Consider the following 72,089-nt stretch of genomic DNA (forward strand, 5'->3'; position numbering starts at 1 on the left):
CATGAAGTGATATGATATTCTGTTCCTATAGGTCTCCTTGTGTGCCCAGAGAGTCTGAATGCAACATGTGTACAGATGATGACACCAATGACTGAGGGGAAGCGGTCTTTGTTGTAGAATTGAGCCATGTTGTTCTGGAGAGCCTGGCTTGTATTGGAGAAGGTAATATAGTGTGAGGTGTGGGTGAGGAAGACATCGAGGAACTGGACAAGACAGTTGGAGATGGCGGGCTGGGTGAGCATTGACTGCTAGCACTGACTGAAAAGTGTCGATGGCAAGAAAGGTGAGGGAGACAGTGAACTTAAGATGGTTGGCACTGGATTATTCCTGTGTGTCTTGGCCTGGAGCAAGGGCGTAGCCAGACAACAGATTTTGGGTGGGCCTAGGCAAGAATTGGGTGGGCACCAAGTGTTCTTCCCCCCTCAAAAAAAAAAAAAAAAAAAAGCTGGTGGGAAAACATTTATTTACATCTTGGCAGCAGGAATGCACTGAAAACTGAGCATGCGCAGGTGTCGTGGAGAGTAGCGCTTTTGTTACCATCAGGGGAAAATCTTCCGCTGGCGGAGCTTGGGATTCCCACCAGTTACCACTAAACATGTGCTACTGTTGGGTGGGCCTGAGCCATAAATGGGTGGGCCCTGGCCCACCTAAGCCCACCTGTGGCTACGCCACTGGCCTGGAGGAGGGGTTGTAGCTGGTCACAAGAGGTGCTCTATGGCAGCCCTATCAAAGCAGTACCTAATAAGGCATTGCTGGTCAGTGAGGTCTATGAAGCAGGTCCTAGGCCTAAATACTCTAGGACTGAGGTATCTCCTCCTGGGTCTCCCCTCCAAACTCTCATCCACATCCAGCAAAGCGTCAGCCACAATAGCATTCAGCGCATCCATGATTGACGTGCAGGTGTCCCACCACCACAGGTGCAGGCCACTAAGCCCAGTAACACCACTGTGCACTCCTACACCTACTTCACCCAATGCGATCCAGCACCAGCACCCAGCACTCGTTCTCCCAGCACCAGTAAACAGTCCTCACACAAACAGCAGCAACACAAAGCCCACTGACAAATTGGGAGTGTACAAATAGAGGAACAATGAGAGACAGAAGACAAGTAGGTAGGGGGCAGAATGGGAGGTGTGGGGGTTTGGGGACAGTGAAGGTTTGGTGAGGGAAGGGGGCAAGATACAGAGCAAGGGATGGATGTAACTGGGGAGGCTGGCAGGTGTGGGCAAAGACTTGAGGAGGTGAGACACCGAGGAGGCAAGGCAGGAAATGTGAGAGTCAAAAGGTTCAGACAGGTGCAAACAAACAAAGGTAACGGACCACTCAGGAACTCCACACTCTTTGTCACAAACCAACCTGTCCACTCTCCAACTCAGCAAAATCAGAAATAGGTCCAAAGACAAGTTTGGTCTTGAGCTAGTCGCTTTTAAAACAGGTCTAACTCACAATGGCACAAGGAAATCATTTTGCTGTTATTGCAAAAAAAGGTACATCACATAACACCGCACATCTCACGCCCCTGACATGTCCCTGAAACGGCCGCTCTCAAAACGCTTTTCTCTGGATGAATAGCGGACTTATATAGTTTTTGTTTCTTTCTTTGTTTCTTTGATTATACGGTTTAAACGTTTTGTGTGAGAAACATGTCTATCTGCCCCTTGTGTCATTTTTTGCATGTTTTCTTTTGAAAATAAGCCCTTATATGTATTAAAACTTTTTATACCATCCTTCTTGTGGGAGAATAGTGTTTCATCTTCTTCTTCACATATTAAAAACTATGCCCGCAGAACTGAAAGAAACTGCCTTTTTCACCAGTGACATCTGCCCTGGACGTGGTTGCATCTACACTTTCCAAAGTGTGACAACTGCAGAGGATGCTGAGATTAGAGGTGTTATATCTGACCTATTTAATGGTCTAATTAAGAATATTGTGATTGGAAGCAAAATAGCGGAACATAAAGGGCTCAGTAAAGCACTCAGAGCAATCCAAAGGTTCCTTCCTTAGCACAGGGAAAAAAGTGAATCTGCAAAGAATAGTTCACAGAAAGCTGGCATAAGGATCAGAAATGGTTCTGAGATGAAAGAGAAGTAGGTCTTTTTTGTTTTGTTTTATAAATGCTGATATATTCCCCTCATCTAAATTACTGATGATTGCTATAGCAACAAAGGCCTCTGGGTCTACAGCATGCACAGCTTATGAGATGAGATGTGCAAACTTTCACGTCACCAGGAATAGGATACCAACCCACTTGGGTTTTTGTGATATCCCCTATGAATGTACATGCGAAACATCTGCATAAGAACTGTGTCAGTTGCATACAAATCTATTGCTTGCACATTAACATAGTAACATAGTAGATGTCAGCACATAAAGACCTGTACAGTCCATCCAGTCTGCCCGAAGAGATAAACTCATTACTCATTACATAAGGTATAAGGTGATACAAGGTGATACAATACATGTATACCTGAATTTGATTTGTCCTTGCTATTTTCAGGGCAAAGTCCATAGAATTCTGCCTGGTACTCTCCTTATTCATAAACTTTTGAAGTTGCTATCGAAGCCCTTGATAAGCTCCATTCCAGCCCATCCAAATCTATCCAGCCATGATCAAGGCACAGACCGTAGAAGTCTACCCTGTACTGGCTTTGCTTTCCAATTACCAGCATGGCCACCTAGTTTCTGCTAAGTTCTTTGGATCAATTCCTTTTAAACAGGATTCCTACGTGTTTATCCCACACATTTTTGAATTCTGTTGTGGTTTTCATCTCCACTACCTGCTGCAGTAGGGTGTTCCAAGTATCCACCACCCTCTCTGTGAATAAATACTTCCTGACATTATTCCTGAGTCTTCCTCCCTTCAACCTTAATCAGTGTGTTTCTTCTAGCAAAAAAGGTGCCGGTACTCAAATGTCAGGCAACCCTTCAGGGATGAGGGGATCACTGAGGGACTCACCCCACAATAGCCAGGACCCCTGCAACCAGTCACAGAATCTATGACAAGGCAGAATTGGTGTGTAGAGCCTGAGCTCTTTCATTAAAACTTGGGGACCATGGGCCAATTTCAGCACACAATGGAAAATGTGCCGGTACTCAGTACCCCCAAGTACCCCCTCAAAAAAAGCCCTGACCTTAATTCATATCCTCTAGTTCTACGACCTTCCCATTTCCGGAAAAGGTTTGATTATGGATTAATACCTGTCAAATATTTGAATGTCTGTATCATATCACCCCTGGGTCTCTTTTCTTCCAGGGTATACATGTTCGGGTCATCCCTTGGTACGTCTTGCTACGCAAGCCACTTACGGCCTCCAAAACTGAACACAGTACTCCAAGTGGGGCCTCACCAACAACTTGTACAGCGGCATTAACACCTCCTACATTCAATAAGAATATCCCTAAAACCTGAGAAGGACAGGAAGTTGCCAACTGTTGCATTTATGGAATTTTAAGCAGCCAAAATTCTAATTTTTATAGAACACAGCTATGATTGTATTGTATTGTTTATTTCAGTTTTATTCCTGTTCTACATAAAAATTGTTAATAAAGAATTAAAAAGTCATAAAAAAGAGCACAGCTATGACAATTCATGTTCTTTTTGATAGTCTCCAAGGAAACGGTGTCTCTAGGATCATCTTACTCCTTTGCTAATTGACCTACATTGATTACCTGTCTCTATCAGGATCCAATATAAAATTAATCTTTTTACTCAAAAAGGCCCATTATTTATTTATTTATTTATTTGTTGCATTTGTATCCCACATTTTCCCACCTATTTGCAGGCTCAATGTGGCTTACAATGTTCCATCATGGCAATCGCCATTCCAGAGTAAAAGATACAATTGGTATTACATAAAGAACATGGATAACATAATAGAATTAAGCAATCAGGTATAGAGAGATCACATTTGGAATATCAGGTAAGTGGTGATGCGTTACAGTTCCTATGATGGTTCATTGTGGTATGCCTTGTTGAAGAGATAAGTCTTCAGTGATTTCCAAAAGTTGATTAGATCATCCTCCATATTTAGTAAAACTGCTTACCCCATTTCAACCTGTTAGAGCTCTTCATTCCAAATAATGCACATTTATTGGTTATCTCTTCTTATAGGATTCTTGGGTTAGATAGTTTTCAAGATATGGCATTTAGTTGCCTATCCCTGACTTTATGGAATCATTTACCAGATTCTCTGTGCTCAGACCCCTCTTTGATATGTTTTAAATCTGCTCTTAAGACCTAGTTATTTAAATGTACCTGCTTTCTTCTTTCCTGACTTATTTTTATCTATTTTATTTTTATTTATATATTTTTATTTTATGGTTTACATTCCAGTTGTATTCCAATGTTATCGACTTTGCTCATTGTCTTTGGATAATTTATTGCTGTGCTACATATCCCTCTATTTATTATTTCTAAACAGTCTGCATCATGTTGTTTATTGTGATTGAATGACAGATTTTAATTATGGTATGTGTACTGCCTTGATACTGATGTGATGGTGCAGTCTATTAAAATCCTCTAAATGAATGAATAAATAGACTTTGAGGGCTATCCCCTGGATTCTATATAGGTCACCCAATGTTGAGTGCCCAAAATTGGATGTGGATCCCAGATGTGCACACAAATGAATTAGTCAATTAAGCACTAACAATCAATTATTGAAATTAATTGGAGTTGATTGGCAGTAATTAGGAGTACACACGCATCTCTCCTATGCTCTAGTCGATAAATGGATGCCTAAATGTCATAGCGTGCAACTCAAAAGGGGTGTGGCTATGGGAGGGGCATGAGCAAATCAGGGGGCGTTCCCAGAAATTAGGTGCAGTATTATAGAATGCTTGAATTTATGCACCAACTGCCAGCATGCAATGGGTAAACCCAGGGCTGGACTAGTCCTATTGGGCAAATCTTGAACCGTTTGGCAACTCTAGGCATGATTTAGAACAGTGTTTCTCAGACCAGTCCTTGAGTGCCCCCTAGCCAGTCTAGATTTCAGGATAACCACAGTGAATATGGATGAGATAGATTTGTATGCAGTGGAGACAATAAATGCAAATCTATTTTGTTCTTACATAATGTAAGTTTCCTGAAAACCAACTTGTCCAGGGAGGTACTCTAGGGTTGGCCTAAGAAACACTGATTTTGAGCATATGGAAGTGGAGCTAGCTCCTCATTTTCATTTCCACTCTTGGCCAATCTTGGGGTTAAACCTTAGGTAAGCATGAGCAAACCTTAAATCTCCCTTGTCAAGGTTATAGCTTTCTTTTGGTTTGTTTATATTTCATCTCCTTCTGTAGTTTATGTCTTTGAGTTACCTGCACACTATATCAGGATTTCTGTTACACTTGTTGGAGTGGAGGAGTAGCCTAATGGTTAATGCAGTAACTTGAAAACTAGGGGAATCAGGTTCAAGTCCCACTACAGCTCCTTGTGACTTTGGGCAAATCACTTAACCCTCCATCGCCACAGGTACCAAATAAATACCTGTATGTAATACATAACCTACACAGAAAGGCAGTATATCAAATTCCCTTATTAGTTAAAAACATTTTCCTAAAAGGAAGGAGACAATGTTGTTGTTCTATGTGGTACAGATGGCCTTTGGTGACCTCCTCTATACTGGTTTTAGATAGACATGTTTCCAGTTCCCTTGACAGCTGTGTATGGTGCTTGCTTATCAGCTCTAGAAGGGTAATGCAACCCTGGCCTCCTAAGACATTTACCTTTAATTTCTCCCCACCCACTCCTTCATCATGGGGAAGTCTACTGCTGAACCATTAGCTTTCGTCCCAGGTTTCAAAGAACAGAATGCACCTGAAGTAAAAAGAAACAGAACTGCAGCGACGCACTAAGAAATAAGGTTACCACCTCTTCAGGTTTCAGCCAGCGCCTCCTCAGGGACGTAGCCGGTATTGGATTTGTGTTAAGACTCAGAGGTGGACTGGGAGGGGCAATGCATTTCCTCTCCCTCCCCCCAGCTGCTTCTGCCGTTGCATTTCATACCTTTGCTGGCGGGGATGCACAATCCCCGCCAACTGATGAGATCCGCAGCTGGAACTGTTCCAGCGCTGTCTCTGCAGGAAGACGTTGGTATCCTCCCTTCCTGCAGCTGACATCAGTACTCATCGTGTGTGCTCAGTTCATGCACAAAATGTGCAGGCGTGAGTCACTGGGCAGGGCACCGCCATTTTGAAGGCAGCGCTGGAAGAGGATGGAGTGTGCTACTCCCTCCTCCACCGCAGAGGTACGGGGGAGAGGGGGCTGCTAGACCACCAGGTGGCCGGGGGGGTTGGGTTTAGATTTGCAGCCCACTGGGCCACAAGGGCACTTTTTTGGGGGTGTGAGGGGAGGTTAGGGGGCTGGAGATTCTCCTGATCTCCAGCCGCCATGCCCTTCTGTTGGAGGGGGTCACTGTGTCGCTGGCTTGGAGTGGGGGGTCGGGGCTCTTGGGTTTGGGTCATCTGTTGGGGGGATCAGGGGGCCTGCTAGCATGCAGATAAATGCTGGACAGGGTTCACCATTCTTCACCAATGCTCTGCAAATCCTAAGCCAGCTCTGAGCTGGCATAGGGTTTGCTGTGAGAGCAGTGCCAATGTTTGACGCGCTGCCCACTGAGCATTGGGGAGGAATAGGTAATGCCCTGTTTAGCATGCATTTGCATGCTCATTGCGTTCAGAGCTGGCAAGCTCATTGTTACACACGCTCACCAGCTCTGGTCATCGGGCAGGAGCAAACGCGGGCACAAGTATGACACTATTGGCCTCTAGCGCCCGTGTTTGCTTCTGATCTTCGGGGCATTAGTGCATGAGATACCTTGGGCCAACCCTGCCAACAATCACTCTTCTGTAAATGGTGTAACATATACCTCACTACTATGCATTGCATAGCCTTACCAACAATTGGCAGTCTTCTAATACCTTCTTTAGTGAATACTAGACTCAAATATTTGCCTAGCATTTATGCTTTTCCTTATCCTCATCCATATATTTCGCCTTTCTCTCCTCTCAAGTCCAGATGCACAAAACCTAACGAGCCAGCAACGTGGTTTTTACACTGGTTCTAACTGATTTAGCAAGCAAGGAGTACAGCGAGACATGCACAAAAGGGTTCTCTGAGCTCTTTTCCTGTCACAGTAGCAACTAATGAAAATGGAATGCAAAGATATTATAATGAGCTAATTACTATACAAATGTGCATGCAAAGTGATGCACAGTCGTTTTCCGAGTGATGCACAGAAGCAGCCCCTACCTTTACTGTGTAAAATTTAACAGGAAATCTGGAGCTGTCGGTAGTGCCTGGTTGGGGGCTGTTGAGAGCTGCAGACCATCTGTTGCTATAGTGCTGGTGAAAGGAAGCTCCGTGATCTGCCGGCTCTCACTCATCTGATGGAGAAACACACAGGAGATGGGACTTTTTAGTGGCTACCGGCAGCTTGCAGGTCTTTTGAGTTGAGAGAACCACATATTGGACACCTGGTCCATGTCTTCAGGCAAGAAAACTATCCCCACTCCCCATCGGGAAGGCATAGTACAATCAGCTGGTGCACTGCAGGCACGGATCAACTTCAACAAGCAAGGAAAAAAACAGAAGGAAAAGATATGCGATCAATAAGCGCCCTTCTTCAAGAAGCCCTGGAAGAAAGAAATCAGTGCTGCCCTTCTTCATGAAGCCCTGGAAGAAAGAAATCTGCATGATGCAAATCACCAGTGTCTGTTGCTACTTCTGCATGGGGATGAACAACTCGATTGAAGGGAATCTCAACACTGGGTTATTTAGCCAGCCATGTCCTGTCCTTGTGGTGGCTCCTTCATCTGCCAGGCCATGGGAACAAGACGAGGCTTGTGCTTGCAAAAAAATGAAACCCGACTGTAGCATGCACTTAATGATTGACTGTTCTGTGCATGTTCAGCTGACCGACTGGTTTCCTCCCCCCCCCCCCTCCCTTCGCATGCAAATGAGCTGTTCACAAAAGCATTGAGAAGCTCATTTGCTGAGCATCAGCATGCACAGGAGGAGCAAGAAGAAAGAAGAGCAGGGGGCAGGCAGTGAACGTGGCTGCGCTAGAGACCGCGCTGAATAAGGCTTTGGCTGGCGGGGGTTGGAGACCCCCACCAGCAAAGGTATTTGTTAGTGAGGAAGCGAGGCAAGGCAGTGGAGGGGGGGGGGCGATGAGGCGAGGTGAGGCATGGCGGTGGGAGGGCGGCAAGGCGGCACTCAAAATGTGCCCCCAACCTCGGGCTCTGGCCCCCTCCCACCATGAGGTCTAGCTATGCCCCTGCCTCTTTTTTGTTATCTTTTCTTCCACCCATGCCTTTGCCATCCTGACTTCAATCCCTGCTTCTTTCAGTTTTACCAGATCTTCCATGTGTTTCTCTTGCTAAGATCACTTATGTATTTTAATACTAATTTTTTGTCCTTGCTTTTTCAACCATCTCTTTTGAAAACCAAATTGGTGTTTTCCCTCTTACTTTTATTTACTTTCTTAATATAAAAAATGTTTGTTGTTCTTTCTATAGCTCTTTCTAATTTCAGTCAGCCTTCTTCCACTTCATCTACATCCTCTCACCCTGCCATTCCTTAATGTACCTTCTCCATTTTACCATAGCTGGTATTTTTGAAATCCAGGACCTGAGTTCTTGAGCCATCTTTTTCTGTTCTGGCTGTTACATCAAACCATACTACCTGATGATTATCGTCCACTCCTGTGGCCACCTGTCTTGACATTAGACACACTTTCTTCATTTATACATTTTATGGTCTGTGCAGTTCTAAGGGGGATAAAAACCATATGTAGTATATTCTCACAGATTCATCACTTTCAGTCAATTGCATTTGACATATTCATGAGTCTGACTCATGTCAGAAGCATCACCCACTATAATTTACCAACACCACAACATATTCTGTAATCAGAGCTGCCAAGTTGCAGGAGGGAAATCTTTTGGCCAGTCCTACCGTGTAACATACATCCCAAAACAGATCAATATTTGTAGTCCCTGATTCTACTCGTTGAAGTCACTGATGCAGGTCCCATATAATAGTAACATAGTAAATGACGGCAGATAAAGACCTGTACGGTCCATCCAGTCTGCCCAACAAGATAAACTCATTTTACATGGTATGTGATACTTTATATGTATACCCGAGTTTGATTTGTCCTTGCCTTTCTTAGGGTACTGACCGTAGAAGTCTGCCCAGTACTGTTCTTGTACTAAGTTCTGAAGCTAACATCGAAGCCCCTTAAAATTTATACTCCAGCCCATCCCTATCTATTCAGTCACGATCAGGGCGTAGACCGTAGAAGTCTGCCCAGCTCCCGTTTTGTTTCCAATTACCAGCGTCACCACCCAATCTCTGCTAAGATTCCACAAAACCATTCCTTCTAAACAGGATCCTTTGTGTTTATCCCACGCATGTTTGAATTCCATTACCGTTTTCATCTCCACCACCTCCCGTGGGAGGGCTTTCCACATATCCACCACCCTCTCCGTGAAAAAATACTTCCTGACATTAGTCCTGAGTCTGCCCCCCTTCAACCTCAATTCATGTCCTCTAGTTCTACCGCCTTCCCGTCTCTGGAAAAGGTTCGTTTGCGGATTAATACCTTTCAAATATTTGAACATCTGTATCATATCACCCCTGTTTCTCCTTTCCTCCAAGGTATACATGTTCAGGTCAGCAAGTCTCTCCTCATATGGTTTGCAACGCAAATCCCATACCATTTTCGTAGCTTTTCTTTGCACCGCTTCCAGTCTTTTTACATCTTTAGCAAGATACGGCCTCCAAAACTGAACACAATAGTCCCAGTGGGGCCTCACCAACGACTTGTAGAGGAGCATCAACACCTCCTTTCTTCTGCTGGTTATGCCCCTCTCTACGCAGCCTAGCATCCTTCTGGCCACGGCCGTCACCTTGTCGCACTGTTTCTTCACCTTCAGATCCTCCGACACCAACACCCCAAGGTCTCTCTCCTGAGTCGAGCTTACTAATCTCTCCCCTTTTATCCGGTATCTCTCTTTTGGGTTTCCACACCCCAAGTGCATCACTCTACACTTCTTGGCATTAAATTTTAACTACAAAATTTTACGGAAACCAAAGGAAACGAAAAATAAATAAATTAACTACTATCAAAAAATCAACTTCAAACCAAACCTTTATGAAAATTTTTTTTTTAATGTGCTCAGTTTTTTTGGTGTTTCACCGTGACTCGAAGGCTCGAGATATGTAAAATCACCTGTATCACCATCATAGCACACCCTACCTCCACACCACTATCTAATCAGAGAACATCAGGAACAATCTCTGCATCTAATAGATGAAATAGTATAAACTTAGCTTTGTGTAAATTGTAGCTGGTGCAGTATTCAATGTTCAGTAGGATGCTGGTGTACAAGGGCTATGCGAGTGTCAAGCCAGAGCAAAACTTTTTAACTTCAATGCGTGCAAATGAATATCCATTGTTCAATATTCATGGGAACTCTTTCTTCCATAAACGGTGCAATATCCACTCAATTCCCAGACGTTCCCTCGGCAGCCAACCATGGTCCTTCTCCAGGGTTTTCTTCCGTGAACACCGAAGAGAAATAATTGTTTAGCAAGTTCACTTTATCTTCTTCACTCTCCACATAGCCATTCTCATTATCTTTCAGTCTCGCAATTCCATTCCTATCTCTTAAACCTCTCTTTACATCTTTAGCCATTTTTTCTTCTGCTCGCGCTTTCGCTAGCTGTATTTCCCTCTTCGCTTATTTCAGTTTAATCCGATAATCTTTTCCTTGATCCTCTTGTTGCGTTCTTTTGTAGTTCTTGAACAAAGCCTCTTTTGCTCTTATTTTTTCAGCTACTTGTTTGGAGAACCATATAGGCTTCCTGCTTCTCTTGTTTTTGTTTACTTTCCTCACAAAAAGATCAGTCACCATATTTATAGCAGCCTTTAGCTTGGACCCCTGTTTTTCCACTTCTCCTATGCCTTCCCACGCCAACAGCTCCTTCTTCAGGTATTCTCCCATTTTATCAAAATCAGTATGTCTGAAATCCAGTATTTTGAGTTTTGTGCGTCCACACTCCGCCTTCACCCTTATATCAAACCATATGGTGTGATGATCACTATTACATAGGTGGGCACCCACCCGGATATGGGAAACACTACCTCCATTAGTGAGCACTAGATCCAGCATCGATCCTTCCCTCGTGGGTTCCGTCACCATTTGTCTGATCAAGGCACTTTGACAGGCATTCACAATCTCCCTACTTCTTTCCGATTCCGCAGACTGGACGTTCCAGTCCACGTCAGACAAATTGAAATCTCCCAACAGTAGCACCTCCCCTTTCATACCAATCTTTTGAATATCTTCTATCAGATCCTTGACTAACTTCTCCATTTGCGCAGGAGGTCTATAGATAACTCCCGTGTGGATACAGGTACGGTCTTCTCTTTCCAGGATGATCCATAAAGCTTCTTCTTTTCCCCAGGTTCCCCACATTTCAGCCGCTCTGATATTCTCTCTCACATACAGAGCCACTCCTCCACCTCTTTGGCCCTCTCTATCCTTCCTAAAAAGATTATAGATTTTAGTGCATCATGACATGATTGTTACAAATCCAGGGCTGACTTAAAATCTCCTTCCTGGAACTGGTTAACTTAGCAGCTCTGCTATAATTCATAATCAATAAATCAGTTGGACCCATGTAATATACTAAATCCACTATAAACTGTTGTCTCATATATCCCTGTTATTTACCTTCTGTACTTCCTGGGGCCTACTTCAAGAAATGGGCAGGTAGAATGAGTCAGCAAAATTAGCTTTTGTGTCAGCTTTTCACTGACTCTCTGGGGATTCCTCCTTTTAGTCTTAATGGCTGTTTCCTGGCAGGCAGAAGGTGGTAAACAATGAGATGAAATGAGGTGTGTAATCAGGACAAAACAGGTTATCAGTCACTTGAGGTGAGGAAGCTTCAGGTGACTCATAGCTAGTACTCTGGGGTAGAGGTTGGAGAAGAAAAGCCTGTGAACACTGATTCCAGTGTCAGCGGTCTTCAGATTGTAACTCTGTGCTGCTATTGTTGCATCACAGACATTGTTTGGATCCTGAGGCAGCCTTTCTTCTAATGTATTCTATACTCTGTTATACTTTATTTACCACTTTCGGGATATGGACTGGAGAATGATGCGGGGACAAAATTTGCTCCCATTCCCGCCCTGTCCTCGCAAGCTCTGTCTCCGCCGCCCTGTCTCTGCAAGTTGTGTCTGATTCCACCCTCATAAGCCTCAAACAGTTATGATTTTATATTTAAATCATTTTATTAAAATACTAGTAAAAAAAGGCCCGTTTCTGACACAAATGAAGGGTGCTAGCAAGTTTTTCCTCGGAGTGTGTATGTTTGAGAGAGAGTGTGTGTGAGAGTGACTGTGTGTGTGTGTGAGAGAGAGAGAGAGAGAGAGTGAATGTGTGTGTGTGACAGAGAGAGAGAGTGAGTGTGGGTGTGAGTGTGTCTGTGAGAGATTGTGTGTGTGAGAATGAGAGTGTGTGCGAGTGCGTATGTGAGCCACAGTGAGTGTGAGAGAGTGTGTTTCACACAGATACAGTGTGTGTGAGAGAAAGTGTTTGTGTGAGACAGTGACGTACCAAGGGGGGGCAGTGGGGGCGGTCCGCCCTGGGTGCACGCCGCTGGGGGGTGCCGCGGCGCGCGCCTGTCAGCTGAGTTCGCTGACTTCGCTAACTTCGCTGCAGCTCCCTCTGCCATGGAACAGGTTACTTCCTGTTCCGGCCGGGGCAGAGGGAGCTGCAGCGAAGTCAGCGAACTCAGCTGACAGGCCCGCGCTGTGGCACACACCCCCCCCCCCAGCGGCGTGCACCCGGGAGGGTGTCATTTCACCAGCGGGGGCGCTGCGCTGCACCCGGGGGGCGCATCGGCGATCCGCCCCGGGTGTCATGAAGGGTAGGATCGCCACTGGTGTGAGACAGATAGAGTGTGAGAGAGTATGTGTGCAATACACAGACTCTCTGTGAGAGCGAGAGTGTATGAGATCGAGAGAGTGTTTGAGAGTGACTGTGTGACACAGAGAGTGAATGTGATACAGTGTGAGACATAGAGTGTGTGGTAGACAGTGTATGAGAGTGAGAGAGACAATGACTGTGAGAGAGAGAGAGTGTGTGTGAGAGTGTGTGTGTGTGCCAGAGGTACCTCCCCCTCCCTCTGTGTGGTCGCAGGACCCCCCTCCCCCTCCATCTGTGTGGTTGCAGGACACCTCCCCTCCCTCTCTGGTCCCCCTCCCCCCCCTCCTCTCAGGTCTCAAGACCCCCTCCCCCTCCTCCTCCCCCTTTCAGGTCTCTGGACCCCCTCCCCTCTGGCCTCAGGACCCCTTCCCCCTCCATTGTCTCAGGCCCCACCCCTGCCGCCCTCACCACCACGCCCCCCCCCCCCGAAGTTGCAGCCGCTCACCCCCCCACCCCCCCCAGGGTGCCACTGCTCCCCTCTCCACCTCCCCCCCAGAGGTCGCCGCCGCTCCCCCCCTCCGTCCGACGTCAGCTCAGCTGCCATTGCCGGCCACTGCTGCTTCTCCTGTCGAGCAGCAGCGGTCGGTACAAAAACAAAAATTTAAACCTGCAGAAATGCTTTCAAAAAGGAAGCGGGGCACCGCAGGCAGCCATCGGCTGACAGCTCTGCATCCGCTCCTCCTCTCACGGCTCTCATGTCACTGGCCCTGGAGGAGAACCCCGGAGGAGCACAGTGACGTGAGAGGTGAGAGGCAGAGCGGATGCAGAGCTGACAGCCGATGGCTGCCTGCGGTGCCCCACTTTCTTTTTGAAAGCATTTCTGCAGGTTTAATTTTTTGTTGTTGTTTATGTACCGGCCGCTGCTGCTCGACAGGAGAAGCAGCAGTGGCCGTAAATGGCAGCTGAGCTGATGTCGGACAGAGGGGGGGGGGGGGGGGGGGCGGCGGCGACCTGGGGGGGGTGGAGGGGCGGTGACCTCGGGGGGGAGGGGCATGACGAAAGCCTGAAACTGTGCCTCCAACGTTCCGAACGCTGCTACGTTGTGCTTTTTATTATATAAGATAAAAAGAAACAACATTCTGTACAACTGTTTCATAAATCACAAACAATACAGAACAAGGATCAACAAAACCCCTGTCTCCCCTCCCCCCTCACAAATAATACAGAACAAGGAACACAAAGCCCTGTCTGCACTCCCCCATCACAAATATCCCCTCAACTATTGGGAAAACTGAACAAGCCAAATTACTACAGAATGCTACATATAAAATTCATGCTAACAGAATACCTCGGTCACACACACAGAGAGCACAAATGTCAAATACATAATAGCAGACCAAAAATTATAAACATGTGGAGGGGCATAATCGAATGTGAATGCCTATCTCCATGGGCGTCTATGTCCGAAAACAGATACGTGAAGATGCGGGACAGACTGTATTTTCGAAAAAATGGACGTTTTTCAGCTGGGCGTTTGTTTTTTTTAGCGATAATGGAAACTAAAAACGCCCAGCTCAAAAACGTCCTAATCCAAACCATTTGGTCGTGGGAGGGGCCACGATTCGTAGTACACTCGCCCCCCCTGACATGCCAGGACACCAACTGGGCACCCTAGAGGTCAGTGCGGTGGACTTCAGACAACGTTCCCACATGCATAGCTCCCTTACCACGGGTGCTGAGCACCCAACCCCCCTCCCCCAAAACCCACTACCCACAAATGTACAACACTACCATAGCTCTTAGGGGTGAAGGGGGCACCTAGATGTGGGTACAGTGGGTTTTGGAGACCTCCCATTTACCAGCACAAGTGTTACAGGTAGGGGGGGTGGGCCTGGGTCCACCTGGCTGAAGTGCACTGCGGTACCCACTAAAAGTGCTCCAGGGACCTGCATACACGCAGGCCTCTAGGACTTGTTGCTGCTATATAACCTTGGCACACCAGTTGACACCTGAAGACTAATCGTCCTTTATTGGAATAAGCACGCTTACTCACAGTTAACTGCAGATCAGAGGTTGTGCCCCACTGGCAACGAGTCTCCCTGGTACTGAGATGAGCAGTAGGTCAGAGCTGGCAGAATGCTGTACAATGCCCTCTCAGCCACATTCAAGGTAAGAACTAAGTTCTGTAGCGTAGCTAACACGTGAAAGGGATCTAAAACTGGCTTACAAAAATGGCCACTACCTCATGGACTACCGGAAACAAAACAGGGCACACTGACCCAGTAAGCAGGGGGAAAAGCACAGCCTACCAACTACCAACATCGTGAGCATTTGCCACAAGCTAGTGGACTCACGGAGCCCAATACCCTACACCCACCACAATGCATTGCTGATGTGACTCTGCAGTGCCCTTAACAGAAAAGGTGTCACAGTCACCCGAGAGCCACATCAGAACCAGGGAAAGGCTGTCAGAGGATAGAACACATTCTGCTGTCATGGAGGTGGGTACGGCATTTGAGGCTGGCATAGAGGCTGGGAAAAAAGTTTGTAAAGTGGGTTTTTTTGGTGGGAGGGGGTTAGTGACCACTGGGGGAGTCCGGGAAGGTCATCCCCGACTCCCTCCAGTGGTCATCTGGTCAGTTGGGGCACTTTTTTGGGACCTGTTCGTGAAAAAAAAAGGGTCCAAAAAAAGTGACCCAAAATCGCGGTAAAAACGCCTTTTTTTTTGATTATCAGCTAAAGACGCCCATCTCTCCTCGGCCGATAACCACGCCCCAGTTCCGCCTTCACCACGCCTCCAACATGCCCCCATCAACTTTACCCGTTTCCATGATGGCTTGCAGTTGGAAACGCCCAAAATCGGCTTTCGATTATACCAATTTGGGCGCCCACGGGAGAAAGACGCCCATATCCCAATTTGGGTTGCAATATAGGCGTTTTTCTCTTTCGATTATAAGCTGAATAGTAAACCAAAACCCCAAGATGCCATACCAAAGAAATAGAAAGCGATGCATTTCCTCCTTTACCATGCAAAATATTAAGATCACACATGCCAAGGATGGTGTTAGGGGAGTGCAAATAGGACAACTGCCTCCCTATGCCTGCTGGAATCAGGGACAAGAGAGAGGTGGGCTTTGGGGTCCCCTTCCAAATTTCTGCCCTGGGCCCCAGCTATGTCTAACATCAGCTCTGGCAGGATACACATTTCAAATCTGTCACGGTTGTGCCCGTTTCATGCTCTCACTCATCTCGCCACCTGGTGGTCAGACCTGGTGGCTGTGATGGACTGTTTGCTGTTTCCCATGTTCCAGAAATCATGCTGGTCCAGTCCGGATCTTCCAGCCTTCCAGACTGTCTTGGGATTTTTGGAACTTAGCAGCACCCTTACCTGGTGAACTCCCTTGTATGTTGCCTTTATTAAGCACCTGGGAACTTTCAGCCTTTGCCTTGGCAACAGAGGTCTTCAGTTGTGTTCTTGTCCTTGTTGGTCTGTTGTGGTTCCTGCCCTGAAAGCTTGCTTTGCCTGTCTTTGACCCTGCTGGTTTCCTGGTTTATTCCTCTGTCTGCTGCCTGCCCAAGACTCTGCTTGTTCCCTGGTTTATTCTACTGTTTGCTGCCTGCCCAAGACTCTGCTTGTTTCCTGGTTTATTCTACTGCCTGCTGCCGGCCCAAGACTCTGCTTGTTTCCTGGTTTATTCTACTGATTGCCGCCAGCCTATTGACTCTGTTGGGTTCCTGGTTTCCCTTCTGCTTTGCTGCCTGCCGGTAAGACTCTGCTTGATTCATGGACTATTCTCCTGCTTCTGCTTAGTGCTTCTGTTCCAGTCCAGCTGCTCCAGTCCGGCCTGTGCCCGCTGTGGTCTGCCTTGCTGCCTGTTTGGGTGGTTCTCCTGCCGCTGCCGGTATTCGGCAGTGGCCCAAGGGCTCACTTTTCCTCACCAGCATGACAGTCTCCATATACCCCCTCCCATGTCTGGCATTACCCCTCTGTGTCCATAATCATATACCATCTGCATGCAGCATCTCCCCTCTGTGTCCCTGTCCCTATTCTCCTCTCCATGCCCATCATCTCCCCTCTGTTTCTGTATACCACCCTGTGTCCAGCTTCTCCCCTCTCTTCCTCTCCCACACCATTGTGTCTCTCTCCCTTCTCTCCCTCTACTCCCTCTTCCCCATGGGACTCCAGTCCCTCTCTCTCATCCCAGATTCCAGCCCCCATGGGTCCAGCACCGAGCCCTTCCCTCCCTCCAGCCCCCCACGGGACCCCAGCACCTCTCTCCCTTCCCTCCAGCCCCCCATAGGACTCCAGCACCTCTCTCCCTTTCCTCCAGGCCAGGCTGGGCACAGCAATTGCTACGTCCCTGCTGCACCCACATCTAAATAAGCTGGCAGTGGTACAGGATGTGTATGCAAGCAAAGGACGAAGCATATCTCACACCCTTAGCAGCAAAACAATCCAAGGAAATTACAACAGAATTGTCTGTGATTGTCACGCTACTATCGGACTTCTAGGTAGTGAGCCCTTGGGCCACTGCCGAGGAGCGGCAGCGGCAGGAGAATCACCCAAACACTGGACAGGCAGAACAGACTTCCCGGCACCCCGGGCCGGAACTCTGACAAAGGCTGCCACCGAGGCAGCGCAGGCTGGCACCAACTGGACCGGAAATAGCCCAAACTTCACCTGCACCTAACCACCGTTCCTCAGGGGTTGAGCCCCAGAGTGCGGGCGGTCGGCAGGACTTACCGGACAGGGCAGGAAAGCAGAACTACAGTGACCAGCAGGATAAAGGAACCAGGAACCCAGCTGGAGCAGGGCAGGCAGCCGGCAGCAGAGTAAGCCAGGAACCAAGCTGGGTCGGGCAGGCAGCAGACAGTAGAGTAAATCAGTAAACAAGCAGGGTCAAAACCTAAATCAGGAAACACTCAGCAGCACTGCAAATGACTTCCACCAAAGGAAACTCCTCTGAGGACCTCTATTGCACGGCAGCTAGGGACCTTCCCAGGTGGTTAATAAAGGCAGCCCACAAGGGAGTTCATCAGGTACTGCTTAGTTCAAAAAAACTCCCAAAACAATCTGGAGGGCTGGAAGATCCGGACTGGACCAGCATATCTTCTGGAACATGGGAAACGGTAAAGCATCAATTCGCAGCATTCCCCGGGTCTAACTCCTGGGGACCGAGATGACTGTGAGCCAGGAAACTGGACACAACTGTGACAGTATCCCTCCCTCAAGGACTCCCCAGGCTTCTTGGGAGGTCTGGGTTTCCCTGGATCTTCTTGGTGAACTCGCCTGACACGATTAGGCGGTTTTCCAACGTCCATATCCTTAGGCGCCGGACGGGAGCTGGCCGGTTGAGGGCGAGACTGGGCTTTGTTACCCGAGCAGGGTTGAGTACCTGGCGCCGGAGTAGAGCTACGGGCCATGGTTTGCTGCGAGCTAGCCTTACGATTCTTGGATCTCTGGCTCTCCGGATTGTCCTTAAGCTTAGGTCCCGGGGTCGGCTTCTTACATAAGGTACGGGACCACTGGCCCCAAGGAGGGTCTTAGAAGTCCTGTTGGCCGGACTTTGGGGCCTGGGCACGTTACCGGATTCCACTTGGCACTGGTTGATTGGGGGTAAGGCACATGCGCAGGTCATCCCCCTCGTTAAAGTCTTAGAGTCCTGGGAGTCACTAATATCCGTCCATGCATCTGAATCCTGGTCCAACTGTTCACCGACCACACTATCGATGTCAGGGATAAAACAAAGTTTCCAGCACGACTCGCCCCAGTCCACGATCTCACCCTTTCCCCAGTCCAGGACTGGATTGTGTCTCTGTAGCCAGGGAAGACCCAACACAATGGGCTGCACCGCTGAGGGAAGGACATATAGAGAGATGTCCTCCCAGTGATCGCCAATCTGTAAGCTCACGGGAACCGTTTGAGTGTTTACATATCCTTGAATACTTCCATACACTGAAAAGAGCGGAATGGTCTTTGGTAGTTCTTGTGTTGGAATGCTAAGTTGCTGAACCAGAGATGCGTTTATAAAGCTTCCACCCGCCCCGGAGTCCAGAAAGACCTCAATATGCTCTTGCCGGTGACCTAGGTCGAGCACTGCTGGCATTAAGAACTCGGTATGCAGAAGGTTAGAAGATTGGCTTATTACCGTGCCTGCAGTCAGATCTGGCCCCAAGGATCCAGGTTTCTGTGGGTAGTTGACCGCGTAGTGTCCCGTCTCGCCACAATACAGGCAGAGGTTGAGGGTCCGACGTCTCTGTTTCTCTTGAATTGTGAGAGGGGTATGGCCTAATTGCATGGGTTCTGCTGGTGGTTGAGGGGGTACCTTCTGTGGACGAGGAGTCTGTGGTAAAACTGGATGGCTAGTGGTCTTAATACCTATTTTTTCTATGGCACGCCGTTCTCGGCCTCGCTCCTGGAATCGAATATCAATCATAGTACAGATCTTGATTAGCTCATCCAACCTGGTGGGAAGTTCCTGTCCAGCCAGCTCATCCTTAATCTGCGGTGCTAATCCCTACCAAAAGGTTGCGATTAGACTTTCATTGTTCCAAGCCAACTCAGAGGCCAAGGTGTGGAACCTGATTGCATAGTCCCCCAGGGTTTGTGTACCTTGCTTGAGTCTCAAGAGAGCCGCAGTTGCAGATGTAACCTTCCCTGGTTCTTCAAACACTCATCTAAATTGCTCCAGAAAACCCTGGAGATCATGAAGCACCGGATCGTCCTTCTCCCACAGCGGAGAAGCCCAAGCTAAGGCTTGACCAGACAACAAAGACATAATGTAAGCTATTCGAGTTCTGTCCGTGGTGAAATCTTGGGACTGGAGTTCAAAAATAATTTCACACTGATTGAGAAACCCTCTACAGTCTCTGGGATTACCGTCATATCTTCGGGGTGACTTAAGACGGATACCTGTTGTGACAGGAACCATAGCCAGTCCCGGAGCTGCAAGGTGTGGCGCCCCTGGTCCCGGGTACTTGTCCTGCAGATACCTCTGTAATTGTTCCATCTGCCAGCCCACCTCCCTGGCGAGTCCCTCTACACGTGGGTTCAAATCATCAAAAGGTTTACAGCAATGAGCCACCTGTCTCTGTAGCTCCCTAAGCACGGGAGACTCCTCCGAGCTCATAGCCTTGCAATCTGTCACGCTACTATCGGACTTCTAGGTAGTGAGCCCTTGGGCCACTGCCGAGGAGCGGCAGCGGCAGGAGAATCACCCAAACACTGGACAGGCAGAACAGACTTCCCGGCACCCCGGGCCGGAACTCTCAGACAAAGGCTGCCACCGAGGCAGCGCAGGCTGGCACCAACTGGACCGGAAATAGCCCAAACTTCACCTGCACCTAACCACCATTCCTCAGGGGTTGAGCCCCAGAGTGCGGGCAGTCGGCAGGACTTACCGGACAGGGCAGGAAAGCAGAACTGCAGTGACCAGCAGGATAAAGGAACCAGGAACCCAGCTGGAGCAGGGCAGGCAGCCAGCAGCAGAGTAAGCCAGGAACCAAGCCGGGTCGGGGTAGGCAGCAGACAGTAGAGTAAGTCAGTAAACAAGCAGGGTCAAAACCTAAATCAGGAAACACTCAGCAGCACTGCAAATGACTTCCACCAAAGGAAACTCCTCTGAGGACCTCTGTTGCAAGGCAACTAGGGACCTTCCCAGGTGGTTAATAAAGGCAGCCCACAAGGGAGTTCACCAGGTACGGGTACTACTTAGTTCCAAAAAACTCCCAAAACAATCTGGAGGGCTGGAAGATCCAGACCAGACCAGCATATCTTCTGGAACATGGGAAACGGTAAACCATCAATTCGCAGCATTCCCCGGGTCTAACCCCCGGGGACTGAGGTGACTGCGAGCCAGGAACCTGGACACAACCATGACAGTGATAGATATAAAGAAATGATTTTTATGATCCTACTGGGACAGACAGGGTAGTGACTGGGTCTCGCTCCTGATTGCCCATGTCAGGGATTAGGCTGACATCTGAGGCAGCTGACGTCAGATGCCAGACCCTATTTAAACATACCTCTGCCTGCATAGGACACTCTAGCATTATCTCCTTTAGCTGTGAGCTTACCTTTTTCTCTGCTTAGTCTGTGCCTGTGGCACAGGGTGAATTCTTCGTTGTTTGGCTGCCTTTGTTCCCTTTGTCTGTGTTCACTCTGTAAGTTTGTAGCAGCCAGCTTCTTCTCTGATTAGTTAGCTGCGGTGCAGCTGTGTTTTGCCTCTTGGTCTCCGTTGCTTCTGTGTGCCTTGTCTTTACCGTCCCTGCTGTGTGTGCTGACTAAGTCCGTGGTAAGAGCTTACTTTCTTTGTTTGGAGTTCCCTATTAACCCTTTATCTGCTGTATCTGTTGCTTGGTTCTTGTGAGCATTGCTCCTTGTCTGACCTAGAAGCAGTCTCTCCCTCTGTAGTCTGCTTAAACCCTTTATCTGCTGTATCTATTGCTTGGCTCTTGTGAGCACTGCTCCTCATCTGACCTGTGTACCCAGAAGCAGTTTCTCTCTGTAGTCTGCTTTAACCCTTTACCTACTGTTTGCGGGCTGCTCCTTATCTAGGTAACAAACTAACTAACTTCCGCAATCTACTGAAGACCCACCTCTTTAACAAGGCGTACCACAAAGAGTAACAAATATGAACATATATAACTCCTCCATATATCTTACTATATCTGCTTGTTATACTATCATGTCTCTTATTATAATGTTACCCAAGATCCTTCTGTACCAGTTATTGTATATTTTCTAACTGTATTTCCACTTATCACGATGTATTGTAAGCCACATTGAGCCTGCAAAGAGGTGGGAAAATGTGGGATACAAATGCAATAAATAGATAAATAAATAAATACCTGCTGTATCTGTTGCTTTGTTCTTGTGAGCACTTCTCCTCATCTGAACTGTGTACCTAGAAGCAGTCTCTCTCTGTAGTCTGCCTTATCCTTTACCTACTGTTTGTGGGCTGCTCCTTATCTAGCTGTGTTCCTTTTGTTGGTGTCTGTGTGTGGCACTGTGTGCATGACCCGAGTACTAGTCCCTTCTAAGACATCTTTTCCCTTCCCTTGTACGTGTTTGGGTTCCAGTTTGGCCTTGCGGCCCGTATGCTTGGACTCTGTACGTGTGGGTTCCAGTTCGGCCTTGCAGACCATATGAGTGGTCTATTCCCCTTCCTGGTGGTGCTCACTGGTCGCCCTGAGTGTGCTGGGCTTCGTGGATGTTGTTAAAGTGTGGCGTGAGCTTGGTCTGCCCTAGGCCTCAGCCTAGGCACAAGGGCTCACAACCAACCTAATATTATTTGATCACCTATATGAAATCATTGTGAATACAGGTCTATAGGAAATGCAATATGCAACCATGCACAGAGCTTATGCAACATAAGAGTAGAATGAAGATGAAATTGTAAGAATGTACAAAATGTGTAAAATATAAAGCCCTGAATCTTGGATCGTGAAGTATGGAAGTTACAAACTGAAAAGTAAAGTGGGCCTACAGCCTACTGTTTTTAAGAGACAGTGTTACGCTGTCCAAACAGAAATTCCATGAAGCCAAGAAAAAATTCATATGTATAGCTGTCCTATTGTTTAAATTTTTGATAATTTCATTTATGTTAATTTAATTTTGGCAGTTCCATTCCTTTTAGCCCTCAGAGAGTTCAAAGTGGATTACAACTTATTCATAAATGAAAATAACTTAACAAAATTCAGGAAATATGAAACAAAACTAAAAACCCTTCAAATTATCAAACACATGGAAGGGATTTTTGAAAGCACATCTAAGTGCCCAAAAAACATCCTGCACAAAAATGTCCAAAAAAATGTTCATCTCACATCTATTTTTGAACAGGAAAAATGTTGGGGTTTCCTATGCAAAAATATTTGAGAAGGATGTCCTTACACTGGAGATGTCCTAAACAACCAATTTACATACTGAAATGTTTAAATTATAAAAGGTTGGGGGGGGGGGGGGGTGGAAACAACACACAGAGAGATGGTTACAGACCAAACAAATAGCCTAGTGGTTAATGCAGTAGATTGTAAATCATGAAAGTGCAGGTTCAACTCCCACAGTAGTGGGGGGGGGGGCTGTTTGTAAATGTAATTCATAGAGCTCAGTATATATGCTTTGACAAGAAGAGGAGATATGGTAGGTAAAATATCTCTATGGCATAAATGCATAAGAGGCAAGTTCCTTTTAACTGAAACGAAACTCTGGAATATGAGGACATACGATGAAGTTAAAAGGGGATAGACTCAGAAAAAATCTACAGAATGACCTCCTGCTGGAAGTGGTGGAATCAAAGATTGTATTTGAATTCAAGATATCATGGAAGAAGCACATAGGATCACTTAGGGGGAAAATGAGAGAGTAGATGATCTGGATGAGCAGACTGGATAGGCCATATGGCCTTTATCTGCTGTCATTTTCTATATGTCTATGGGTTTTTTTTTTTTATTGCATTAAGGATGGGCAATTTTGTAAGAATCCATTTCTGGAGATAAACCATTGTTTTACCCACAGAAAAGGCTTTGAAAGTTAATCTTCCTAATGTATTGGTTTGATTTTTTTTATTTATTTATTACCATATTTGATACCCGCAATTCCCACAAGCATCATTGCAGAGTACAATAACATTGTTAAATACATAGTAAAAAGAGAATGGATTGGTATAGAAATACAGCAAACAAGATATCAAACAACAACAAAAATGTGTTTATCATCTAACCCACCCCTTCTATAATAGCCTACTTTGATTAACCCCAACTAGATTGCACCTAGCACAATCAAACCTTGGAAACCTAAGTCTGTATCTCAGAGGAACACTACTCAGGAATAATGTCAGAAAATATTTTTTCACCAAGAGGGTGGTAGATGCCTGGAATGCTCTCCCGCGGGAGGTGGTAGAGATGCAAATGGTAACAGAGTTCAAAAATGTGTGGGACAAACATAAAAGAATCCCATTTAGAAGGAAAGGATCCAAAAAAGCTTAGCGGAGATCAGATAGGAAAGCCAGTACAGGGCAGACTTCTACAGTCTGTGCCCTGATCAAGGATGAATAGATTTGGATGGGCTGGGTGCAGTTTTTCAGGGGCTTTGACAACAACTTCAGAAATTTTAGAACAAGGCCATTGCTGGGCAGACTTCTATAGCCTATGCCCTAAAAATGGCAAGGACAAATCAAGATCAGGAATACATATGATATATCACATCATACCATATGTAATGTGTTTATCTTGTTGGGCAGATTGGATGGACTGTACAGGTCTTTATCTGCCATCATCTACTATGTTATATTTTACCAGCATGGGAAAGGCTTGGACATACAGCCATTTTTCCTAAAAATCTACTCTATAGGAAGTGAATCTCAGAGTACAGGGGCATATCAGCTAAAGGCTCAATACCATGTACTGTAATGATCAGTCTGGCATCTGATAGAAGTCAAACAGTAGAGGTAAGCAGGTATATATACAATAATTAAATACAGAGCCTATCTATCATTAGATAACAAATAACCACAACACGCACAAATAACTGCAAAGGTGGAAGGTAATGCCTCAGTACTAAACACCCCAAAAAGGACTAATGTCCAAACACAGGGGCTACAGTAATTACAATCACTGGCAACCTAACCACCAAACCAAAAAATACAAGGCAGAAAAAAACCTCCACTCAATATTTGGTGTGTGGTGACTCTATCTAGTGAAAAACAAGTCCAACTGGCAGAAAATGCCCAGCACCAAACAATAAAAGAAAGCAATCAAACCCCATACAAAAGGCCCCTTGTTTTGTAAAGAGCTGCGTCAGAGTTACCCCTACTGTTGGGTTTGGAGCACAGCATCAGACAAAATTTGGAAAAGGTTTGGATAATTTCCTGAAAGAAAAGTCCATAAGTCATTATAAAAAAAACCACAGCTTATTTCTAGGATAAGCAGCATAAAATTTGTTTTACTGTTTTGGGATCTTGCCAGGTACTTGTGACCTGGATTGGCCACTGTTGGAAACAGGATACTGGGCTTGTTGGACCTTTGGTCTGTCCCACTATGGCAATGCGTATGTGAGCAGAAACTATGTGTTTTATTCCTTTAAAATGTATTGGATATTTTCCTGCATTCATTATGTTCTGAAGTGTATTTCTCCTATTTGGCCAGCAGATGGTGTATGTTTATGCTTAAAGCAGTTACAGAGGACTGACTTCTCTTTCTTTTAGTTGGCACACAGATAATAGGAAGTGCCTGTAGTGATATAACCAGTTTTTATTTGAAACTTGACTGTTCTGAGCTCTGATTGGCCTGGAGTTTGAAATTACCTAGCAGATGCTGGCTGTTGCTTCAGTCTTAGCCCGGGAGGTCGAGGCTGTTGCTGAGGCTCTGTGAACAGTTATATATTCTGACCTTCCCAGGTACTGTTTAGATAGGATATAAATGTTTAGTTAGCGTTATTATCTATCCTTAATTCAGTTACCTGTTATTGTTTGCTAATTGCACATTTGTTTTTGTCCACTGTTCCAAGTTCTGAGAATAAACACATTTGTTTGATCATTCTGCCTGTCTGGACTGATAAAGAATCCTGGTGGTTTGTGTGTTGGGTCTGTGAGTGCTTTTTGGTAACTGTGGGACCACTGGGAGTGTGGCTTCAGTAACCTAGAAATCATTGGGGATAATTTGAGAGTGGGATATTCGCCCATATGCGGTTGTAACCCAGTCGGTAGGAGAAGGGTGCTAGTGTAGAGCTCATGCGGCAGGTGCAGGCGGACCTTAGCTGTGCAGGGGACCTGAGCTGTGCACCCAGGTGGGTGGCTAGGCGTTTTGTGACATTATGTTTTTATATTCTTAAGCTATCATTAAGACATGCTATTTTACTTTTAACTTCAGTTATTAGTATGGTCTCATTCTATAAAATGGGGTAAAACAGCACAAGTTATTGGTAAAATAGTACATCTTAATAATAGTCCAGATTGATAACTACACCCTTTAATGAAAATCAAAACGACACGACCCAATGCCTTAGTTCAATGATGATTTAAGAAAATTCAAAACCCTTTCCAGGAAACATGAGCGAGCATGGAGAAAGAAAAAAAAATGAAGTTATTTTTAATGCATGGAAACAAATGCATAGAAAATACAAATATGCTATAAGGCAGTCCAAAAGGCTTTACTATAAAACAAAAATAGGTCCAGAATACAAAGACCTGAAGAAACTTTATTATTTCATCAACAAATTAACAGATACTAATCCACTTCTCTCAATACTGATACACCTTCTGCTGTCAGTCTTGCCACATTTTTTAAAGAAAAAATAACAAAATTACACAATTCATTACCAAAGCACAACTCTGACCTTGATCATTTCATAAGCGACCTAGATTCAATCGTGGAAGAGTACCCAGCAGATCGGAACCTATCGGCATTTGCACCATTAACCAAAGATTCAGTTACCCAGGGGATCCATAGATTTTCAAATAAATATTGTAAATTAGATATCTGTCCTAACCACTTACTTAAATCCGTCCCTATCTGCTTCACTGCAGACCTCACTGATCATCTAAACTTCATGCTTGTAAATGGCTTCTTCCCGGAGGATCATGGCAACATCCTACTCATTCCAATACCTAAGGATGTCAAGAAAAAAAGTAACGATCTCACTAATTATTGTCCAATTGCATCCATCCCTCTTTTTTTAAATTAATGGAAAGTATGGTGACAAAGCAGCTTAATGACTATCTGGACAAATTCTCCATATTGCAAGAATCACAATCAGGATTTCGCCCCCTTCATAGCATCAAAATCGTGCTAATTACCCTTTTGTCCAACTTTAAAAAGGAAATAGCAATAGGCAATAGCATACTCCTTCTCCAATTTGACATGTCAAGTACTTTTGACATGGTAAAACCATGACATTCTATTATACCTTCTCGATTACTTCGGAATAGGGGGAAATGTATTTAGATGGATGAAGGGTTTTCTTACCTCCAGGACCTACCAAGTAAAATCTAATTCAACATTATCACCGCAGTGGAAAGCCGACTGTGGAGTTCCCCAAGGCTCTCCTTTATCCCCTACACTGTTCAACATAATGTTGATCCCTTTGGCTAAATCCTTATCCAATCTTGGTCTCAACCCATTTATCTATGCCGATAACGTCACAATCTACATCCTCTTTAGAAATGACTTGTTCGAAATCTCCAAAGAAATCAATCTTGGCTTGCATATCATGAACAAATGGGCAAATACTTTTCAAATGAAGCTGAATAATGAGAAAACGTGCTGCCTTATCCTTTCATCTATACATAATAGGTTCAAACCTTCATCTTTAATAACTCCAAACCTCACCCTTCCTATCTCTGAGAGCTTAAAAATACTTGGCGTAATTATCGATCGCAACCTATCGCTAGTTAGCCAAACTAATTCCACTGCAAAGAAAATGTTCTTTTCATTGTGGAAACTCAAGTGGATGAAATCTTTCTTCCCTAGAGAAGTATTTCGATATCTAGTTCAATCACTGGTATTAAGTCACCAAGACTACTGTAATGGAATATACGCAGGATGCAAGGAACAACTTGTAAAGAAACTTCAGACTGCCCAAAACACAGCAAATTTGAAAGTTCAAAGCCCCTTTGAAAGAAATTGCCCTGGCTCCCAATAAAGGAACAAATTAACTTCAAAATCTGCTCCCTAGTCCACAAAATTCTTTATGGAGAAGCCCCAGGATACATGAACACCCTAATCAATCTTCCAGCTAGGAATACATCAAGCACATCCCGTTCATTCCTAAATCTCCATTATCCTACTAACGGTCTCAAATATAAATCCACTTACACTTCGTCCTTTTCCTTTATCAGCACCCAATTATGGAATGCACTGCCAAAAGCTGTCAAAACTACTCAAAACCATCTCAACTTTAGGAAATTACTCAAGACCAGCCTATTCCGGAAGGCCTACCCCCAGGCTCCAACATAAAACCCAAAGTCCTTCAAAACAGCATATAAATGGACTATTTTGGACTCTCTTACCTTTACCCTTTTTCCCTTATACTCTGTTCTTTCTATCCACTCTGACCACCACAATCTATTGTATTTGTATAACTACTGGACTGGCGATAGCCTTTTCGGTCTATTGTAAGCCACATTGAGCCTGCAAACATGTGGGAAAATGTGGGGTATAAATGTGATAAATAAAATTTAACCAGAAACCAAGTTGTTTGGGTTAACAGCCTCATAATTACCCAGAAACAAGGAGGTTGAAGTGTTAAATTAGCAATATAAGACACCAGGGCCTTCTACGCATAAAGAAACATTCCCCCTCCAGCTAGTTTCAGCTACCAGATAAAACCACCATTATAATTGATAATATCATCCAACATATTCTTCTGTAGGGGAATGAAGACTGGATCCTGGTGCCTCTGCCTTCTAGCAGTGCTTGAAGGCAGGAGCACCATCTTGGATCCTGGAACCCTCCCAGGCAGCATTGGAGAGGGACTGCTGCCAGTTGAGGATATTATAACGGGACATCTACCATCAGAAGGCATGGGGGGGGGGGGAGGTCAGGAGGGAGATTGAACATAAGCATTCCAGGTAGCAGGTCTAACTCCCATTGTCAACCTGTATGGACAAGGAAATTCTTTCCCATCTACAAAGGGAAATTAATGTTCAGAATTTTAATCCACCCAAGACCTACCCAGAACATTGCCATTTGCCAAATGCACATTCTTCAGTTTTCAATATTCCTATCCTGGCTTTGTAAAATCAAGATTTGGACATTCTTAGAATATGCGTGTCTAAGTGCTAGTTTATACATCTCTATTTAACTTTAGGAGTTAGCCAGGTAAATCTATAACTTAAAATAATTCAGACCCACTTACCAATTACATTTTAAGCAATCTGTTGATGTGGTTGCCATGGCTATTATTCTGTCTTTTTTGGCTTGCTGAAGAGTTTGTTGCATTTTCCCAAGAATTACAAGTGGAACTTTCTTGCTGTGACCTTGAATTTCTGGGCTGCTATTTGACCTGTGTATATTTGGTAAGAACTCTTAAACTGTGCTAGGACTGTGAATCCATCTGGATATGCTTCAGTCAAGTCTTGTTGTTTTCAGTGACACAAAGGTTGTATACTCTGTGTAGGAGGATCATATGAATATGTTCTCTCTTTCTAAGAATAGAAGACGCATTGTTCTCCATTATAACAAATTCAGTGTTCCATTGTTTATCTCTTACTAAGCTATCTAGGATGATTATTCCTTCTGGGCCAATCCTTGTTTCTCCATAGGCTACAATCATTGTGTTTGTAGGCCTCATTTTGCCTTCAGTGCTGAGTTGCTTGGCATAGCTTAAAGGCAAGATGTTATCCTCCAACCCAGTGTCTAATTTGAACTGTACGGTGTATTATCAGCACTAATGTTTACATACCAGTCTGCTCCTTCCTGTTTCCTTCTGCACTGTTCTCTGTAAAGGCAGATCCAATTAAAAAAAAGTTTATTCCAGTATCCTGGGCTTTCTAATATTTTGCTGCAATACAGCATATTTTAGCAAAGTGATTTTTTTAAACATGTATGGTATACTTTGCCATGTGCAGGACTCATGCAAGGTACACATGAGCTTCCATTTTTGTAACATACTGTGTATTCTCACTGGTCCTACTACTTGCTGCAGGAGTTCTTATGCAGGGCTTCGGCTTACTTGAAACTTTTGGCTCTCTGGGCACCTGTGGCTTTTTATTATTATTATTATTATTATTATTACTACTACTACTACTATTTCTGCCACTTATTTTGAGATAACTGCTCAGGCACTGGTTTTTTTTTCATAATGCTCTTGAGGTTTCCACTTCCCTGCAGTTGCCCATTGCTTTCTCTAAGGCAGGATCTGTTTCTCTGATGTTATCCTGCTCTGTTTCTCCAAACTAAAGGTCACAAACTTTGACATGTAGCTGAGAGTCAATACCTTGGGTACTTATCTCAGGGTGAGTTCAAATTGATGACTTTATCTTTGGGATGCAGTAATCCATAAGCACATCCCATAGGCCTCCCCAGCCTCAACCGCAATCTTCTCATCCCTCTTGCTGTCACCTCCACTAAGCCTGCTGCTTTACTGGGTCTGCAATATCAGTGGACATGATAAAAACATCAGAAAAGAAGCTAGGAAGTATTTGCCTGCATGTGCAGCTGCTAATCCTATTGACCCCACTCCTCTAGCACAATAAGTTTATATCAGAGAGGGCAAAACCAGAAGATCTAGCAGCCGCATACATAGACAAATAGTCCTATTTGTCTTTCCAGGTGTTTTTTTTCTACTACCATTGCCAACCCATTAACCATCTCACTGACGAGGGTTAATGGGAGAAAGAGAGAGATGAGGCCTTGCTAGATGAGGATGGGGGTAGAGAGAAAGGGAGGGGGTCATGCTGAGTGGGAAGGGGAAAGACAGAAAGATAGACAGGGTTAATTCTGGGGGTGGCAGAAGTACCAACTTGGATCCTGTTACCCTCCCAGGCAGCATTAGAGACAGACTGCTGCCACACGAGGATACTATAATGGGACATCTACCATCAGAAGGCACGGTAGGGGGGGAGGGGTCAGGAGGATGAATATTAGGGAGGTTAGGAGCGAGAGTGGACATAAGTGAGGGTTGGGGGGGGGGGGGTTGGGGCTGTAGACCTGCCAGGGAGGCAGCACTATGGAATATAAGGTTATGAGAGCTCTATATGCCCTGTGCAAGACATGCAGGGTAGATACTGGACACATTGCTTGCATGTATCACACAGGCTTTGCATTTACCTAGTGTTATATTTTGCAGTGAACAGTGAACACATGGTAAGCACAAACAGTTACTGACCCATCCACCAAGGGTCCTCTGGACATGGATATGGAAATTCTTTCCCATCTGCAAAAGGAAATTAATGTTCAGAATTTTAGCCCACTCAAGACCTACCCAGAACACACCCGCTTGCCAGATGCACATTCTTCAGTTTTCAATATTCCTATCCTGGCTTTGTAAAATCAGGATTTGGACATTCAGAGAATATGCATGTCTAAGTGCCAGTTTATAAATGTCTAAAATACGAATAGTGCTTCTAAAATAAGCACCAATGCATGTAATGGTGACCCTAAACTCTGCACCATAGTATGCCTACATGCAGATTAAATAGAAGTACATGCCTTTTTGGCACTGCACGTTGTTTTATGGACATGACCCCCAGGATAATTTTATAAAACCTTTTTACACACATAAAAAGGCTGTTGCATATGGAAAATTCTTTCTAAAAACTACCCACAAAGAGGGTAACTCTAAAACAGGTTGGCTAGATTGGGAGACCAAATTGATGCTGTGGTAAGGTGAACGAGGGCGGGCCTGGAGCCAGGACATACCGGAACAACAGAACAGTATAGGTAAAGTTAAATAATATTTATTGTAAGTCTCAGGTTGGGGGTCCTTTTCTATTCACAGGTGGGGGAAAAGTCAAATATAAAACTAGTCTATAAACATAGCAATGTCCTTGGATGGCCTGCTTCTACAGGCCCACAGCGTACCTTACTACCTCCCAGCCTGGCAGCATGCTTTGTCTCTGGCGTGGTTCCCCAGATTTAACAGTATTGTCTCTAGCAATCACTTAAGGCTGGCCTGTGATGGGCCGGGTCAAAATTACCAATCTGCAAGGCTCCATGTTGAACTTGGCCTGTCTGACTATAGTGGTTGCAGTTCATACATAAATGGTGGAAGCATATGCCTTGGGACGCCGCTGCTTCCTTCTGGGCCTCCTTAGCCTAGCTGTGCTCTGGGCTTTTATACTTCCTGGAGCATGCTTTCCTGGCCTTATTCTTCCTTTGCCACTTCCTGCTTGAGTGGGACTATCAGTTTCAAGACGGCTCTAACACCGTAATATATTAAGGGGAAGTGGTAGTGTTCTATAGACTTCCTCACCGATACCTATGTTGAAGTTATTTTATGAGATCATTTATGAGGCATTTCTATAAGTGAGAGTCTTCTTAAAGGCACCTCAAAACTACACGGTGAGATCCTACAATAACATCTGGGCACCCAAATTCTATTATAGAATACTAGTGTAACCCAGTATTGACACACCTCACATTTACATATCACAAACCTTGCTTAACTGCGTCTGCTTAAATGCAGCGAGGTTAGACGTAAGTTACAATATGCTGTCAGTTGCATACATAAGTGACAGCACCACCCATGTGAACATCCTCCCTTACGTGCAACCTTACACAATATCACATGATGAGGCGTATTTCCAAAGCACTTAGACTTACAACGTTCCATAGTAACCTGTGGAACTTTATAAGTCTAAGTGTTTTGAAAATGAGCCAATTAGTCACTTTGCTGCCACTTACCCGCAAAAGTGTTGTTTTTCTGAACATTTATGCACACGTGTCACTTATTTGCTGGTGTCCAGTTACAGTATATAACTGCCCTTATAGAACCCAATTTTAGAAAGAATGCAGAGAAGGGAATTAAAACATCCAGGTCAGGATGTAAAAAATTCCCAGAGTATTTTTACAAAAGCTCAGTCAAATGCAGCATCTTTGTAATATATGTGAAAGGAAGTGCATAAGTGCAAGTTCACATTGATGCCTCACTATGGCCAGTGGGAACAGTGATTTTAAAAACCTACATGTGGGAGAAAAGAGTGTGCAGCTTTACCCCAAATGTATGTGGAAGCAGCTTTTTAAAATATCCAATATCAATGCACCCCTGATCCTCTGTCAGCAGAAGCACAAGTCCTCCACAACTGTTGATCACTCTCAGTAACCATACATCTTCCCCTCAACATTAAAGACCTAAACTCAAACAGCACTCAACATCAAAGACCCCAGTCCAATCATCCCCCAATATCAAATACCCCAACCTAGTAACCGATCTCCCCCAGCAACCATACCCCAACCCAATCAGTCATGACATTAAAGATTCCTCCCATTATAGTCTCTGAAATCCATACACACCCCAATGAGACCCCCCCCCCAACTGATAAAACCCCCATCTTCTTTCCAAAGCTGCTACTGAGGTCCCTGGTATTCTAGTTGGAGCACTAGCAAGACCCAGCTGTTCCTGTTCTTTTGAGTCCCAAGTTCAACATGGCACCCAAGATCCCTAGCTGTAATCTCAAGGTACTACCCACAAGGGTTATTTGTGACTGGAGATCACTCCTCACTAGAGTACCATGGACTCTGAGGGAGGGGGATCGGAGGGGGTAGGAGGTCTGCTCAGACAGGGGTCATGTTTGGAGGGATATGGATTTTAGGAAAATTATAATGAGGGAGTTCTTGATGATAGGGGTGACTGAGTTGGGGACTTTGACATTGAAGGGGATGACAGATTGGGACTTTTGCTGTCAGTGATGGGGATTGAGGGCTGGCCTCAGCTTTTACATATTGTAGATCAACCCCAATCATGTCCCCTTGACATCTAGATGTGGAGGAAGGTCCCACATATAAATAGTAGCTTTCTAACGTAGCATTTACATGTATGACCATCTGAATATCTATAAGCTGCTATTTATGGGTGGGGCTCCTTCTAAAATATCAGCCATAAATGCCTGTGTCTTTATAAAATACACCCTCAGACAAAATGGGCTAGAGTATTTAAAGAATAAGTTAGCCCTTTACACACCTTTAAGACCTCTAAGGTCCTCTCAAGGATCATCACTGTCTGTACCCTCATCCAGGGCCGCCAAGAGGGGGAGGGCAAAATTCCTCAGTCCTGGCCTCCAAGGTGGGGTCCGCCAGCAAGCTTCTTCCTGCTGCCTGCTTCCGGGTCTGTCCTCCCCTGCTCCTGCATGCCAACCAGGACCCAGATAATTGTATTATCGTGGTATTGCATTAATGCAATCATCCAGGTCCTAATTCCTGGTACGGACAGGAGCAGGAGAGGACAGATTGTGGGATCAGACATGCAGGAAGCGGCTTTCTGGTGCTGGGTCCAGGCCCTCCCTTGGAGGCAAAGACTGAAAGGTTAGGGGGCAGGTGGGTGGGAGTGGCAGTGCGAGTGGGGGGGGGGGGGTAGCTTGCAGCAGTCCAGTTCTGCCCCATGCCTGGCTATGTCTCTCGGCGGCCCTGCCCTCATCAAAAGAAATTGTACGGTGATACCCGCTAGCGAGCCTTCTCAGGAGTAGCCCACATGCTCTAGAATTTACTCCCAGAGGGGCTATGTATAACTTGAGACTACCTCTACTTCAGGAACCAGGTAAAAGTCTGGCTCTTCTCCCAATCCTTTAATGCATACAGTGACTGACTATAAACTCATTCTGCACCTGGACTAGCTTGCTACACATACTGCAACTTAGATCAGTTCCTTCTCTCTTGCTTAGCTATACAACGAACTTCTCTTGAGTTTAACTAGCCATCAAATTATCTCAATTGACTGTACTACGCATCTTGTTTCCATCATATATCTGCTCTTGGTCCCTCAGGTATATGGTAAGCCATATTATAGAAAATCTTTAGCATCATATTTATGTTAGTTGAATGTTCTAATGCATGTTTATTAGGTATATCACTAATATTATGCCAACATTATTATATCTCTGGTATTTGAATTCCAGTGCTGTTAAATGTATATATTTGTGGCACTGTTTCACAGTAGTTCTATTATTAGGTTTCAATTTACTGTTATCAAGTTTACCTCATTTATTGTATTTATGTTTATTCTTGGTTATTTTACCATTGTTATGCTGTTAACAAAACTGTAAGTTTTATGTTAAACTGTACCTGCTGTACACTGCCTTGGGTGAATCTCTTATAAAGGCGGTTAATAAATCCCAATAAATAAATAAAATAGCTGTGGAAAACCATCTGAAAGCATAATTTTACCACAGCTTGGGAGCAGGTATAAATGTACACAGCTGAAATATATGCATAGATGCATATTTTATAACTTATTCATGTGCTTTCTGACTCCACTTATGTCCCACCCAAACATCCCTCTCCCCAAACACGCCTACACTGGGTCATGTAGAAGGACGTGCTTAGTTGGTACAATGCAAACTTGCATGCATGGGATAATTTTATAAGAGCTCTTAAGAATGAAAAAAAAAACTTTATAAAGGATCCTTTAAAACTATTTTAATGTAGATAGTGAGATTGTATTAGCAATCAAATCACTGTCTAAGCACAGTATTAAGAGCACATTTTGTCAACCTGGTCTATGAAAGGAACCTTTCATACTTTCAAATGTGATGAAATGGTGCAATAAAACATCGACTATACAATGAAGCCTATGAACATCTCTTCAGGAAATAATTCGATATATGTAGAAAGAAAAGGAGAAAAGTGAGAAAATGAATATAAAGAACAGCCATTTCTCAAGGGACATTTTGGGAAAAAAATTCCTTTGGAGTTACTATGGCAACTAAGACATTTTTAGACCCCATAAATGAATGCCGTAGACTGGCACTTCAGATATTTCCTGTAACAATAAGCACCCATGTTTCTAGGAAACTCCAGCTCCAGGGAGTGAGGTTATGGTAGGTGGATAAAATGCTTCAGATGCTTGCAGCATTCACCCCACAGAGAAGGATTTTTTCATCTTTTCTACATCAATTGCATTGACGATTTGCTCCCATTAACTCTCTTCCACCCTAGGTACAAGCACTACTGAGATTTGGAAGTAGCAGACATCCAAATCTTTCTCTTTTTTGCCTACAATAAGGAATAATGTTGAGCCCTTGTTACTAAATCGACCTGTTCATGTGGCAGGGCATTTTAGAAAGGACGTCCAACTCAGAATATGGATGTCCAAGTCTGGACATCACATATGGACTTCCATTTCTCATGTATTTCAGAACAGAATCTGCCCACATACAGTCTGTGTTCTAAAATATGTGAGAAATGGACACCCAAGTACTGGCTACATCCAGCATGAATATCCATTTTAGAAACTGAAATGGCCAAACTATGAACAGGCCAAACAAGGGACATGGATGTCTGTTTGTTTGTTGTTACATTTGTACCCCACACTTTCCCACTCATGGCAGGCTCAATGCGGCTTACATGGGGCAATGGAAGGTTAAGTGACTTGCCCAGAGTCACAAGGAGCTGCCGGTGCCTGAAGTGGGAATTGAACTCAGTTCCCCACGACCAAGACCAAAGTCCACCACCCTAACCACTAGGCCACTCCTCCTGTGGCAGCAGAGGATCATCCATCTTATAAAATGGACACATAGCTATCCATGTGGAGGACATAAGAACATAAGCATTGCCATACTGGGACAGACCAAAGGTCCATCAAACCCAGTATTCTGTTTCCAACAGTGGCCAATCCAGGTTACAAGTACCTGGCAAGATCTCAGAACAGTACAATATATTTTATGCTGCTTATCCTAGAAATAAACAGTGGATTTTCTTCCAGTCAATCTTAATAATGGCTTATGGACTTTTCTTTTAGGAATTTATCCAAACCTTTTTAAAACCCCGCTAAGCTAACTGCTTTTTACCACATTCTCTGGCAACGGATTTCTAAGTTTTATTTATTTATTAGGATTTATTTACCACCTTTTTGAAGGAATTCACTGAAAGCGGTGTACAGTAAGAATAGATCAAACATGAGCAATTGGCAATTACAGCAGTAAAAATATTCAAGCAACAATACAAAGTATGGCATAGAGGGACATTTTCAATATGATGTCTAAGTCTGACTTTAGACATTTTGCAAAAAACGTCCAAAATCTGAATAAGAAAGAAGTTCATTTTCCAAAAAGAAAAACGTCTATCTTTTGTTTTAGAAAATACTGTTTCTAACAAGGTTTTGTGCTTTGGACATTCTGTTTTTTGGTCCATTTTCAAAACAAAAATGTCCAAGTGAAAAATGTAGAAAATCAAGCCATTGGGATGTAGGAGGGGCCAGCATTTTTAGAAGACTGGTCTCCCAGACATCCCAGAAGATAAATGGGGCACCTGCTCTCAGGTACACATCTCACCATTGCTCCCTTATCTTGTCTGCTGATTCCCCCCAAAACCCACTGCCCACAGCTGTACACAATCGCCCTTAGGGATGAAGGGGTGAAGGGGGCACCTGTATGTAGGTACAGTGGGTTTCTGGTGAGTTTTGGAGGGCTCACGGTTTCCACCACAATTGTGACAGATAGAGAGAGCGATAGGGACCAGAGTCCCCCATGCCATGGTGCACTGCACTGACCATTACACTACTCCAGAAACCTGCATGCTGCTCTAATAGATCTGGCTCTAACATCTGAAGCTGTCATAGAGGTTGCTAAATAATATTGTATTCACATTTGTGGGGGGTGGGAGTAGGTCAGTGACCACTGGGGGGGGTATTGGGGAGGGTCACCCCCAATTCCCTTCAGTGGTCATCTGGTCATTTAGGGCACCCTTTTGTGTCTTATTTGTTATAAAAACAGGTCTAGCTCAAAACGTCTTAGTTTTAGTTCTGGACGGTTTGGTTTTCTTCCATTATGGCTGAAAAACTTCCAAGTGTCAGGAATGCCCAGATCCAGCCTTTAATATGTCCCTGACATGCCCCCTTGTGATTTGAATGCACTTCTGATAGTCTTCATAGAAAAACATCTAAAAACTGGTTTTGAAAATACCAATTTGGACGTTTTTGTGAGAAAAACGTCCAAATGCAGATTTATGCCACTTTTTGGACATTTTTCTCTTTTGAAAATGAGCTCCATAGTATACCACTTACTATGTAAAAGAACATTATAATTGATAGTGAAGGATAAAGCAAAGATAGAACATATAGATAGGTAAGAGAGTGAGAAGAGTTAGAAAGTAAAGGTGACTGATTCAAAGAAGGTTGCACATGAAGTCAGAGAGATGGTTAATTACATGTTGAGTGAAGAAATATTTTCTCTGATTTGTTTTAAATTTACTACTTTGTAGCTTCACTGCGTGCTCCCTAGTCCTTGTATTTTTGGAAAGAGTAAACATGCAATTCACATCTAGCCATTCCAGTCTAAGGTAAGTTATACACATATGAGTTTATCTTGTTGGGCAGACTGGATGGACCATGCAGGTCTTTTTCTGCCGTCATCTACTATGTTACTATGTTATGTTACTCATTATTTTATAGACCTCTATCTCCTCTCAGCTGTCTCTTCTCCAAGCTGAAGAGCCCTAGCCTCTTTAGCCTTTCCTCATAGGGAAGTCATCACATCCCCTCTATCATCATTCTTTTCTGTACCTTTTCTAATTCCACTATATTGTTTTTGAGATGCGGTGACCAGAATTCCACACAATATTTTAGGTACAGTCGCACCATGGATCAATAGAAAAAAAGGCATTATAACATCTTCATTTTTGTTTTCCATTCCTTTCCTAATAATACCTAATATTCTATTTGCTTTCTTAACCACCGCTGCACACTGAGCAGAGGATTTCAACATATCATCAACGATGACACCTAGATCCCTTTCCTGGTCTATGACTCCTAATGTGGTACCTTGCATCACGTAGCTACAGCTCAGGTTCCTCTTTCCCACATGCATCACTTTGCACTTGTTCACATTACATGTCATCTGCCAGTTGGATGCCCAGTCTCGTAAGGTCTTCTTGTAATTTTTCACAATCCTCTTGCGATTTAACAACTTTGAATAACTTTGTGTCGTCAGCAAATTTAATTACCTCATTAGTTACTCCCATCTCTAGATCATTTATAACTATGTTAAAAAGCAGCAGTCCCAGCACAGACCCCTGCAAAACTCCACTATCTACCCTTCTCCATTGAGAATACTGACCATTTAACCTAACTCTATTTTCTAACTTTTATCCAGTTTTTAATCCACAGTAGAATACTACCTCCTATCCCAATGACTCTCCAATTTCTTCTAGAGTCTCTTATGAGGTACTTTGTCAAACGTCTTTTGAAAATCCAGATACACAATATCAATCAGATCACCATTATCCACATGTTTGTTCATCCCTTCAAAGAAATGTAGTAGATTCATGAGGCAAGATTTCCCTTCTCTAAATCCATGTTGGATTTGTCTCATTAATCCATGCTTATGTATATGCTCTGCAATTTTGTTCTTTGTAATAGGCTCTACCATTTTGCTTGGCACCAACGTCAGGCTCACTGGTCTTTCCCAAATCACCTCTGGAACCTTTTTTTAAAAATCGATTTTACATTGGCCACTCTCCAATCTTCCAGTACCATGCTTGATTTTAAAGATAAATTACATATTACTAACAATAGTTCTGCAAGTTCATTTTTCAATTCTATCAGTAATCTGGGATGAATACCATCCAGTCCAGGCAATTTGTTACTCTTCAATTTGTCAAATTGCCCTATTACATCTTCCAGGTTTACAGAGATTTGTTTCAGTTTCTCTGACTCGTCAGCTTTGAATACCATTTCTGGCACCAGTATCTCTCCCAAATCTTCCTTGGTGAAGACCGAAGAAAAGAATTCATTTGATCTCTCCACTATGGCTTTGACTTCCCTGAGATCCCCTTTACCCTTTGGTCATCTAGTGGTCCAACTGATTATTTTGCCAGCTTCTTGCTTCTAATATACCTAAAAAAGTTTTTATTCTGTGTTTTGCCTCCAACGCAATCTTTTTTTCAAAGTCTCTCTTTGCCTTTCTTATCAGCGCTTTCCATTTGACTAGCCATTCCTTATGCTGATTGTTATTATTTTCAGTTGGATCCTTCTTCCATTTTCTGAAAGATTTTCTTTTCGCTCTAACAGCTTCCTTCACCTCATTTAGGGCTCTGTTTACTAAGGTGCGCTACCTTAATCCCTTTCACAGGCAAGCTTAATCAAATCTAACCAACTTGCAGTGTATAATCAAAACAAAAAAATACAATATCCCCTCCCCCTTCCCCCCCACACCACACCCCATACTCCCCCTACTATAAGAGACATGGGGAGTAGTTCTGTACCAACATTACACATACACAGTTTTAACAAGGTAATACTTTCATTTTAAGGCTAAAGAAAAACATTGAAATCAATATTCAGCCAACTGCCAACTGCAGCATTCAACTTAATCTGTATATTCCAGTGTACTTGAATGTAACTCACCATGAGCTACTATTGAAAAGGTGTGAACTATATCCAAATCCAAATAAAAATATTCAGCACCTCTATCAATATCGATAATAGCACTGAATATAAGAACAGTGCAGTCACCAAGCTATTCAGCGCAGTTCTAGAATTACTCTCCAGCAGGCCTAAACTAAACATCTAAATTATGTTTAGTGGCTGGGTGTTGAAGCTAAATGGACAATTTTTTTTACCTGCCCTTCTTCCACCCCAGAAATATACAGAAAATATCTGGCCATTCAGTCAGCTATTTGGTCAATTATTGCCTATGGGGTCGGTGATTTAAAAGACCAGAAGCGGCTTGGAGAGTAACCAAGCATATTTATTTATTTATTTGTTGCATTTGTATCCCACATTTTTACCTATTTGCAGACTCAATGTGGCTTACAATAATACATCATAACAAGCGCCAATCAAGATTAGATAAACAATCCTATATAATAAAACGCACCTCCAACATTCTGAAGCTGACTGCATGGCTGAGGCATTCCTGCTCTCTGTATCCATCTGCTGAATTGACATCACGTACTTCCGGGTTTCGTCACAAGCAGAAGTGACCAACTACACGAGGTTTCTCGGCTTCAGAATGTTGGAGGTGCATTCTATTAAATAGGATTGGTCAGTTCCTTGAAGCACAGCCAGAGCTCAACGTCCTGCACAGTAACACTCAGACACCAGAGAGAGAGAGGGGGGCCTGACACCAGAGAGAGGGAGGGGGGGCCTGACACCAGAGGGGGGGGGGTATCTCTGCCACACACACACTCTCTCTCTTTCTCACACACACACTCTCTCTCTCACAGTCAATGTCTTTCTCTCTCTCACTCTTACACACTGTCTCACAGACTCTATGTTTCACACTGTATCACATTCACTCTCTATGTGTCACACAGTCACTCACACACTCTCTTGGTCTCATACACTCAGTCTCACAGAGAGCCTGTGTCTCACACACACTCTCTCTCTCGCACACACTGTATCTTTGTGAAACACACTCTCTCTCACACACACTGTGTCTCACATACGCACTTGCACACACTCTCATTCTCTCACACACACTCTCTCTCACAGACACACTCGCACCCAGATTCACTCTCTCTCTGTCACACACACACACACTCGCACATTCACTCTCTCTCTCTCACACAGTAACTCTCACATACACTCTCTTAAACATACACACTCTGAGGAAAACCTTGCTAGCGCCCGTTTCATTTGTGTCAGAAACGGGCTTTTTTTTACTAGTTGGTTACATAAAGAGCAAGTGTAACATAATGGATATAATCAATTCAATAAATCAGAAGGCAGACAGATTATCGAGTAATTAGTGATGTGTTGGAATTCCTATTATTGATTATTATGGTAAGTCTTGTTATGAAGGAAAGTCTTTAAAGATTTTCGAAAGTTGATGAGGTTGTGAATATTTTTCATATCCAACCGGATAGTGCTGCTGAAAATGCCTGGTTAGTGCCTAAGCTGAAACTGTCTAGTTTGGGTTCTTCTACTAAGCTGAGTTAGCGTTTTTAGCATGCAGTAGAAATCAGCTGGCGGTAAGTGCTGAGACACCCATTATATTCCTCTTGCACAAGTTAAAAATGCTACTGTGGCTTAGTAAAAGATCCCCTTTGGGTGCATTCTGGGGGTGGAACAGAAACTTAAAGGGTCTTTTACTAAACTCCAGTAGCGTTTTTAGCTTGTGGTAGAAATCAGCTGGCAGTAAACGCCGAGATGCCCATTATATTCCTATGGGCGTCTCAGCGTTTACCACTAACTGATTTCTACCACTAGCTAAAAATGCTACCGTAACTTAGTAAAAGACCCCCTAAGCCAGTTAAGTGCCAACGTTCAGCCCTTAACCGCATAAAATAACTGCATAAATAGGACCACATAAAACATAGTCGTATCTTTATGCCATTCATCATAGCCTGTTCAACAATGAACATTGCACTTAACCGGTTATGTTTTAGCTGGCTGCTTATGCCCGGACATGGCCTGGCATTTTTCAATATCCAAGGATAAAGCCAGAAATGTGACCACTGCCAGCTGAATGACCCCCATATCTTTTTCAAAATACAAGAAGAGTATCTCTGCGCCTTTTTCTTTTTTTTTTTTTTCTTTATTTATCTTTATTAATTTTCCTTTTCCTCTCTTTAGGAATAGAGTATCAGTCCCCCCCCCCCCCCCCCCCCTTATTGTGGACTATAGCCTATAAATGTTATTGTAGATCAGGGATTTCCCTGGATAACTATTTCCTTGTAAATTATGGCGCATTGCTTGACAAAGTTCGCTTTGGAATTATGTAAATAAATTTCTATAAATAAAACATTTGAAAAAAAAATACAAGAATAGTTAAGTTATACAGTCAGCAAACGTATAACTTATTTTGAAAATGAGCCTGATTATTTTTAATCTTGTACTTTTCTTTTCCTTTGTGCTTCAAACTCAATCAAAACAAGTCTTTTATGGGCCCTTATATCTCACTAAAAGGGAAGTACCGTGCGGGCTATTTCCGGTGCTGCAAAAATATTTCAATTTTTGTAGCGCCGGTGTATACCCAGTGGTAATCGGGTAGTGCCGCACGCAGCCCGGTTACTGCTGAGTTAGCGCGGGAGCACTTACCGCCACCTCAATGAGTGGCGGTAAGTGCTCCCCCCCCCCCCCCCCATGGCTGTGCAGCAAGTGTTTCACTCACTGCACGACCATTTCTTTAAGGAAAGGGAATCCTTCCTTTTATCGGCTGTTTTAAAAGGGGTCCTCGGCACCTGTCAAAAACACGCGCCGACTCCAGTACAGGCCTCCCTTTGCCGCAGCTTCGTAAAAGGACCCCTTATTGTGTAATGGTGCCATAGCCTTTCATTTGCAACTACTGTGAGAGATTTCTTTAATCTATATCCCCTTGTCCAACTTATTTAGCAGAATCATTGCAACAACAGTTCTCAGTCAGGGCTCCTTAGAAATATATTTCTTTTTATTTGATAGTCATTTAAAAAAAACACATACTTTCAGAAAATTAAGAGACATGTTTACTAAAGAGTGTTAGGTTTTTAAGTTCTTGCACTTAACAAAAGTAATGTGTCTTAAGAGCAAAGTTCCTATGGTAACTGTTCAGGGTGTGCCCAGTATTTCCCTTGCAGTTTTTGCAGAGACATGCTCCCTAGCATGGCTTACTTTCAAAAGCAATGAGTGCTTATTGAGGTAGTGTTAGGTGAACCTGTATTAACTGGGAAGTAGGACAGGTCTCAGGCAGACTTCTACGGTCTGTACCCTAAAATTTGCAGGGAGAAACAAAGATTAAGTTTACCAGTGCCTAATCATGAAAATGTGGAACCTGTGCAGAGCAGGGGAGTAGCCATTTTTGGGGGTCGACAAAGGTAGACTGAAGGGACCCAGGATTCTCTCCTCCTTCCCCCTCCCCCCTGCGGCTGTTGCAATAACATATTACCTTTGCTGGTGGGGATGCTAAGCCTCACCAGCCGAAGATGTCTCCTGCATGAGTAGCATTTAATTCAGCAGGCACGCTTCAGCTGCTAATGCTGGTTCTCTCACGCATGCTCAGTTCACATGTCTGTGTAGCCATTTTTGTACAAATGCTGTCAGATGTCCTTGACCCTGGTTTTTTGGCACTATTCAATAAGAAAAGATGCAGCATATACATGAATTTCCTATAACCCGTTTCTAGTGATCTTCTGCCATCTGAGCGGCAGCCACAATTTGAACTGGAAATGTATAGTCCAAAAAAGATTGTAATTGCTTAGGTTCAAAGAAAACATATCTCACATTATCAAATTTTACGAAACATTTAACAGGAAATCTCAAAAATCTGACGAACTCTGTCGTGCACATCCAGAAGCTGCCTTCGCTATTTCCAAGTCTCTGTGCACACATCCGGGAAACACCAAACCTTTTTCCCCAGTTCAATGTTGAAAAAAAAATAAATTCAGTACATGGTTCCTATCAACATCAAAATCAAAAGAAACAAGCAGGGTTGCACATTCTTCTACACACTCTATGGAAGTTTCCAAAATATCTGAAATATTCAGACTATCAGGTCACACTGTTAAATTCCCACCTCTTTCCAACTGACTTACAATTTGTCTTTTTTGAAGGGTAAATAAAACACCTTATTCCGTGGAGGAATAGCTTCAATCGGAATTTTCAGTATATCGTCCATATATTTTTTAAAGAGATCTCTGGATGTCTTATGAGGCATCTAAGGGAAGTACAGAAATCTTAAATTAAACTTCCTTTTTTTCTAGCTGTTCATACTTCCAATATACTCTCAGAAAGTCCTGGGCCATTTTACTTTGCACCCTTTATACTTCAGAGATTTTCTTTCCAAGATCTACTATGGCTGTTATTCCTATAGGGCCAGTTTCTAACATTTTGCAACCTGATACAATCAATGGTACTAAGCCATTTAGACTACTGCAGTGGAATTTATGTGAGATGCAAAGAACAAACCTTAAAGAAACTTCAGACCGCTCAAAACACAGCAGCTAGGCTTATCTTCGGAAAAACGCAATTTGAAAGCGCAAAACCCCTCCGCGAAAAACTACACTGGCTCCCAATCAAAGAACGCATTACTTTCAAAATCTGCACTTTGGTTCACAAAATTATCTATGGTGAAGCCCCGGGATACATGACAGACCTGATCGACCTACCAACTAGAAACACATCCGAATCAACACGAACGTACCTAAATCTGCACTACCCAAGCTACAGAGGACTCAAATACAGATCAACTTACGTATCCAGTTTCTCCTACATAAGCACACAACTGTGGACCGCATTACCAAAAGCCTTGAAAACTACATACGACCACCTAAACTTCTGGAAAAAACTAAAAACTAACCTGTTTAAAAAGGCATACCCTACCAATCCAACATAAATGCCCGATCTCTGCAACATAACAAAACTAAAGTACGTAAGGGACATAACACAACTCTTCCGTTGTACGATTCCCTAATGTGGCTGTGCCACATGAACTTTATCTTACCACAATATCACTTTGTATTTGTTTACACCGGAGTCTGCAAACGTCTCTCTAGTACTATGCAAGCCACATTGAGCCTACAAATAGGTGGGAAAATGTGGGATAAAAATGTAACAAATAAATTAAATAAATAAATAAGTAACACTGTTATTTTAGTTGTTATCACTTCCATATCTTTTTCTATTTGGTTCAATTTTCTACTTACAGTCAAATCCAAATTAGTGATCGCCTGCCAGATAGCTTCTAAGGTCACTAGTGAAGAACTCATGCTGCTTCCAGTTCTCAGCTCTATAGTCCGGTGAAGATTCTCATCTAGAACCGATACAGGACCCAAGCTCTGGTCAAGAACAGATCTTCCAGGTCCAGGATCAGGTTCAGTTCCCAGTGCCTAAATCATGGTCAACAGAGCATCCACCTGTTCCATTTCATGTCTCATTGCCTCTGTAGAACACCACACTGCTGGGAGAATATCTGCAATTCCTCCTGGTAGCAGCAAACTCGTGGCAGTTGGCTGGGGTGGCATGTAGGCTGGTGGACTCAGAGAAACTCCTTCCTCAGAGGGTGGAGTACCTCTCACTCCTGCCTCTGAAGCGAGGAAGCCTCCTGGTTGCTTCCAAAGACACTGTCACCATGGTATATTCACGAAGCAGAATAGAAAACTCTCTATATATAAAGGCAAAAGAACTGGAGGTTGTCCACCATTCAACATGCTATGGTGGTCATCTTGGTCCTACAGTTTCTCACTCCCATATCTCCCACTATCCCACCCCTGGATCTGGCATTTGATGCTCCTTCCACACAACTCCCTCCCCCCCCCCCCCCCCGGGTCTACCTCAGCATCTTTACAGGAAGCTGCCTATACCAGCCTCGCAGGCTTCCCTCTGCAACGTCCTGATTTCACTGAAGTCACTTCCTGTTTATTCTTTGGTGGAACACAGCAGAGGGCATCAGCAGATCAGCTTTGTGCAGTCCACTGCGCTAGCTGCAAGGCCAGAGCAGGCAGCAGATGTACGTCGCTGCTGCTGCTGCCTTCGAAGGTGCTGAGGTAGACCAGGAAGAGGGCGGGGGGAGTTTCTGGGCCATGGTCGGAGGGCAAATAATAGATCTATGGGCAGAGAAGAGGGAAAGAGATGCAGGACAAAGGGGGAGGAGTTTTGGAAGGCTCACCCTTCTTAAATGTGGTCCCACCTAAAATGGCAGGTTTGGCTTTGCCATTAGGGCTTTGGAACTTGCTCTCTACATGTGTTCTGAATCTTCTACTCCAAATGAACAAGTCTGAAAGGAAAAGCTGAGTCAGAGAATAATTCCTTTCATGAAACCTGAATTCTCTCCCACTTCAAACCTTGGAAGGGCACCTTTTGAATGCCTGTAACAGTACATCACAGAACTTCTCCTGTTTTTATGTCTCACTTGTCAAACAATGAAAATAAATTCATCAATGCATTATGTGGTTATAAAGCACAGAGAAATCTGCCAAACTGCAGACTTCATGGCAAGTCACATCTTCACATACCTGCCATATTCATAAACAAGTTACATGACAGAACCAAACAGGCTGTAGAGCCTGGTCACGCCTGGTTTCTCCAGAGCTTTTCCAAAACAGACAGTGTATATAACCTCTTAAAGATTGAAAACATAATAACTGACAGGAACATTATTGTTACAGCCCGCAGCTTTCTGTCACTACTCAGGAAAAGCGCTGCTGTAAACACTGCAATATCTTGTGGCAAGATTTTTGAAATTCTGTGACAATTATATGGGACATTTCTAAAAATGTGCATTTAGGGTCCTTTTTACTAAAGCTTTGAGTGCACTAACGGGCATGGAATAGACTTCCTGAGCCAGTACATCAAGCTAAATTTATGGCTGTCTTCAAAACTAGACTAACAGTCCACCTTTTTGAAGCTGCTTTTAACTTCTAACTCCTATTAACTTGTTCAGTACCCATATCTGTTTTATCATTCCCACCTTAAGTAATTCCCTTATCCTTTAATTGTCCTGTTTGCCCTGTCCTGATTAGATTGTAAGCTCTGTCAAGGAGGGACTGTCTCTTCATGTTCAAGAGTACAGCACTGCGTACGTCTAGTAGTGCTATAGAAATGATAAGTAGTAGTAGTAGTCTTTCGGATTCCAGAATCTTGCTATTCTTTGGGATTCTGCACAGAATCTTGCTACTCTTTGGGATTCCAGAATCTTGCTACTCTTTGTCTTTATCCCTTATTGGTCCTGTATGTCTGCCTTGATTAGATTGTAAGTTCTGTCAAGCAGAGACTGTCTCTTATGTTCAGTGTACAGCGCTGCATATGTCTACCAGTGTTATAGAAATAAGTAGTAGTAGTAATCTTTGGGATTCTGCACAGAGTCTTGCTATTCTTTGGGATTCTGCACAGAATCTTGCTACTGTTTGGGACTCTGCTTGGAACCTTGCTACTCTTGGGATTCTGCATGGAATCTGGCTATTCTTCAAGATTCTGCACAGAATCTTGCTACTGTTTGGGATTCCGCAATCTTACTACTCTTTGTCCATATCCCTTATTTTTCCTGTTTGTTTGTCTGTCTTGATTAGATTGTAAGTTCTGTCTAGCAGGGACTGTCTCTTACATGTTCAGTGTACAGCGCTGCATACGTCTAGTAGCACTATAGAAATGACAAGTAGTAGTAGTAGTAGTCTTTGGGATTCCAGAATCTTACTACTCTTTGTCCTTATCCCTTATTTGTCCTGTTTGTCTGTCCTGATTAGATTGTAAGTTCTGCCGAGCAGGGACTGTCTCTTACATGTTCAGTGTACAGCATTCTGTACATCTAGTAGCACTATAGAAATGATAAATAGTAGTAGTAGTAGTAGTAGTAGTAGTAATAGTAGTCTTTGAGATTCCGAAATCTTGCTACTCTTTGGGATTCTGCACTGAACCTTGCCACTGGGGATTCTGCATGGAATTTTGGTATTCTTTGGGACTCTTCACAGAATCTTCCTATTCTTTGGGATTCCGAAATCTTACCACTTGTCCTTATCCCTTATTTGTCCTGTTTATCTGTCCTGATTCAATTGCAAGTTCTGTCGAGCAGGGGCTGTCTCTTACATGTTCAGTGTACAGCATTCTGTACATCTAGTAGCACTATAGAAATGATAAGTAGTAGTAGTAATAGTAGTCTTTGAGATTCCGGAATCTTGCTACTCTTTGGGATTCCGGAATCTTGCTACTCTTTATCCTTTTCCTTTAATTGTCCTGATTAGATTGTAAGCTCTGTAGAGTAGGAACTGTCTGTTCATGTTCAAGTGTACAGTGCTGCATATGTCTAGTAGCGCAATAGAAATGATAAGTAGTAGCAATAGTAGTCTTTGGGATTCCGGAATCTTGCTACTCTTTGGGATTCTGCACAGAATCCTGCTACTCTTGGGATTCTACATGGAATCTTGCGACTCTTGGGATTCTGGAATCTTGCTACTCTTTGTCCTTATCCCTTATTTGTCCTGTTTGTCTGCGTTGATTAGATTGTAAATTCTGTCGAGCAGGGACTGTCTCTTACATGTTCAGTGTACAGTGCTTCGTATGTCTAGTAGCGCTATAGTAGTAGTATATAAGTAGTAGTAGTCTTTGGGATTCTGGAATCTTGCTACTCTTTGGGATTCTGCATGGAATCTTGCTACTCTTTGTCCTTATCCCTTATTTGCCCTGTCTGTTTGTCCTGATTAGATTGTAAGTTCTGTCGAGCAGGGACTATCTCTTACATAGTAACATAGAGGGGGCATAATCGAACGGGGCAAGCCATCTATAAGGGCGGCCATCTCTAATGACGGCCCCATCAAGCGGCATACCCAACTGCATTATCGAAACAAGATGGCCGTCCATCTTTTGTTTCGATAATACGGTCGGGGCCGGCCAAATCTCAACATTTGGGACGCTCTTAGAGATCGCCGGCGTTAGAGATGGCCGCCATTGGGTTTTGCCGATAATGGAAACTAATGGCGACCATCTCCAACCCGGCCAAATCCAAGCCATTTGGTCGTGGGAGGAGCCAGCATTTGTAGTTCACTGGTCCCCCTCACATGCCAGGACACCAACCGGGCACCCTAGGGGGCACTGCAGTGGACTTCACAAATTGATCCCAAGTGCATAGCTCCCTTACCTTGGGTGCTGAACCCCCAACCCCCCACAACCCACTCCCCACAACTGTACACCACTACCATAGCCCTAAGGGGTGAAGGGGGGGCACCTACATGTGGGTACAGTGGGTTTTGGGGGGTTTGGAGGGCTCAACATTTACCACCACAAGTGTAACAGGTAGGGGGGGGTTGGGCCTGGGTCTGCCTGCCCGAAGTGCACTGCACCCACTAAAAACTGCTCCAGGGACCTGCATACTGCTGTGATGGAGCTGGGTATGACATTTGAGGCTGGCATAGAGGCTGGCAAAAAAAGGATATGAGGGGTTGCTGAAGAATAACATTCTAAATGTGGACATTGCTCTGTTTGTCATATGATGATTGAGGGTTCTGTTTTTCAGGATCATTGGTCTGGGAGAACATTTTGTTTTCTTCTTTCCATTGTATAGTTCTGGAGCAACTAGTGGAGAGTGATCATCATGGCAATTTTTGCCACCGCTTACATTAATGGGAACAGCGCTGGATTTTTTTTCCTTGAAACTGTGACACCTAAAGGATTGAATTTCGTACTCAAATGGAAAGCGTTTCTGTCATTGGACATTTTGACTTCTGATGATGATATGATGCTAAGTTTAAAAGGTCAGCATCTTTTGGTGTTCCACAGCCATGCCATGGAGCAGATTGGACATGAGCAATTGTGTTCCAGTTTGGAAATATCCCCTGAAGATGCCTTATGGTGAACAGGGTTCTCCTATTGGGATTGTAAGAATTCTACAGCAGATTACTACTACTACTACTACTATTTAGCATTTCTATAGCGCTACAAGGCGTACGCAGCGCTGCACAAACATAGAAGAAAGACAGTCCCTGCTCAAAGAGCTTACAATCTAATAGACAAAAAATAAATAAAGTAAGCAAATCAAATCAATTAAAGTGAACGGGAAGGAAGAGAGGAGGGTAGGTGGAGGCGAGTAGTTACAAGTGGTTACGAGTCAAAAGCAATGTTAAAGAGGTAGGCTTTCAGTCTAGATTTAAAGGTGGCCAAGGATGGGGCAAGACGTAGGGGCTCAGGAAGTTTATTCCAGGCGTAGGGTGCAGCGAGACAGAAGGCGCGAAGTCTGGAGTTGGCAGTAGTGGAGAAGGGAACAGATAAGAAGGATTTATCCATGGAGCGGAGTGCACGGGAAGGGGTGTAGGGAAGGACGAGTGTGGAGAGATACTGGGGAGCAGCAGAGTGAATACATTTATAGGTTAGTAGAAGAAGTTTGAACAGGATGCGAAAACGGATAGGGAGCCAGTGAAGGGTCTTGAGGAGAGGGGTAGTATGAGTAAAGCGACCCTGGCGGAAGATGAGACGGGCAGCAGAGTTTTGAACCGACTGGAGAGGGGAAAGGTGACTAAGTGGGAGGCCAGCAAGAAGCAGATTGCAGTAGTCTAAACGAGAGGTGACAAGGGTGTGGATGAGGGTTTTGGTAGAGTGCTCGGAAAGAAAGGGGCGGATTTTACGGATGTTGTAAAGAAAGAAACGACAGGTCTTGGCAATCTGCTGGATATGAGCAGAGAAGGAGAGAGAAGAGTCAAAGATGACCCCAAGGTTTCGAGCTGAGGAGACAGGGAGAATGAGAGAGCCATCAACAGAAATAGAAAATGGGGGGAGCGGGGAGGTGGGTTTGGGGGGGGAAATGAGAAGCTCGGTTTTGGTCATATTTAATTTCAGATGGCGTTGAGACATCCAGACAGCAATGTCAGACAAGCACGCTGAAACTTTGGTTTGGATGCAAGGTGAGATATCAGGGGTAGAAAGGTAGATTTGGGAGTCATCAGCATAGAGATGGTAGGAAAAGCCATGGGATGAGATTAATGAACCAAGGGAAGAAGTGTAGATAGAAAAGAGGAGGGGACCAAGAACAGAACCCTGAGGTATGCCGACAGGCAGAGGGATAGAAGTAGAAGAGGATCCACCAGAGTGAACACTGAAGGTGCGGAGGGAGAGGTAGGAAGAGAACCAGGAAAGGACAGAGCCCTGGAATCCAAGTGAGGACAGGGTATCGAGAAGTATGCTGTGATCGACAGTGTCAAAAGCAGCGGAAAGATCAAGAAGAATGAGGATGGAATATTGACCTCTGGATTTAGCCAGTAATAGGTCATTGGAGACTTTAGTAAGCGCAGTTTCGGTTGAGTGGAGAGGGCGAAAACCAGATTGTAGTGGATCAAGAATAGCATGTGAGGAAAGAAAATCAAGGCAGCGGCAGTGAACAGCACCCTCAAGTAATTTGGAGAGAAAAGGAAGGAGGGAGATGGGTTGGTAATTAGAGGGACAAGTAGGGTCGAGTGAAGGCTTCTTAAGGATAGGTGTGACCACAGCATGTTTAAAGGCAGCAGGGACAGTCGCAGTGGAAAGTGAGAGGTTGAGAATGTGACAGATAAAAGGAATAAGAGCAGGAGAGATGGCATTAAGAAGGTGGGTGGGAATGGGATCAGAGGAACAGGTGGTACATTTTGAGGAAGAAAGGAGAAGTGTAGTTTCCTCAATAGTAACTTCAGGAAAGGAGGAAAGGGAATGAGGGGAAGGAGAGAGACGGGAACGGACTAGTGGAGGGAGAGGTGATGAAGTAGAGAAAGCAAGGTTTATCTTTTGAACCTTGTTGTGAAAGAATTCAGCAAGGGTCTGAGGAGATAATGAAGGGGGAGTTGGGGGAGGGGGCACCTTGAGGAGAGAGTTCAATGTGGTGAAGAGAAGTCGAGGATTAGAGCCAAGAGAGTTGGCCAGTTGGATATAATAATCCTGTTTGGCACGTAAAACAGATTAAGATAAGTACTTTTGAGACACATGGCAATTGAGATGATCTGCTTGTAATGTACTGTGTTTGGAATGCTGCTGACATTTTTCCCTATGTGACTGCTAAAGATTTGACTACTTTTATTTTTTTGATTTTCTTGGAGTGTTTGTGGGGATGTTTTTAGAGTTTTTTTCTTGACCAATGATTAAAATGAGCTGCTACTATAAACAAGCTGCATGCCTGTGTATTAAGTTCTTGTTTTACTGAGGTCTTTTTCCCCCCCACTTTTTAATAGTCTATCTCTTAGTAGAATGCAGGGCATAGTATGAGAGTTAACAGTGTTAGGTCCATTGGGAAACAGTAATCATAACATGATCAAATTTGAGCTAATATCTGGAGTGAAGTCAGCATTTAATTTTCAAAATGGCGACTATGATAAAATGAGGAAAATGGTTAAAAAGAAGCTAAAAGAATCAGCTGCAAAGGTTAGAACTTTTAATCAGGCATGGACGTTGTTTAAAAATACCATCTTGGAAGCCCAGACCAGATGCATTCCATGTATTTACAAAGGTGGAAAGAAGAATAAATGACAGCCAACATGGTTAGCCAGAATGGTTAAAAGATGATGTCAAAGAAGCTATTAGAGCCAAAAGATCATCCTTCAAAGAATAGAAAAAGGATCCGAATGAAGAAAATAAGAAGCAACATAAGCACTGGCAAGTTAGATGGAAAGCACTGATAAAGAAGGCTAAAAAAAAGAATATGAAGAGAAACTTGCTGTAGAGGCATAAAAACTCACAGTAACAAAATGTTCAGGTACATCAGAAGCAGAAAGCCTGTGAGGGAATCCATGGCACTGTTAGATCATGAAGGAGCAAAAGGGGAACTCAGGGATGACCAGGCTATAGTGGAGTGACTGAATTATTTGCTTTGGTCTTTACAGAAGATGTAAGAGATCTACCGGTACCAGAAGTGGTTTTCAAGGGCGATGATGCAGGGTAAACCTGGAAGATGTACTGATCTAAATCAACAAATTAAAGAGTAATAAATCATCTGGACTGGATGGCATGCACCCTAGGGTACTGAAAGAACTCAAACATGAAATTGCTGATCTGCTGAATGTTAGTGATCTGTAACCTGTCATTTAAATTGTCTGTAGTTCCTGAAGATTGGAGGGTGGCCAATGTAACACTGATTTTTAAAAAGGGTTCTGGGGTGATCTGGGAAATTACAGACCTGTAAGTCTGACGTCAATGCTGTGCAAAATAGTGGAAACTATTATAAAGAATAAAATTACGAAATAAATAGATAAACATGGTTTAATGGGACAGATAAACATGGTTTAATGGGACAGAGTCAGCATGGTTTCAGCCAAGGGAAGTCTTGCCTCACCGATTTGCTTCATTTCTTTGAAGGCATGAATAAACATGTTGATAAAGGTGAGCCAGTTGATGCAGTGTATCTAGATTTTCAGAAAGCTTTTGACAAAGTTTCTTATGAGACTCCTGAGAAAATTAAAGAGTCATGGGATAGGAGGCAATTTTCTGTTGTGGATTAGGAATTGGTTATTGGACAGAAAACAGAGGCTTAAATGGGTAGGCTTAAATGGCCATGTTTCTAAATAGAGGAGGGTCAATAGTGCAGTGCCTCAGAGATCTGTACTGATGGGACAAGTGCTATTTAACATACTTATAAATGATCTGGAAATTGGAACAAATGAGGTGATTAAATCTGAAGATGACACAAAACTATTCAAAGTTTTTAAAACACATGCAGACTGTGAAAATTGCAGAAAGGCCTTAGGAAATTGGAAGACTGGGCATCCAAATGGTAGATGAAATTTAATGTGGACAAATGCAAAGTGATGCACATTGGGAAGAATAATCTGAATCATAATTACCTGATGCTAGTGTCTACCTTAGGAGTCAGCACCCAACAAAAAGATCTAGGTGTCATTGTAGACAATACGCTGAAATCTTCTGCCTAGTAGCGGCCAAAAAAGCAAGCAGGATGCTGGGAATCAGGGCCATAGCCAGACTTTGGTGGCAGTGGGGTCCAGAGCCCGAGGTGAGGGGGCACATTTTAGCCCCCCCCCCCCACTGCCGCAGCCACCACCACCACCAACAAGAACTTTGACCCCCCCTGCCAATGACCCTCTCGACCCCCCTCCCGCCACCAACCCTCCCCTGCTGTCGCCTACCTTTCCTGGCAGGGGACCCCAACCCCCACCAGCCGAGGTCCTCTTCTTCCTTCGTTCTGTTTCTGAGTCTGATGTCCTGCATGTTGTACGTGCAGGACGTCAGACTCAGAAACAGAACGAAGGAAGTAGAGGACCTCGGCTGGCAGGGGTTGGGGTCCCCCGCCAGCAAAGGTAGCAGACGACGACGGCGGGTTGGCAGAGGGTTGGCTGTGGGAGGGGGGTCAAGAGGGTCTCAGCAGGGGGGTCCAGGGCCAAATCTACGGGGCCCAGGCCCCCGTGGCCCCACATAGCTACGCCCCTGCTAGGAATTATTAGGAAATGGGTGGTAAATAAGACCAAGAACATTATGATGCCTCTGTATCGCTCCATGGTGCGACCTCACCTTGAGCATTGCATTCTATTCTGATCGTTATATCTAAAAAAAGATATAACGAAATTAGAAAAAGTTCAAAGAAAAGCTATCAAAATGATAAAGTGTATGGAACTCCTCTCATATGAGGAAAGGCTAAATAGGTTAGGGTTCTGCAGCTTGGAAAAGAGATGGCTGAGGGGAGATATAATTGAGAACTATAAAATTTTGAGTGGTTTAGAACAGGTAAAAATGAATCTTTTTTCCCCACTCTTACAATAAGTACAAAGACCAAGGGACACTCAATGAAATTACATGGAAATACTTTTAATACAAATAGGAGGAAATATTTTTTCACTTAAAGAATAGTTAAGCTCTGGAACTTGTTGCCAGAAGATGTAGTAACAGCGGTTAGTGTATCTAGGTTTAAAAAGATTTGGACAAGTTCCTGGAGGAACAATCCATAGTCTGTTATTAAGATAGACATGTGGGAAGCCACTGCTTGTCCTGGGATTGGTAGAATGGATCTTTGCTACTATTTGGACCTGGATTGGCCACCATTGGTCTGACCCAGTATGGCTATTCTTATGTTCTACAAAAAGATGACTGAATAAAACTAAGCACAAGCTATTGCCCATTTAAGCTGCAGAGTCCTACCTGAAGGAATAACTAACAATCTCTCTCTCTCTCTCTCTCTCTCTCTCTCTCTCTCTCTCTCTCTCTCTCTCTCTCTCTTTGTCTGAGATCGCATAGGGCAATTAGGGACATAACATGCCAGCTTCTTTAGAAAATAACCAGCATTACCATAGCTTTGTATAATGATAGAGAGACAATATTCAATCTCATTTACCTGGGTAAACAACATCTTATAAACACAATTGACCATCTGAGCATTGTTCTTCCTCTATTCATCTAGATGTAAGCACACTGTTCTACAATGCATGGACATTTAGAGGAGGTATTCCTGGGGGGGGGGGGGGGGGGTATCTAGCTTATGCAGATTGCATTTTCAAATCTGTGCATTTTATTTTCCTCAAATAAGAAAACACATGGAAAGTAGTATGCAAATCCTGCTGGTAAAAGTACCCAAGAAAGATAGCTTTAAACTACCACACACTCATTTTCTGTTGTTTCAATTTTGTCAGGGTCATTTATGCTGGGTTTCTTTTAGCTTTTTGGGCTAGAGGAAAAGGGAACTTACTGATCAGTGCAGCGAATGGGAAGGGAGATCAGAAATATGGCAAGAAGAAGGAGGATTGGTTTAAGGATAGAATACTGGGGATGGGGGAGTAGATGGAGGGACGAAGAACTGGATGTTGGAAGAAAGATGGGAGATGGATGAGGAAATTAGCAGTGGAGCCAGTAAAGAAGGACAGGGGAAGAATAGAGGAAGGGGAAGGAGGGGGGAATCCAGGACCAGAGAAGGGGATAGGAAAGAAAGGAAAGGAGGATGAGGGATGATGGGAGAATGGTGTGAGGGAATATTTGAGAGAAACCCCCTCTAGCAGACACCCCTGCGCAGATGCACTAGCAAGTGGAGAAGCTAGAGGGCAGTCTCTGGAGATAGATAAGGAATGGAACTTCTTCTCTGGTTCAACTGAGCCCAGCAGCGGAGGAGTTGCAGTTGATCAAGGTTTGGGGAAACAACTTGAAGTGACTGGAAGTGAGACGGAGGAACAGCGCTCTGTACAATTTCCTACTCCCTCTTTGAGTTTAAGTTGCATTATCCAACAGCATCTATATTTGAATCTATTTGGATGGCCATCTCAGAATTGGGTATGGTCTTATCAACTCAAATCCCCCCCCCCCTTTTACAAAGCTGCACTTAAAGCTGCCAATGTGGTAATGCCGACACAGCCCCTTCAAAGCAAAGGAGCAGGAGGTGTGGCCTAATGGTCAGTACAGCAGGCTTTGCTCCTGGTAACCTGGGTTCAATTCCCACTGCAGTTCCTTGTGACCTTGGGCAAGTTACTTAACCTTCCATTGTCCCAGGTACAAAAATGTAGATTGTGAGCCCTCTATGAACAGAGAAAGTACTTGCATATAACATGTACAGTGCTGCACATGTCTCGTAGAAGTAGAATGGGCTGTTTTGGCATTGCTGTGCAGCAGCTGCCACTGTGCCCTTGTAAAAAGGGGAGGGGGGGGAGTCAGTTTGCAAACATGAATGTGACTGTTCAAAATAATGCAGCCAGTATTAAGGCTTTAGAGAAAAGAATGGATAAAGCTGATCAAATTTTAGATCAGCATGCAAGTTTAAATAATTTCCAATTGGTAAATTCAAATATAATGAAAGATAATGTGATATTGAGAAGAAAAGTTGAAAATCTGGAGAATTCAGTCAGGTATTCAAATTTTTGGATTATTAATTTCCTTAAACTACCTTTAGTTTCTCCTACAGACATGCTTAAATGTTATTTGAAAGAAGTTCTCGATTTCTGATGAAACCTTACTGCCTGTTTCTAAGATTTATTATGCACCTTCTGCGAAAAGAGAACCTGATGAAGAACAGGGTGAAGGTCCATCGGAAATGGATATACTAAATATTTCTGTAGTATTGCAGACTTCCGACACATGACCAGTAACTTTGGCTACATTAATTTTGACTATGGCTTTACCTGCCGATAGAGATTGATTGCTTCGTATGTTCTTTAAACATCGAGATGTACCTTTTTGGGGGAATGTAGTTAGAATGTTCTCTGATGTTACTACAGAAACTCAAAAAAAGAAGAAAGAATTTTCTTATGCTTAGACCAAGAGTCCTAAAATTGGAGGACCTGTTTTTCCACAAATATCCTTGTAAAATATGTCAGTTAAATGTGTCCTATTTTGAGACTGTTCAGCTTTCCATTTTCATAAGCAGCAAGAAAACCACATCAGTACAATCAACTGAAGCGGCTGTGTAACTTTGCTTTCGACATGGAGGTTTTTCCTGTTTGCTCGTGACTCTTATGGGCTTACAGCCCATTTAGTTAATAATAATAATAATGAGAGCTCTGCATGAAAGAAAATATTTATTTTTATTATTTGACTTATGAAAACCATTTGTCCATGAAACATGCTCAAACCAGAATAATCCATTTGTACAAAAGAGATGAGTTGAAGATGTGTTTCCATGTGCCCCAATGAAAGGAGAGTTTAATTTTATTTCCAATCTTTATAACGCCAGGCTTCTCAATGCAAATTACAACAGTTAAGAAGAACCCATCATTAAACAGGATATCCTCACTGAAATTTGGCCATGTATTAAGTAGTATTGTATAGAGCAGTGTAGAAAAAAAGAACACAAAATACAGCCTTTATTAGTGCTGTTTCCACCAGCTACAATAATTCTTGAAGCTGTTTAGTGACATTCAGTTTTGATTTCAAGATATTATCTATATAAGGGATGCTTTCAAATAAATTCAAAAGCTATCAAATAATTAAAAATCTCTTTTGTCCTCCACCTTTTAAGGCACTGCCTATCCAACTGGAACAGCTTTTGACTTTTTACAGATGGATCACACAGGCAGTCCATTATTTCTAATAATCTTTTACTATTGCTTTCAATAGCGTTTGCTATTGTTTTGGGTGTACTTGTGACTCCACCTACTTCCGGCAAGCTATGCCTACTGGCTTAAACCCATATAATGGACTAGATAGCCTCATACCGTCTCCTGTTCTTAATCTAACCTCCTTGGCTTCCTCTCAAAGGCTGTAGGGGACTGGTCAAGGCTGTGTCAAAATTGTGGTTTTGCCCAGAGGTCAGCACTTTCCAAACTGGTACTGAGTTTGAGGCCTGGCATTCCTAATATATTGCACCCAATTCTGGAGCTTAAATGTAGAGACAGTGCAAAGATCTACAAGAAGAAATTTAAAAGATTTATATATGTATACACCAAAGAGGGTGATGATGAGAAATATGACAGAAACATTCTGATATTGTAGACTCATAAATAGTATAACAGTAGCAAACATGTTTCAGTGGAATGGAAGTTCTGAAACAAGGGGTTACAGTATGAAGCAGAGGCTAATGGGGGGGGGGGGGGGGGGGGAGGTATGCTGTTATGTAATAGCAAAAAATATTTCTTTGCTGAAAAGGTGATGGATATATATGATTACATTTATTTATTTTATTTTTTATTTTTGTTACATAGTAGATGATGGCAGAAAAAGACCTGCACGGTCCATCCAGTCTGCCCAACAAGATAAACTCATATGTGCTACTTTTTGTGTATACCTTACCTTGATTTGTATCTGCCATTTTCAGGGCACAGACCATAGAAGTCTGCCCAGCACTAACCCCGCCTCCCAACCACCAGCTCCGCCTCCCACCACTGGCTCTGCCATCCGATTAATAAAAGAAAAATCACTTGTTCTTTCAAAAGGAGACCCACCTACAATCCCATACCTTGCTTACCTACAGTTTACAAGCTGTTCGCTGAGATATGTGCAGATTGAATATACAATCACACAAATCTGAATATTATGACAATAGAACAGAAGAGAACAGAGGAGCAGATAATACTACATAAAGCTATTAAGACTACCTGTAAGAAAAACAGAAATGTCAGTACAGCAGTTTAAAGAAAGCTTTCATTTATAGTTATAACCTGTACTGATTATAATACATCTTCAGGAGGCATGCAATTAAAACAATACTTACATGATTGTAAATCTAAAAAGATCTACAATGTCCAATCCACTACAAAACAGCAGAATATACTACCCAAATTCCATCCAGCAACTTATGGTAAAATTATGCCTTACCTGCTGATAATTTTCTTTCCTTTAGTCACGAAAAGGGCTACTGAGGCCAAGCTCTCTTAAGAAGAAAGGTTCAAATTAAGGGTCCCAGAGCAGGAGATCCTGCTCAAAAGATATAGAAACAACTTAAAGTAATTCTGTTCTTCCCTTGGATCCCCTTGCATAGTGGGGGAAGTTTGAGAAGAATTTGTGCCACTGCCCCAGCTACATGCAAACAGTTTCTGACTCAACCGTGATTTTGCTAAAGGAAACCCCAGTGCAGGTGAAAGCAAATACAGTATTAAAATCAAGAAAACATGAGATAAATATAAAGGATTAGTGGGGGGGAAATAAACAGCACAAAACCGGAGATGAATTGGAGTCTGAAGTATTTCTGCAAGTTAAGCTCTGGAACTCATTGCCACAGACTGTGGTGAAAACAGTGCACCTGAGTAAAAAAAAAAGATTTAGAGAAATTACTGGAAGAAAAGTCCATAAACCTTTTAGTTGGATCTAGGGAAAGTCACTACTTATCCCCGGGGGGGGGGGGGGGGGGGGGTGTAAGTGACATACAATCTTGCTACTTTTTGGGATCCTGTCAGGTACTTGTGACCTGGCTTGATCACTGATGGACACAGGATCATGGGCTGACCCAATATGGCAATTTGGAGGTTTACTGATAAAATGAATGGCTAGAGATGTTGTTTTGGTTTGCCCTGGACATCTACCTTGCTACAACTCTTTGTTCTCAATCCTATCTATATATTTATGCATACATATGCATACATATACATACACACACACACACACACATACACACACTACACTACATTTAAGGTTGGTATCCATCAACCCTGCTGGAAGAGTCCAGCAGATATCAGCAGGATCAGGGCCACAGAGAGATAAAGTTGGGCCCGAGGCAAACAATGTTAAGGGCCCCGCCGCCATTTCCATCTCCATGGTCTGCCATCTCTGTCCCTCTCCCCCTTTCCTGCTTACTGGCATCTCTCTCTCTCTCTCTCTGCACACAGGCTGGCATCTTTTACCCTTCTTTCCTCCCCCTCCCCCCCCCCCAATGGTCTGGTATCGCTGTGCTTCCTTCCTCCCCTTCGGTAGTCCTCCATCGTTTCTGTGGACTGCCAGCAGCATCAATAAGGAGAGCAAGCTGCCTAAATTTATGTGCATAAATTCCAATTAAACATAATTAGTGTCAATAATTGCTTGTTAAAAATACAATTATTGGCACCTAATTAACTCATTATTTAATTAAATTGCATGCATGCACCCAAATTTGTGCACACAATTTTTGGCAACTTGTATACAATTAGGGGTTTAGTGCCCAAATGTCTGGAAACTTTTCTTGAATTTACCCCTATAAGGGTTACTACATCGACAGGATTATGAAAGCAGTTCTGCCACATTACAAATTCTGAAGGGTTAACACCTGCAAATATAGCTGCTGTTTAATTTTTATTTGTGTAATTTCTGGATTGTTTTTTAGCCCTTGGCATGACGCTTAACTGGTGGTGCATGTAACTGCTTTTTACTGGTTTAATGGTAATTAATAACATGCCACCTAACTTGTGCAGCAGCAAACTATGCACAAATGTCCAGGCTTATATTATACACATATGTACATATTTTATCAAGAATGCAAGCAACCACAGACCCCTCCCTGACAGTAGCATAGCCAATACATTTGGAGGAGGAGATGTCCTAAAGTGCAACCTTCAGCTGTGCCCACCTCCCCCTCCCCCCATAGTCAAATTTTCAGGAATGCCACTCCCTAGTTAAGCATTTCCCTTTCTCTCTCTACCAACACCTCTCCCTTGCAGGGGACAAGCATCTGCCCTTCTATTCTAGCCCCCCCCCCCCCCCCCCCCGAGATTTTCAGTTGACCACCTGCTTCTGAATAGCTTGTTCCTACTCTGCTCCATCTTGCCTTTTCCCTTGTCCTGAAATCTCTCATTTTCCTGCTTCTATTGTAAATACTTATTTTCTCAGTATTTAAGTCTGTTTCACTTTTGTTTGTTTATTCAAAGATCAGTTATGTAATTTTTTGCCTGTTGCTACTGGCACATGAATGACAGCCTTTGTCAAGCCTGCAGTTTTTGTTCTATTCAGAGGAATATCTACAGGCACATAATGGATGGCTGCAGTTACTTCTCAGGAATAGGCACAGTCCTCTTGGAGGAACCTACTTAACTAATCCATCTTTACATTATCACAGCAAAATCTGTTCCAGGTACATTAAAACCAGACAGCCTAGATTAATAGATCATCAAGAAATAAAAGGGCACTTAGGAAGGACAAGGCCATACTGCAGAGACTAAAGGAATTCTTTGTTCAGTCTTCTTTACTGAGAAGGATGTAACGGAACTACCCCTGCCAAAAATGGTGTTTAAAAGTGATGATATCAGAGGAACTGAAACAAATCTCAGTGAACCTGGATGATATAATACGCCAAATCAACAAACTAAAGAGCAGCAAATCACCTGGACCAGATGGTATACACTGCACAGTACTGAAAGAACTAAAAAATTAAATAGCAATTCTGCTATTAGTAATCTGTAACCTTGCATTAAAATTTACCTGAAGATTGAAAAGTGGCCAATATAATACCAATTTTTAAAAAGTGTTCAGGAGTGATAAGGAAAACTACAGGCCAGTAAGCCTTATATCAGTGCCAGGTAAAATGGTAGAGTATATTATAACGAACAAAATTACTGAATACATAGATATGGTTAAATAGAACAGAGTCAAAATGGATTTAGCCATGGCAAGTTCTGCCTCACAAATCTACTACATTATAACATGTGGATAAAGGTGACACAGTTGATGTGTCTAGATTTTGAGAAAACCTTTGACAAAGTCCCTCATGAGAGACCCCTGAGGAAGTTAAAAAGCCAAAGTATAGGAGACAAGGTCCTGCTGTAAATTGGGAACTGGGAGATAGAAAAGAAAGTGTAGAGTTAAAGGACAATTCTCTCAGTGGAAGAAGATGAATAGTGGAGTACCACTGGGATCTGTACTGAGACTAGTGCTTTTTAACACATTTGCAAATGATCTGAAAATGGGAAAGATGAGTGAGGTGATCATATTTGCAGATGACAAAATTATTCAAAGTTTTAAAATCTTATGCAGGCTGTGAAAAATTGCAGGAGAACTGCAGCTGAGTTTAAAAACAGACTGGACAAATTTCTGGACGTGAATTCCATAAACTATTATTAAGGTAAACCTGGAGAAAGCCACTGCTTATCCTTAGGGGTAAGGAGCATGGAGTCTTGCTACCAGGGCTTTTTTTGAGGAGGTACTCGGGGGTACTGAGTACTGGCACCTTTTCCATTGTCTGCTAAAATTGACCCATGGTCCCCAAGTTTTAGTGAAAGATCTCAGGCTCTGCACACCAATTCTGCCTTGTCACTGGTTGCAGGGGGCCTAGCTAATTATTATTATTTATTGCATTTGTATCCCATATTCAGTGACGATCCTAGGTCAGCTGCTACCCGGGGCAGATCGCCAATGCGCCCCCCCCCCCCCCCCCGGGTGCAGCACGACATGCCCCCCCCGGTGCAATGACACCCCCAGCCCAGCGCATCGAATCTGGGAGCAGCTGCGTGGCTCTCGGCTCCGCTGGCTCCCTGCTCCCTCTGTCCCGGACCAGGAAGTAACCTGTTCCGGGGCAGAGAGAGCAGGGAACCAGCGGAGCCGACAGGTGCACGGCTGCTCTTTGCACCCTTCCAGCGGCGTGCACCTGGGGCAGACCGCCCTCCACCGCCCCGCCCTTGGTACACCGCTGGCCTGGCTATTGTTGGGGTGGGTCTCTCAGTGATCACCCCATTCCTGAAGGGTGGTCTGGCATTTGAGTATTGGCACCTTTTTTGCTAGAAAAAACGCACTGCTTGCTACTGTTTGGGATTCTGCCAGGCAGTGGCGTAGCCAGAAGGCAATTTTTGGGCGGGCAAATGGGTAGGATGAGTAAGTACACAATTTCACTTTCTCACTCCCCCTCCCCCTGCAAACTTAAAAATTAAATACCTTAGCTAGCGGGTTACCCGAGCTCTGCCAGCTGAAGACTCAGCAGCCTGCCGATCCCTTTCAGAATACCACGGCCATCAGTGGCAGCACTACAACCCACCATTGCTGGCACCCCATGCGTGCTCAGTTCTTGTGCATGAACTACACAAGTGTGAGAACCAAGTACGCCCACAGTGCCAGTGTTGGCAGCTCAGAACAGTGCCATCAAAGGCTGCAATTGGTGGGCTGATGAGTCTTCAGCTTGCAGGCTTGAGGATATTTATTTATTTATTTATTACATTTGTATCCCACATTTTCCCACCTATTTGTAGGCTCAATGTGGTTTACATAGTACTGGAGAGGCATTTGGAGACTCCGGTGTAAACAAATACAAAGTGATGTTGTGGTAAGATAAAGTTCATGTGGCACAGCCACACTAGGGAATCGTACAACGGAAGAGTTGTGTTATGTCCATTACGTTCTTTAGTTTTGTTGTGCTGCAGAGATCAGGCATTTATGTTGGATCGGTAGGGTATGCCTTTTTAAACAGGTTAGTTTTTAGTTTTTTTCCGGAAGTTTAGATGGTCGTACGTAGTTTTCAAGGCTTTTGGTAATGAGTTCCACAGTTGTGTGCTTATGTAGATGCGTAAGTTGATTTGTATTTGAGTCCTTTGCAGCTTGGGTAGTGCAGATTTAGGTACGCTCGTGTTGATTCGGATGTGTTTCTAGTTGGTAGGTCGATCAAGTCTGTCATGTATCCCGGGATACCCACCGGCTGCACAAATAGTGCACTACTAAGGAGAAAATGAATGGGCCCAGGCCGTCTCAGGGTCACTCATAGCTATGCCCTTGCTGCCAGGTACTTGTGACCTTGATTGGTCACTGTTAGAAATAGGATAATAATCTAGATGGACTTTTGGTTTGACTAGGTAAGGCAGTTCCTATACATTTAAAATTATCATTTATCAATACCATCTTAAGCCTGTTCACAATACCTTACTGTATTTCACTAGGAACATTATGAGAAGGGTTCTGTGTTGAAACTCATAAATACCTCTACATTTGTGTACATTCCTCAATACTGTATCATTTCTATTTGGAGTAACAATAAATTACAGGAGACAAATTCTCATTAAGACAGCTTGGTGTAAGGTACTCGAGAAGTTCTTCTATGAAAAATACTGAGTGGTGTAGAATGAGTAGAAGTGAATCGATTTTGTACTCTTTCAAACAGTTCAAAGACTAGGGGACATTCAATGAAGGTACATGGAAAGATCTTTAAAATAAATAGGAGGAAATATTTTTTCACTCAACAAATAGTTAAGCTATGGAACTCGTTGCTGGAGGATGTGATAACAGTGGTTATCTGGGTCTAAAAAGGTTTGGACAAGTTCTTGGAGGAAAAGTTCACAGTCTGCTATTTAGACATGTGGAAGCCACTGCTTACCCTGGAATTGGTAGCATGGAATGTTGCAAATATTTGGATTTCTACCAGGTACTTGTGACCTGGATTGGTCACTGCTGGAAACAGGACACTGGGCTAGATGGACCATTGGTCTGACCCAGTATGGCTATTCTTATGTTCTTAGTTATCAAGAAGGTGCACAACTAAACTAAAGGCACCCGTGCACACTCCACCTGGTATATTTATGGACTGAGTACATGCTTGAAAATATGCGGATATATTATAAAATTAAACATGTGGACACATTTCTCCTTCCCACACCCAAGCACACATCCTGCAATGCCCATATTTAGCCACTGCTGAATTCCTGAACTGAACCTGCTTAGACCTGAAATCCCTGACCAGTTACAAGTCTCTCTGAAGCAAACTGAACTTGTTAAAGAGGCTCGGAATTATTTCAACTTATGCTTAAACATTCTTTGGTCATTTCCCTCTGAGCACCTGTTTAATGGGACTTAGTACACCAGGAAATAACTGAAGCAGAGGATCTTGATGTATTGTGAGGACAAGCAGGCAATAAAGAAAGAGAAAGCAATAATTCAGAACTGGATCTGTGAGCCAGGAAGAGACAGCAGCATGGCAGAGCACAAAAATAAATATTACCAGAAGCCTGAAAAGACATGTTAAAGTGAAAGGAAATAGAGATTAAAAGAAAAATGTACAAGCATGTGGAGAGCCACTACTTGCAAAAGAGACCCTGGTGGGGTGCCTTGTAACAAGGCGGAGTGCCCCAGGTGCACATAGCCAACATTAACATGGCACTGTGAACCCAAAGAGCCTGCACCTTGGGATTGGTTCGGCAGGGTGCCTGGTGGGAGGCGGAAGTATTTTCCCCCGCTGCAGCCAGGCACCCTTCTGGGTGGGAGGACTCATGAAAGAGAGTTTTTAAACCCTGGAAGACTCCAGAATGTCCTCTTTTGGCGGGCGCCCCAGAAGGATCTCATGCCATCTAGAGCTGTGTCCTCCACATCTCAAGTCCCAGGCCTCACCTTAACGCTCAAGCAAGCCAGCAACCACTGTGATTCCTAGACTGGGCAGCAGGATTGATCCGGAGAGGTTAGATTGGGCTTTGCCTTTATGTTTCGTTTTTTCGCTTCCTTTACTTTGCTTTCCGGTTTTCTGTTTCCCCTACTCATCTTCCTGTGCTTCGTTACCCCCTCCTGTTGCATGTCTCATGTCTCCGGTGCAGTTAGTGCTGCATTGTTTCGGTTTCCCCTTTCCTTTTTCGCCCTTGCTTTTCTGCTTCTTCCCCCTGTCCTATTGTGTGCTGTTTTTCTCTCTCCCTTTGGGTCTTGCCGGCACCGCTGAGTACCGCATGGTTCATTGCATGCTCTATGCCGGGCTAAAACCTCCCCTCCCTCCCCAGCTGTGATAATACCACAAATTAATGATTAAATAATTGACACAAATTAAAATAAATTTCAATTGTATATTATATATATGTAAGTGAATAATTTCCTTTGTCTGTAGGTGAAATAAATTGATTCTAATCTCAAACTTGTTTTTGCAGTCCCTTTATTTGGAGCAGGAATGGGTGTTGTATAATAGATTTTACCTCATTGTATATTGTGTGGATACTATTTATCCATCTACTGTTCTACACATTTTTCTGTAATTAGGTATTCTTTCATTTATTTTAAATGTTTCATTGTATTTTACACTCTGTTCAGGTTTTAAGTTGTTATAAATATGTTCTTTTTTCAACTCCTGATGCAGGCATCATAGCCGAAACACGGTGCTGTGTCAAGTCCTTTTGTTGCAGGAATGGAGGCATGAATTTATGATACTTCAGGAGTCAGACAGCACACACCAGAATGAGAGAGTAATCTTCTTTATTTGCCAGCAAATACAGTAGGACATCAGTTCTAGCTCTTTTCTTCTCTTTCTCAGCTCTCTGTGTCTTTGTGGCTTCTGTCTCAGCTGCTTCTCTTCTTCTGCTGTCCTCTGTCTGTTCCTTCTGTCCTTCTCTTTCTTCTGAGCTCCTTCTGACGTAAACTGCTTCTTCTCCCACTTAAATACAGTTCTATCTAGCCTAGCCTAGCCCCCTTATTCTCCAATTGGTTAAGGAATAGATTGATTACCTTGCCTCAACCAATCAGCTCTATACAAATATCAGTTACATAGGTTCCAGACATCCTAAACTGACCTGTGACCTGGGGCCTCTCAAACCAGACATTTGGGCTCCAGAACTCCTGCATGTTATTATGATTGATTTCTCATCTATAGCTTAACCTGGATTCACTTAGAGGATAATGGATATTCTTACATTTATTATTCTCATATTCCTAGTACTAACTGCTAACTAAACTCTGGTATTCATTAAAGGGGTCAAGGGCCAATCTTACTTAATAGCATACATATCAGTTATTACTTTCAAGACCATTCCTACATTTTACCTATAATTAATCAAGGAGAAGAGAGCTGACTAGTCCTGACCTCTTTTCACCTATCAGCTCCATACATCAAACCAGCCAGAACTGCAGATAATTCAAAACACATGTTTGCCTCTTCACTGCAGTCTTTGCTTAGAAAGTCAGACAAAGAATTGAACAAATATTCTACATAGAAATTACAGAATAAGACATATTCTAAAATAAGCATCCTTATAAAACATATTCTAAATATCAAGAACTTCTAAATTCTAATCTATTGCCTCTCTCTAAACAGTATTTCTGCCTAATCTTTAAACTACAATATGTCATATGTCTGGCTCATGCCTGCTTGCAAAACTATTCAATATGCCTAATAGTATACAAATGTTGAGCTAGCCTTCATTATTCACAAGGGACAGAGTTTCATTTCTCACTGACCTTTCTAACCTTTGGCTTAGCCAAGCTAGACATTGAGTAATTAACTCCAGCTTGCATTCCTTCATTTGCAGGACTGAGAATTTAAAATAGTATTTGAGCACCTTTAAACAGAATTAACCCTTAATATGATTTCTTATATATATTATGCCCATGGCTGCCTCACTTTGAGTACTTTTATGGAATAAATGTGTTTTTAAAAAATCTTTATCATCCACGAGTTCCTTTCTGGAAATGTCCTGTTGACTACACTACTCTGCCCTTGTAGCTCCAAGATTTAATACAAAATTTGTAGAGGCCTGCTTTAACCATTAAAGATATAAGAAAACACAAGAGAGTTGAATTATTAGTTGGGATTTTGGGAGGAGGGAGAGGAGAAGAGTTTGTTTATTCTTTAGGCATACTAGGCAGTTGCCTATGTGGCACTTTTCAGAAGGGGGAAGGCAAAGAGCAGCTGCAGGCAAAGCAAAATATATCCTAACAGTCACACAGACTCTAGAGAACCATCAATTTGTGTTTTTAAAAGCTTAATATATAAAAAGTATAAGGAGTAATATTCAGCATTTGGGTGACCACCACTGGCAGTTAAACCCGGATATTCAATGCAGTCACATCTGTGGCTGTGACCACCCTCAGACTTACCTTATTTCTGGGGGTCAGCTTCTAAGCTGGCTTCTGCCTATCCTTTCTGGAGTAGTTTTCCTTCTGTGTGCTGGCTGCTTCCAGCATGGCTCTAATTACTCCACTCTACTGCACCTGGGGGTGCTGCCTGAGTTAGCTCTACCTCTGTCTCCAGCCTGGCTCTGTTTGCTCCTCTGTGCTGCACCTAGGTATTCTAAGTCTCTCTATGTTCTGTGTTCGCTCTGCCTGCTCCTTGGTTTGTGCTTCTCTCACCCGCTGGTGGCCAGAGCCAGTGGCTGCCATAGTTTGTCTTGCTGTTCCTACCCGTTCCAGACTTTAGCCCAGTCTGGTCCGGTTCTTCCAGGCTGCCGGACTTGTCTCTCTTGTTTGTGCCTGGACAGCCTCCATAGTTGCTTACTGATAGCTGCAGCTGCTCCTCAGGTGTTGAAGGGCTTTATTAATCACTTAGAGACTGCAGCCTTTGCCTTTGCATCGTCTAAGGTCCCTGGTATGTTAGAGTGCTTTGTGCACTGCTACCTTGTCCAGTTCAGTGTGAGTTTCTAGCTTGTTACTAGTAGCTTGGGCATAGCTTTTCTTGTTAGCTTGTGTACAGCTTTACTAGTTCTTCTGTGTTTTGCTTAGTGTGAGTTTCTAGCTTGTGACTAGTTAGCTTGGGCATAGCTTTCTTGTTAGCTTGTGTACAGCTTTACTAGTTTTCTTGTGTTTAGCTTTCTGGTTTTCCCATGTGTGTTTTCCTTTGCTTCTGGAGCTTCAGCCCTAGTCCTGTCCACTGCCAGTACTCCTTGCTACTGGAGCTCCAGCCATAGTCTTGCTACTTGACCTGACCATTGCCTGAATCTGACTACTCTCTGCCTGAACCCCGATACTTGCTGCCTGCTGCCTGACCCGACTACTGCCTGAACCCGGATATTCTCTGCCTGTGGCCAGACCTGACTATTGCCAGAACATAGTAACATAGTAGATGGCGGCAGAAAAAGACCTGCATGGTCCATCCAGTCTGCCCAACAAGATAAACTCATATGTGTATACCTTACCTTGATTTGTACCTGCCTTTTTCAGGGCACAGACCGTACAAGTCTGCCCAGCAGTATTTCCCGCCTCCCAACCACCAGTCCCGCCTCCCATCACTGGCTCTGGCACAGACCGTATAAGTCTGCCCTCCACTATCCTCGCCTCCCAACCACCAACCCCTCTTCCCCCACCTGCTCTGCCACCCAATTTCGGCTAAGCTTCTGAGGATCCATTCCTACTGCACAGGATTCCTTTATGCATATCCCACGCATGTTTGAATTCCGTTACCGTTTTCATCTCCACCACCTCCCGCGGGAGGGCATTCCAAGCATCCACCACCCTCTCTATGCCTGGGGGCACTTCTGTGCTTTCGCCTAGGTGCCTGGGGGCACTTCTGTATCCTGATTCCTGTTGTTCCTGCTTGCTAGTTTCAGTTCCGGTTTTCCTGTAAGCCCTGCTGGCTGCCCGAATCTGAGGGCTCAACCCTCGGGGAACGGTGGCTAAGCGTAGGTGAAGCCTAGGTCCAGTGTGTTCCTGTCCAGCAGGTTCCGGTCCCATGTGTTCCAGTCCAGTGGGCTCCACTCCAGTGTGTACCAGTCCGGTGCATTCCAGTCCTGTGTATTCCAGTGCAGAACTCCATTCCGGGGTTCCAGTCCAGCCTTGCCTTGTCTCTGCTTTGAAGGTGACCTTGCCTGCCACTGCCGCTCTACGGTAGTGGTCCAAGGGCTCACAAACTCAGTGCTTCCAGGGAAGAAGCCTGACAATGCTGGGCCATGCCCAGGCTTTAGCATTGAATATCTGGTTTTGCAGAGCCAGTTAAGTCCAATATTTAGCCCTTAACCAGCTATGGGCTACCGCATAAAGATAGGGCTGACTTTTATGCGGCTCTAGTTATCCGGTTAACCTGGACGGTTAAATGCTGAACGTCACTACTTAACTGGCCAAGGACTGACTCCGCCCCCGAAATGCCCCCAAATTAGCTGGTTTGCAGTTTGGTGCTAACCGGTTATTCTCAGCTACACTAACTGGTTTATGTTAGCGATTAGCCCCAAACAGGCCACTTAACCAGCCAGGAACAGTTTCTGGTCAGTTAAATTGCTTTGAATATCAACCCCATGATGTCCATCTATGTGCTTTTACAGTGTCTTTCTGGATGGGATGATAACAGGGTAGTTTTGATTGTTAAAATATTGTGAGGAGGCCTTAGGGGCCTAAAAGGCAATTTGGGGAGGGGGGGGGGTGGGGGTACAGCATGGCACAGTGCAGGGCTGAAGGTTTGCCTAGGGATCCAGTCCCGCAGTGAATGGCAGGCATATGAGGTTCACTCTGAAAGTCACTGGTAGAATAGATAATGAAACACATATGCACGTACAGTATCTGCAGCCCTGACTTCCAGTCGCTTCCAGCTAGAAAATGAAAAGAGGACTCTTTCATAAAAAGCAAAATATATCGAAAGCATGCACAAAAGAGAGCTCGCTCAGTACCCCTCCTGCCTCAACACACAAAGAACCCTTTCCAAACCCATTCTGCCATTGCCACCACAGGAATGTTTCCCTTGGTTCATAACCATGGTGTGCACACAAAGCCTGAGAATAAAAGCAGCAGAGAGCGTGTAGGAGTCTCATTGTCAGTGCTCCAAGGCGTGGTCCCTGCGGATGCCAAGCTGAGCATAATGCCGAGCTTTCCAGCTAACAGAGTCATGCTAAGAAAAGAGATCAGCTTCTAATGAGCTATAAGCCTTTCATGCAACAGAGAGCAAATTTACTGATCACACTGGGCTTAGCCACTGTACACATAAGGAAAACAGTAAATAATAGTGGGTTATGGAATCAGAAGGGCTTTTGACTATTTTCTCTGGTCTCAGTCTGAGGTGGATAGCATCTATTATTCATCATATTTGGCTTACATAATTCAGCTGACAACCAATAGGTTAGGAAGTTCATCTGCTTTTTAAAAGTGTTCTAGTGATACTTTACTAGGTTGATGTTTTTGTGAACTTCCTAGTCCAGTGGTTCCCAAACCCGTCAAGCTTTCAGAATATCCACAATGAATATTCAGAGAAGATTTGCATGCATTGGAGGAGGTTAATGCAAGTCTCTCTCTCTCTCTCTCTCTCTCTCTCTCTCTCTCTCTCTCTCTCTCTCTCTCTCTCTCTCTCTCTCACTTTCACTCTCACTCTCACTCTCTCTCTCATGAATATTCATCGAGGATATCCTGAAAACCCGACTCAATGGGAGTTCTCCCCAGAACAGGTTTGGGAACCATTGTGCTAGACTGCTGAAATTGTCATGCAAGCATACAGGCCCACAAATCAGCTCTTCACAAATATCCACACCATCACCAGCTACTCTATCATACTGTTAATTTCAGTCAAGAAGTCATAATTTCAGTGTTAAGCTTTGAGGTCTCTGGCAATTCCAGTTGCAACAACTCCACTTTTAGCCCTGGCAAACCTGTCTCTACTTCTGCCCCAGATCTTGTGCTGGCTTTTGCTCCAGTTCCTGACTCTCAGTGCATGCAGTGACATTTACAGTAAATATGCCAAACAACAAGAGGGGCTCACTGGCATTAATATAGCATCTCCCACCCCCACAAAAACAACAAAAGAGGCTCAGCAGCTACAACACCATAGAACATCAATACATGTATTGAGAAATCTGAACAAGCCAAATTACTAAATAGAACATTTCTGCTAGCAGAATACCTGATGCCAGTCACACAAACACAACACAGATATCAAATAGAGAATAACTGACCACAAACTAGAAATAGAAATATGAAGACAGCCTTGTATGTAGCATAACACCAGAGAAATAGAAAGAGATACACTTTCCCTTGTGCTGTGCAAAATATAAAGACAACAGATATTGAGGGGGTGGGGGAGGGCAATAAAAACAGAGCAATTGCCCCTTGACTCTCTGGCCAAAAAGGGTCCCAAGCCTGCCTGGACCTGAAGAATGCACAGCTTAGTAGTGGACTTTGGGGTCCCCCTTCCATTCCCAAATTTCTGCCCTGGACCCCGGCCATGTCTAACACCAGTTCTGACAT

General features: G+C 43.7%; 1 long non-coding RNA gene across 1 annotated transcript; it reads left to right on the forward strand.

Moving 5' to 3' along the window:
• The first annotated feature begins 3,304 nt into the window (after window positions 1-3,304).
• LOC115474173 lies at window positions 3,305-9,879 on the forward strand. Its single transcript, XR_003942822.1, has 3 exons — window positions 3,305-3,327; window positions 5,113-5,122; window positions 9,810-9,879. It is a non-coding gene; the product is annotated as an uncharacterized LOC115474173 (long non-coding RNA).
• Window positions 9,880-72,089: the final 62,210 nt, after the last annotated feature.

This window comes from Microcaecilia unicolor, chromosome 7 (genome assembly GCF_901765095.1).
Source record: "Microcaecilia unicolor chromosome 7, aMicUni1.1, whole genome shotgun sequence".
NCBI classification, from domain to species: domain Eukaryota; kingdom Metazoa; phylum Chordata; class Amphibia; order Gymnophiona; family Siphonopidae; genus Microcaecilia; species Microcaecilia unicolor.